This window comes from Nycticebus coucang, chromosome 20 (assembly GCF_027406575.1).
Source record: "Nycticebus coucang isolate mNycCou1 chromosome 20, mNycCou1.pri, whole genome shotgun sequence".
Taxonomy (NCBI): Eukaryota; Metazoa; Chordata; class Mammalia; order Primates; family Lorisidae; genus Nycticebus; species Nycticebus coucang.
In genome coordinates this window covers 14,077,677-14,149,765 of record NC_069799.1, presented here as the reverse complement: position 1 = coordinate 14,149,765, position 72,089 = coordinate 14,077,677, and the positions used below count along the sequence as shown (strand labels likewise).

The following is a 72,089-nucleotide window of genomic DNA, read 5'->3' as shown; positions in this document are numbered from 1 at the left end:
AAATTAGTCCATTGGCATGTGCCATTGTCAAGGCCCTTAATACAACTTCTCAAGCCAAAAACACTCTGAGCATTACATTAAAACAAGTATGAGAAGCTATACTAAAAAATCAAGCAGACATTATTGATTATTAAAACGGAATCATAGATGTAAAAACTTTAAAATCTATATATTGCTTCAATTTATCTAACAGTTCCCAACTCATTGAGAGCAAGTAAAGTTGTATAAAACACATAATCCAAATAAACAAAAAACAAGATTTTTCAGACTATCCAATACTTCCTATCTAAGGAATTGTCATAATTACCCAACATTACCTGTTTGTACCTTTATAGTTATTCTTATGTTATATATTATAAGAGTCTTAATATGTTACAAAATGCAATGTATACCATTCATATGTACCCACTGTTTCACAAATTTATTTCACAAATTTATTTTATTTTATTTTATTTTAGACAGAGTCTCATTTTGTCATCATCTGCAGAGTGCCTGGCATTACAGCTCACAGCAACTTCAAACTCTTGGGCTTATGAAATGCTCTTGCTTCGGACTCCCAAGTAGTTGGCACTTGAGGTTCTGGCTACAACACTGAACTTTTTTTTTTTTTCTTTAGAGATTAGGTGTCCCTCTAACTCAGGATGGGCTTAAACTCACGAGCTCAGGCAATCAGACTGCCTCAGCCTGCCAGAGTGCTAGCATTACAGGCCTGAGCCACCATGCTCAGCCATGTTTCAAAAATGTCAGAAACAAAATTAACCAGCACAGACCACATGTCAATTTAACTAACTTTAACTAATTTAAAATTATGTAAAATTATTTTCATTTTAAATCAATTTCATAGATGTGAAAATAAAATAAATAAAAGTAGAGAATGTGGTAGACAGAGACAACCCCACAGTCTTTCTTAGCTATTTCTGAAGTGAGAATTCACCTTAAAACATAGGAAGAGTAAGTCAGTCAAACAGGCCAAACTAGAAATAGAAAATAAAGATAATAATCTTGAAAAAAAAAAACAAACAAGAAAGTGCTTGCCAAATTATTCCCTATATAAATTATTAAAATTTGTTACACATAAAAAACAGTATTTAAAAAATTACTCTATCGGGCGAAGCCTCTGGGCCCATATACTGAGGGTAGCGGGTGCAAACCCGGCCTCATCCAAACAGCAACGCAAAAACAGGCGGGCGTTGTGGCGGGCGCCTGTAGTCCCAGCTACTTGGGAGGATGAGGCAGGAGAATCGCCTAAGCCCAGGAGTTGGAGGTTGCTGGGAGCTGTGTGACGCCAAGGCACTCTCTTGTGGGCGACAAAGTGAAACTCTCTCTACAAAAAAAAAAAAAAAAATTACTTTCTCAATGTTCTACAGAATTGCTGGCCTGTCTTATATTAAAGTCTTTTTGCGCATCAACTCCCTGTCCCAGTGTTTAACTACAAAGGCAACTGAGCCACTTCCGGTTCCGCAACAGAGTAAGCCACTGCGTGGGACTTAAGTTTGTTTAACAAAAGAATGGAGGGGTTGAGAGCCCCACAGTCTACAAACCCTCTCATGAATAAGCTCCACACACTCAGTTGGGATTCTCCCCTGAGGACCCTTCCATTGTCACCAGGAGGGAGGGATGCCGGGCACTGCAGGCACACAGCTGCGCAGAGAACTCTGAGCCCGTGGTGCAAGTAACAGGTTCAGAAACCCTTAGAGCAACTGGGTCCCAACTCTCTGCCCCACTCCACCTTTTGCCAAGTGGGTTACTTGGGCTAAAGGGTGCCGGTCAAAAACTTTAGTCTGAAGACTCTAAAACTGAAGGGAAATTGCCCGGTCCTGCCACAGCCACTTCCAGGTCCAACCACGCCCCATCCCCTCTCAGGACACCCAGTCTCCTATACTCACCATTTCCCAACTCCTGGGATGTCCCAATGTCCTCCCTACAGATCTCCAAGTACCTGCAAGTCACAGGGTGACAGAGGCTGCTGCAGAGACACTTGAAATGTCCAGGAGACGGAATAGCTGAAGAGGAGGCTCCAGCTCAAGAGACAAATGCTGCTCAGAATCCCGGGTGCTGCCTTCTTTCTGGCTGTGTATCTAATTGGACAGTTCATACTGGAGCATTCCTGATTGGATAGGGCATAAGAGCCCACTTCTCTTACTTTGAGTGAAGGGAATGCAATCCAACAAGAGGCTGGAAGAGGCCAGAATGCTAATAGTTTCATCCACACAGCACTTATTTCTTTTCTTACTTTCTTTCTTTCTTTTTTTTTTTTTTTTTTAATTTAAGGGCAGGGATCATGACTTTATCTCGATATCCCAGGGCCACCATGCTTGCCAGACACTAACTGTTGAACAAATTTCGACAAAAGGAATACACTCTGCTATGAAGGTGTTTTCAATATACATGATGATGTCTAGGTAAAAACATTCACATAAAGAACTCAGGAACCTGGTGGCGCCTGTGGCTCAATGGGTAGGGCACCAGCCCATATACTGAGGGTGAAAGTTCGAACCCGCCCGGCCTGGCCAAGTAAAACAGCAGTGACAACTACAACAAAAAATGGCCCATCTCACCTGTTCTGATGAGTGAGGCAAGAGAATCGCCTAAGCCCCAGACTTAGGAGGGTGCTGTGAGGTAGGACATGAGAGCACTCTGTGGAGGGGGACAAAGTGAGATTCTGTCTCAAAAAAAAAAAAGAAAGAAAGAAAGAAAGAAAGAAAGAAAGAAAGAAAGAAAGAAAGAAAGAAAGAAAGAAAGAAAGAAAGAAAGAAAGAAAGAAAGAAAGAAAGAAAAAACCTCAATAAACTTACAGACAGATGAACAGCCATTGGGAGTTAAAGCAAAGGCTGTCTATGCCAGTTGATAGAAGGGTGAAATTACCTGTCATCTCCAGGGCCTTGGCATTGCAGGAGGCTTCGTGCAGGAGGTGGTGTTTAAGCTCCCAACTAACAGCCACTACATAGGACAATGTGGTACAGTTCTTGGGGGGAAGGGCTGAGCTACAACGTGGACTTTTCCTAACAAACTCTGTAGCTCTTTTTACACAGGGCTTGGTGCCTTCCCGGGCATGCAGCTCTGCCTGAGGGATATTTGTATTTAGCGCTGAATAGAAATTATATCCTTTTTATTAATTTTAGTTATAGATGCATACTTATGTGTTTATATATAAACAGAAAATATATATATGTTTTCCACTCAGGGAAACAACAGGTTAACAATTTTATATATATATTATGGTGAAATGTTATGTAAAGGGTGAATATAAAGGTCCTGTGCAATTTACTAGTTTACTATTTAAACTTAAAATTTCAGGGTGGGATGGGCACCCATAGCTCAGTGGTTAGGGTGCCAGCCACATGCACTGGAGCTAGGGGTTCAAGCAGAACAGGGCCTACCAAACAAAACAAACAACTGAAAAAATAGCCCAGTGTTGTGGCCGGGGGCTGTAATCAGAGCGACTAGGTAGGCTGAGGCAAGAGAATCTCTTGAGCCCAGGAGATTGATGTTCCTGTGAGCTGTTGATACAGGATTCCACCACTCAGGGCTAGACAGGAAGCCCCCCATTCTCTAGGCCCAGGTGAGCTCAGAACTCAGACCCCCATTTCCAGGCACAAGCAGACTGCCTTTTTCGGGACACACCCTCTAGGCTCCGATAAGATAATTAACAAAGCAGCCTGTGATAGTTTTTTGGGTGGTTCCACCTTGGGTAAGAGCACACACCCTAATCCCTTCTAAGGAACAAAGACAGTAAAGGACCAACTGCCAGCCATGTGTAATCCTTTAGACTTAAGATTCCTAGATGAAAGAGCACACATGGAGACTCCCGAGAGAGTTTTTCAATTCTTTCCCCCTTCCAGAAGTTCTAGTGCTATTCTATATTCCTTTCCAACTTCTATTTTTTTTAATTTATTACTTTTTTACTGTTAAATCATAGCTGTGTACATTAGTGCAATCAAGGGGTACAATGTGCTGGTTTCATATACAATCTGAAATATTGTCATCAAACTGTTCAACGTAGCCTTCATGGCATTTTCTTAGTTATTGTATGTAGACATTTATATTCTGCCTTTAGTAAGTTTCACCTGTAACCATTCTAAGATGCAAAATAGGTGTGGCCGCACACATTATCCTTCCTCCACCCTAACCTCCTCCCTCTCTTCCCCTTCCTTGGCTCTTTCTCCATGGCCTTGTGCTACAGTTGGGTTATAGCCTTCATGTGAAAGCTATAATTTGGCTTTATAGTAGGACTGAGTACATTAGATACTTTTCCTTCCATTCCTGAGATACTTTGCTAAGAAGAATATGTTCCAGCTCTGTCCATGTAAACATGAAAAAGGTAAAGTCTCCATCTTTCTTTAAGGATGCATAATATTCCATGGTATACATGTACCACAATTAGCAAGTCCATTCCTGGGTCGATGGGCACTTGGGCTTCTTCCAAGACTTAGCAATTATTAATTGGGCTGCAATACACATTCTGGTACAGATGTTTTTGTTCTATTGTGATTTTTGGTCTTCTGGGTATAAACCTAGTAAAGGAATTATAGGATCAAATGGCAGGTCTATATTTAGGTCTCTAAGTATTCTCCAAACATCCTTCCAAAAGGAACATATTAGTGGGCATTCCCACCAGCAGTGCAGGAGTGTGCCCTTTCCTCCACATCCACGCCAACATCTCTGGTCTTGGGATTTTGTGATATGGGCTAATCTTACTGGGGTTAGGTGATATCTCAAAGTAGTTTTGATTTGCATTTCTCTGATTATTAAGGATGATGAGCTGTTTTTCATGTGTTTGTAGATTGTGCATATGTCTTCTTTAGAGAAGTTTCTCTTCAAGTCCCTTGCCCATCCTGAGATGGGATCATGTGTTCTTTTCTTGCTAATACATTTGAGTTGTCTGTGGATTCTGGTTATTAGGCCTTTATCGGAGGTATAACCTGCAAATATTTTCTCCCATTCTGAGGGCTGTCTGCTTGCTTTACTTACTATGTTCTTGGCTGTGCAGAAGCTTTTTAGTTTGATCAGGTCCCAGTAGTATATTTTTGATACTGCTTCAATTGCCCGGAGAGTCCTCCTTACAAAATATTCACCCAGGCCGATTCCTTCAAGAGTTTTCCCTGCATTTCTTCAAGTATTTCATAATTTCTTGTCTTAAGTTTAAATCTTTTATCTAGTGAGAGTCTATTTTAGTTAATGGTGAAAGGCGTGGGTCCAGTTTCAGTCTTCTACAGGTTGCCAGCCAGTTAACCCAGCACCATTTGTGAAATAGGGAATCTCCTCCCCACAGAATGTTTTTAATTGGCTTGTCAAAGTTGTTCCAGACATCTACTTCTCTGCTTTTGTGCAATACCATGCCGTTTTGATCACCATTAATTTATAGTACAGTCTCAGGTTTGGTAGCGTGATTCCTCCTGCTTTGTTTTTATTGCTGAGTAATGTTTTGGCTTTTTGAGGTTTTTTCTGATTCCATATAAAACAAACTATTATTTTTTTCAAGATCTTTAAAATATGACAATGGAGCTTTAATAGTAATTGCATTAAAATTATATATTGCTTTGGGAAGTATGGACATTTTAACAATGTTGATTCTTCCCAGACATGAGCATGGTATGTTTTTCCATGTGGTAACATCTTCGGCTATTTCTTTTCTTAGAGTTTCATAGTTCTCTTTGTAGAGATCTTTCACGTCCTTTGTTAGATAAACTCCCAAATATCTCATCTTCTTTGGCACTACTGTGAAAAAAATTGAGTCCCTGACTGTTTTTTCGGCTTGGTTATTGTTGGTATATATAAAGGCTACAGATTTATGGGTGTTGATTTTGTAGCCTGAGATATTGCTATATTTCTTGATCACTCTTAAAAGTTCTCTAGTAGAGGGCGGCACCTGTGGCTCAGTGAGTAGGGTGCCAGCCCCATATGCCGAGGGTGGCGGGTTCAAACCCAGCCCTGGCCAAACTGCAACAACAACAAAAAAATAGCCGGGTGCTATGGTGGGCACCTGTAGTCCCAGCTACTCGGGAGGCTGAGGCAAGAGAATCGCTTAAGCCCAGGAGCTGGAGGTTGTTGTGAGCTGTGTGATGCCACGGCACTCTACCAAGGGCCATAAAGTGAGACTCTGTCTCTAAAAAAAAAAAAAAAAAAAAAGTTCTCTAGTAGAATCCCTAGTGTTTTCCAGATATATGATCATATCATGTGAAGAGTGAAAGTTTGATCTCTTCTGACCCTATGTGGATACCCTTGATCGCCTTTTCTTCCCTCATTGCAATGGCTAAAACTTCCATTACAATGTTAAAGAGCAATGGAAACAATGGGCAACCTTGCATGGTTTCTGATCTAAGTGGAAATGATTTCAGTTTAACTTCATTCGATATGATTTTGGCTGTGGGTTTGCTATAGATGGCTTCTATTAATTTAAGAAATGTCCCTTCTATACCAATTTTCTTAAGTGTTCTGATCATGAAGGGATGCTGGATATTATCAAATCTTTTTCTGCATCAATTGAAAGAATCATACGGTCCTTATTTTTTAATTTGTTTATGTGCTAAATTGCATTTATAGATTTACGTATATTGAACCAGCCTTGAGACCCTGGGTAAATCCCACTTGGTCGTGGTGTGTAATTTTTTTGATGTGTTGTTGGATTCTGTTTATTAGGATCTTATTGAGTATTTTAGCATAAATATTCATTAGTATATTGGTCTATAATTTTTGTTTCTTTTTGGTTCTTTCCCTGGTTTGGGAATCAAGGTGATTTTGGCTTCGTAGAATGTGTTGGTTAATATTCCTTCTTTTTCTGTATTTTGGAAGAGGTTTAGTAATATAGGTAGTAGTTCCTCTTAAAAGATTTGGTAGAATTCTGACATAAAGCCATCTGGACCTGGGCTTTTCTTTTTAGGGAGATTTTGTATAGTCGATGCTGTTTCAGAACTTGATATAGGCCTGTTCAACATTTTCACTTCATTCTGGCTAAGTCTTGGTTGGTGGCGTACTTCCAGGTATTGGTCGATTTCTTTCAGATTTTCATATTTCTGAGAGTAGAGTTTCTTGTAGTATTCGTTAAGGATTTTTTGAATTTCTGAGGGGTCTGTTGTTATTTCATCTTTACCATTTGTGATTGACAAAATTAGAGATTTTACTCTTTTTTTTTTGTTAGGTTGGCCAAAGGTTTATCTATTTTATTGATCTTTTCAAAAAGCCAACTTTTGGATTTATGGATCTGTTGTATAATTCTTTTGTTTTCAATTTCATTTAATTCTGCGCTGATTTTGTTTTTTTCTTTTCTTCTGCTGTGTTTGGGGTTGGAGTGTTCTTCCTTCTCCAGTTGCTTGAGATGTCCCATTAAGTTATTAACTTCCTCTCTTTCCATTTTCTTGAAGAAGGCTTGCAGTGCTATAAATTTCCCTCTTGGCACTGCTTTTGCGTTATCCCAGAGCTTCTGGTAATTTGTGTCTTGATTGTTGTTTAGTTCCAAAAATTTTGTGATTTCCTACTTAATCACATCTATCCTTCTGCATAAGGTTGTTTAGCTTCCATGTTTTTGTAGGGTATGAAGGTTGCTATTGTTATTGAGTTCAACTTTTATTCCCTATGGTCTGAGAAGATGCAAGGAATAATTTCTATTTTTTTAAAATTTGCTTAGGTTAGATTTGTGGACTAGGATGCGGTTGATTTTAAAGTATATTCCATGGGCTGATGAGAAGAATGTGTATTCAGTTTTATTGGGATGAAACATTTTGCAGATATCTGTTAATTCCAGATGTTGAATGGTTAATTTTAAATCTAAAATTTCTTTATTAGCTTCTTTTTGGAGGATTTATCCAGCACTGCTAAAGGAGTGTTAAAATCTCCAACTACTATGGAACTGGAGGAAATCAAGTTGCTTATATCTGTTAGAGTTTCTCTTATAAATTGAAGTGTGTTCTCGTTGGGTGCATAAATATTAATAATAGAGATCTCATCATATTGAGTATTACTTTTAAAAAATATGAAGTGTCCATCCTTATCCTTCCTTATTTTGGTTGGTTTAAAGCCTATTGCATGTGCAAATAGGATTGCAACACCTGCTCTTTTCTGCTTTCCATTTGCCTGGTGTATAGATGACCATCAATTTCCTTGAGTCTATATCTGTCTTTTAATGTAAGATGAGATTCTTGTATGCAGCAGATATCTGGCTTGAGTTTTTGTATCCAGTCAGCCAAACTGTGACTCTCTAGAGGACAGTTTAAACCATTCACATTAATTGAGAATATTGATAATTCTTTCAAGATTCCGGTGGACATTTTTAATCCTTTTGCAACTGTGGAAGTTGGAAGTTGATCAAAATTTTCTGGGTGGGTATATTTTTGTGGTGGAGAATTATGCTGGTCTTTATGGATGATAGGTCTTAGAATATCCTGGAGAGCTTGTTTACGTATGGCAAATTTCTTTAACATGTGAATGTCATTGAAGTATTTAATTTCTCCATCACAAATGAAACTCTGTTTAGCTGGGTACAGGATCCTGGGTTGAAGGTTATTTTGTTTTAGAAGATTAAAAGTTGATGACCATCCTCTTCTAGCTTGAAAGGTTTCAACAGAGAGATCTGCAGTTATTCTAATATTCTTGCCCTTGTAGGTGATGGTTTTCTTTCATCTGGCTGCTTTCAGAATTTTCTCTTTCATATTAACTTTAGTGAAATTGATTATGATGTGTCTGGTGGATGTCTTATTCGGGTTGAGTTCTGAAACTGTCTGCTGTCTGAATTTCAGAATCTCCTGGCATGTCTGGAAAGTTCTCCTTCATAATCTCATGGAGAAGAGACTCTGTGTCTTGTTATGCCATTTTGTTGCTTTCAGGGATCAATATAAGACGATTATTGGTTTTCTTTGAATTATCCCAGAGCTCTCTGAGAGAGTGATCTGTTTTTGCCCTCCATTTCTCTTCATCTTTGAGAGTTTGGGAGCATTGAAAGCTTTGTCTTCAATGTCATAAATCCTTTCTTCAGCTTGCTCCATTCTGTTACTGAGGGATTCTACTGTGTTTCTCACATCTTTGAGAACTGCAACATCTTGTCTCAATGTGTCAAAATCTTTGGTCATTTGGTCTTTGAATTCATTGAATTCTTCAGATATCTTTTGGGTTACTGCTTGGAATTTTAATTTGATCTTATTTGCTATCCAGATTCTGAATTCGATTTCTGAAATCTCAGCTATTTGTTTGTGCATGAAATCTTGTGCTGTGTATGCCCCACTGATCCTTGGGGGAGTTTATTTACTCTGATTATTCATATTGCCAGGGTTTTTCTGTTGATTTCACCTCATGATTGTTTTTCACCATTGCTTCTGGCCATCCTCAGAGTTGGGAAGGTGTTTTGCCAAGTTTAGACCCCAGCAGGATCACTCTATTGTTGCTAGATCTTTGTAGGGAGTGACCCTGTGTAGTTCCTCTGGGGCTGCCCCAGCCAGGGAGTTCCGGTTGTGGAAGTAACTCCGGATTGTAACACACCCAGTTCCAGCAACAGGGCGGGGGGTGATGAGCACAGTACTTGGAGTGCCTGGTGCCCAGTGAGTTTGGCACAGAGAACCCAAGGCTCCAGCAGTCTCTGCCTAGGAGGAGGGCTTTGTGAAGAGGCAGGCAGGGCTCAAGAGGGCATGTGGCTACCAGAGTCCCTGGCCAGATGAGCAGGCCAGAGTGGAGGCAGGGAGGGTACAAGAGGGAGGATGCAGATTTCCACGGCTCCTGCAGTTCCTCGTCAGAATATGCGGAGCCACAGCTGGCACTGGTCACGGGTCCAGGGTCATGGCACAACACTTATGGAGGTCTGGGCAGTACCAAGCCCAGGAGTTTGAGGTTGCTATGAGCTGTGACGCCATGGCACTCTACCCAGCTTGAGGCACCAGTGTGAAAAAAAATGGGTCTCCCTCTGCCCCTGAAGGTGAAGTCTGTAAGGCAGTTCAGTCCCTGCCTTTGGGCAGCTCAGTCACTAGGTTACTAGCTCCTGCCTAGTCCTTGACTGTGACCCTGAGGGCAGAGTTTGCCAGGGCACTTCTCTTCGCAATGGCTTCCTGTGGCCCCCAGCCAAATACTGTTACCTTTGTCTGGCTCAACAGCTCAGTCTGGGGCCCTAGACAATGCCCAATGTTCTCTGCGCTCATTCTCAAGCTCTCCCCAAGGCAGTTCAACTGAGTGCCAAGTCCAAAAACACTGAAACAGTTCACAGGAAAGGCCTTTCCGGTTTGCAGTCTCACTGCTGCTTGTACTTACAGCTGCCAGTGGGATTAGGTCAATCAAGCACATGCAATCACTTGGCAGTTTTCCACTGTTTTTGTCCTCCTCTTGAGGTCTAGAAGTCCCTTGCTGACTCCCTGTATCCTCAAAAGGATGATTATAGGCAGATCCCACCATCCAGAGATGCCTAGAGTCTTATCTCCCCAGACTCATTGTTCCCAGTTGCAGGGAAGCTGTTTCTCAGCCACCATCTTGCTCCACCTCCCTTTCTAACTTCTAATAAAAGTCCTATCATATCACTGATATGTGGTCCATGGATTCATTCTTTGAATCCCCGAGACCACGGACCTTCTGAAGAGTGAAATTATGGTATCACTGTGACACCACAGCACTCTACTGAGTGTGACAAAGTGAGGCTCTGTCTTCAAAAAATAAATAAATAAACTTGAAACTTCACTATTTCAGTTTTAATTAAAATACTTTACTACTTCTATTGCACACATACTTTATATCCACGCTACATTTAGAATTAGCCAGCTGGACTTTGTATTTTAATTTGAGGGGGCAACCTGAGCTTTAAAACGGGAGGCAGTCCTCTGAGTCAGCTTGTCTAATAGAAATAAAATGAGAGCTACATGTGTCATTTCCACTTTTCTAGTGGCCATATCACAAAAAAGATAATGAAATATACAGCCATGCTGAATCCTCAAACATTAAAACATATACCCAGCCTGATGTTCATAAATCTTTCAATAATCAGCAACCACACCCAATCTCTCTGAGTAAATTTAAAAAAACAACCTGTGTTTTAAAATAAAATCTTACACTGAGGTTCTTTTTCTCTTACCTGAGAAGAAAAAAGTCCACTTGTTACATCCTACAGAGTAGCTAAAGAAAATAAAGATGAACCAAGTGGTAATCAGATAAGGCTCAAAAGTCAGAAGTTCAGTTTCTGTCTCAGAAAGCTGTGTATTCCAAGTATGCTTCAAAGTCTTTATTTGAAGAAGAGCTCCAAATGTGTAATGACAACTATGTAAAATCACCACTTCAGCCTCTCAATTTTGTTATGAAATTTACACCTTATACAAGACAAGTTCTAAGGTAGTTTAAAGCACATTATTTGTCGCTTCCTGGTCTGTAGTATCAGCACTCTTCCCAAGTTTGCAGGTCAGAATACAGAATTGGAAGTTATACCTCACTCTGCAGGTCCCTACGCCACTCCTACAATAAGAGGACAGGTAAACAGTGTTTTATTAAAGGGACAGTTCTCAATTTTTACTGTTCTACACACAGATTAGAAACAACAAAAATGAAAATGAAGATGCCTTCCTTATGTTCAGTTAATGTAAACAACCTATTGCAATATTATTTTAATTTCCTTTTCAAAATGAACTGGAGGGCATCTCCTGTGGCTCAGAGCAGTAGGGCGCCAGCCCCATAAGCCAGAGGTGGAGGGTTCAAACCCAGCCCTAGCAAAAAACTACAAAAAAAATTAAAAAATAAAATGAACTAGATTAATTATCTTCTCTGTGCCAGTACTTTCTATTTGGTTCTGGCAATGTCATTTCGACTTCTTTACATGCCACTCCCCTAATACTGATGCAACTCCCCCCTCAGATTCCTGCATAACCACCAAGAATTCTCTTTGTGTAGATGGAACAGCAGGAAACAGCAGGAAGAGCCAGATGTTCAGGTAAAGCAATTCCAACAAACACTGGACAAATTTTTCATCACTGAAAAGCTTAAGCTGGTAAGATCATGATTATTCCAAAATTCTTGCTGTTGAAAATATTTCTGACTTTAGTTTGATCAGAATAATTTCCTGGAGATGGTGCCTGTGACTCAGTGGGTAGGGCGCCGGTGCCATATACCCAGGGTGGCAGTGACAACTCCAACAAAATAGCCAGGCATTGTGGTAGGCGCCTGTAGTCTCAGCTACTAAGGAGACTGAGGCAAGAGAATCACCTAAACCCAAGAGTTGGAGCTTGCTGTGAGCTTTGATGTCAGGACACTATTGAGGGTGAAAAAGTGAGACTCTGTCTCAAAAAAAAAAAGAATAATTTCCTGGCAGGGACCTGAACTATAATAACACTACAGAGAGTCTCATCTACCAATTTCAATTTATTTCTCTGTAAAAAAGCTTTCTTTTAGGGCAGCGCCTATGGCTCAGTGAGTAGGGCACTGGTTCCATATACCAAGGTTGGCAGGTTCAAACCAGGCCCCGGCCAAACTGCAACAACAACAAAAGAGCTGGATGTTGTGGCAGGCACCTGTAATCCCAGCTACTTAGGAGTCTGAGGCAAGAAAATCGCCTAAGCCCAAAAAAGCTGGCAATTGCTGTGAGCTGTGACCCCACTGCACTCTACTGAGGGCAACAAAGTGAGACTCTACCAAACAAAAAAAAGAAAAAAGTTTTCTTTTAAACAAAGAATCAAAACTGGCCCTATTCTACCTATGTGTTCCATTTACATTAGTAAAATATGTAGACAGGTCAAATGCTCTTTGATGAACTATAAGAATCAATTCTTTGGGAAGGTTGCTAAAATCTAATAATTTTATTGAATGGCAGATGAGAGAAGAGAGTAACACTAGGTAATACCACCATTCATTCAATTGAAGAAAGCACACTGTGGGGGTAGCTCCCATTGTCTACAAACTGGTGCATTTAGCATATTATGGTAGTTTTCACTGACTGAAACATATAACTATCTACCATGGTGAACAAATAGCTATAAGAAAAATAAACATTAACTGTATCGTAATTAATATTTACTTTTTTTGCAAAATATAAAAATTCTTTTTTTTGTTTGTTATTTTTTTTTATTAAATCATAGCTGTGTACATTGATATGATCATGGGGCATCATTCACTAGCTTCACAGACCATTTACCAAGTTTCACATATACCCTCGTAAGATGCACCACTGGTGTGATCCCACCAATCTCCTTCCTTCTACCCACCTCCCCCCTCCCTCCCCTCCCTGTCCCCCTTCTCCCTATTCTTAGGTTGTAACTGGGTTATAGCTTTCATGTGAAAACCCTAAATTAGTTTCATAGTAGGGCTGAGTACATTGGATACTTTTTCTTCCATTCCTGAAATCTTTACTAAGAAGAATATGTTCCAGCTCCATCCGTGCAAACATGAAAGAGGTAAAGTCTCCATCTTTCTTTAAGGCTGCATGATATTCCATGGTGTACATAAACCACAATTTATTAATCCATTCGTGGATCGATGGGCACTTGGGCTTCTTCCATGACTTAGCAATTATGAATTGGGCTGCAATAAACATTCTGGTACAAATATCTTTGTTATGATGTGATTTTTGCTCTCCTGGGTATATGCCCAGTAGAGGGATTACAGGATTGAATGGCAGATCTATTTTTAGATCTCTAAGTGTTCTCCATATCTCTTTCCAAAAGGAATGTATTAATTTGCATTCCCACCAGCAGTGCAAAAGTGTTCCCTTTTCTCCACATCCGCACCAACATCTCTGGTCTTGGGATTTTGTGATATAGGCTAGTCTCACTGGAGTTAGATGGTATCTCAAAGTAGTTTTGATCTTCATTTCTCTGATGATTAAAGATGATGAGCATTTTTTCATATGTCTGAAGGCAGCACGCCTGTCTTCAGAGAAGTTTCTCTTCAAATCCCTTGCCCAGCCTGCTGTGGGATCCCTTGTTCTATTTTTGCTAATGTGTTTGAGTTCTCTGTGGATTCTGGTTATTAAACCTTTGTCAGAGACATAACCTGCAAATATCTTCTCCCAACCTGAGGGCTGTTTGCTTGCTTTACTTACTGTGTTCTTGGCTGTGCAGAAGCTTTTTAGTTTGATCAAGTCACAGTAGTGTATTTTTGAAGCTCCTTCAATTGCCCGGGGGTCCTCCTCATAAAATACTCGCCCAGACTGATTTCTTCAAGGGCTTTCCCTTCACTCTCCTCTAGTATCTTTATAGTTTCAAATGACTACTATTGTCATTTTGATCAGAGGTCAATTCAGTAGGCTTAAGGGGAAACAGAACTTAAACTGAAGCCCCAAGAAAGTCCTATATGCAAAGGGTAAGTAGATCAGTGGCTAGTAAAAAATATTGAGGGAAACACCAGAGACGTAGGAGGACAATCCAGAAAGAATGATGTCATGGAAGTCAAGGGAAGACACTGTTTGGGAATGCAGGAAAGGTACAAAGTGTCAAATGCTGCTAAAAAGTCAGGTAAGATGTGCAAGTGCTGAGCATACTCATGGCAAATGCACACACCTGAAGGGTGAAGCAGCCTGGGAGGCCAGTTCACCATGACTTGAGCATGCGTGTTGGAGGCAGGAGGCTGGCGGCAGGTTAAGAGGAAGCAGCCAGGTCCTGAAGAGCCTTGTGTGCTGTGCTAAAGGAATGTCAAAATATAAAAAGCCACACCCAGTGGCTTCACATCTAAAAATAAACAATTCACAATTGCGGTTTTAAAAGCTACTATTACGGGCGGTGCCTGTGGCTCAAGGAGTAGGGAACTGGTCCCATATGCCGGAGGTGGCGGGTTCAAACCCAGCCCTGGCCAAAAACCACACACACACACACAAAAAGCTACTATTAACTATCTGGAAACAATCTGAAGAACAGAGTAGGCTGTTTAAAGAGATAAATAGGAGACCATTTAAAGGTTCATGCTAGACATGAGGAAGGGCTCAGTGACCATGGTCCACAAAGAATTAAGAACGGAACGCTCCAAGTGTCTGGCTTAGGCGACTGGGTAGGAGATAGTGTGGTGCACTAACCAAGGTAAAATAAGCAGGGGAGTTCTGCTGATTAAAAAGGTCAAAAAGAAACAATGTAAAATTGTAAACACTGATGAGGTTTTACATAGCAAATGTGACTAAACTCGTCAGCAATTTCACATTTACTTCTTCCAAACAGGTCTGAATGTGGCATTCATTAGATAGCACTACACTACTACAAAACTTCTAGAATTCCAAGTAACTAAAAAAGGATTGATTTTTGGAGAGTGGCGTAAGGGAGAAAAAAGAGATTTGGTAAGGTAGAGCAGTCTCCAGGAGAAGGCTATACCCACAAACTGCACATACTCCCTCAGTTGGAAATACACTAATGTAGGGTGGGTAATATTCCTTTCTAGTGATGAGAAATGTTTGACTCCACTAACCAAAACACCTGAATACCAGTCAAGTAATCAGAAGGTTGCACGATAAGCATAAAATCACATGGTGAGATGTTTTACTTACCAGTCAGACTCCCCGTTTTTCTTTCTGTTGACTCTGGTTGAGCAGATGGTAAAATATATTTGTCCTTTTTGTTTTGGATCCCAGAAAACAAAGTCGTTTGAGCTTTTCCTCTAGTCATGTTTTATGTCTCTGAGCTTGACTTTGTGACTCAGAGGGAGTTCTCTCCTCAGGCTCCTCCATCCAGGATGTGTGTTTTGTCAGTAACACATCTGGGGAGGGTGATCTGGAAAGACTGGAGGTCCAGGACACACAAAATTCTAAGCATCATACTGTGTGTACCAAACATGTGAAGCTCTGAAGAGTTAAGTCTTTCCTAGTAGTCTATTCTGTCTGAAGTCTATTTCTGAAAGTCAATTTTTAGGAATCTTGGAAAAGGCCTTTTCTGTGAAAAGACATTGGGCCTTATAAAGAGGCATTACATTGAGTTGCTTTTGGAATAAACAGAACATTGGGACTAATGACCAAAAATGGATTTAAAAAAACATCTAGGTGGAGCCTGTGGCTCAAAGGAGTAGGGCACTGGCACCATATGCCGGAGGTGGTGGGTTGAAACACAGCCCTGGCCAAAAACTGCAAAAAAAAATCTAAATTTTGAGACTCTGTCAAAAAAAAATTATATTTATAACTTACAATGTTTATTAGTTCTTTTCCCTTCTATGTATAAGTTTGACTTTCCTATATTCTATATAGATATATGAGACTTTTAAATATTTATATATAAATGATTAATTGACAAGCTGAGAACCTAAAAAATATGACTGGTCAAAATTATAATTTACCTCTTATTCATGACTAGTAATGCCTTTCTTTGTAGATATATATATATAGATAGATAGATACATACAGAATCTTACTGTGTCACCCTCAGTAGACCGCTGTGGTGTCACAGCTCACAGCAACCTCAGACTCTTGGACTCAAGCAATACTGTTGTCTCAGTCTTCCAAGTAGCTGGGACTACTGGAGCCCAACACAATGCCTGGCCATTTTTGTTGCTGTTGTTGTCATTGTTGTTTAGTAGGCCCAGGCGGGGTTCAAACCCATCAGGCCCAGTGCATGTGGCGAGCTCTCTAACCACTGACCTACTGGTGCCAAGCCTCTTTTCTAGATGTTGTAAAAACTGTTCTCCATCTCTGAAAATACTTCTTACATCTTTAGTTATGTTGAGTTTAACTAACAAGATAAAAAATTCATCTGTTTTTCCACAGTGAAGTTTACTCTATTCATCTTTACTCCTTTCTACTCTTTCTTCTCTGTGGGTCATAGAATTTTTTCCAATCAAAAACAGCCTGCTGATTCAAACTGTATTGAAGTGAGACAAACACTGAGCTCTAGCCAATCCAACTGTTTTTATACTCCACTTTCTCTTTTCTGTCCATGAATCTTCTCAACATTAGAGTCTCTCCAAACCACTTCTAATTCAACTGACCAGTTTGTGAATTACTCTTTGCTGAATTAAGCTCTCTTTCATTTAATTTTTATCAAAAGTGGATTCTGAAATAGAACACCCAAAGACTCCCAGAAACAAACAGAGCACAAGCACCTATAGTCCAAGTCAGGTACCTGACAACCTGCCCACCGTCTCACTCCAGCTGAAGCTTTTTGGTTAAGTTCTGTCTCAGATTACAAGATACCTCATATTTATGTTTTTAACTCTTGAGGGTTTTTTTCAACATAAATTTTAATCCTGTCTTAAATAGTAACAGAAACTAAAATATGTCTAAAACAAAATTAAATTTGATAATTAAATGATCAAATTTAGTTAAAAGCCTCCAATGTCTACTTTAAGAAAAACCAAATAAATAGTGGTTAAATATACTTCATAAAATGTAAACTGCAACTTTTAGAAATTTGCAAAAAATTCTGTTCACTTGGGAGGCTGAGGCATGACCATCATTTGAGCCCAAGAATTTGAGGTTGCAGTGCGCTGTGATACCACCCCACTCTACTGAGGGTGACATAGTGAGATTCTGTCTCAAAAAAATAAAATAAAAGATAAACTCTGAATTTTTTTAAAATAATATTTAAAAGCCAATGAAGGCCAGGTGCAGTGGCTTACACCTGTAATCCTAGCCCTCTGGGAAGGCAAGGTGGCTGGATTTCTTGAAGTCATGAGTTAGCAACCAGGCCTGAGCAAGAGTAAGACCCATCTCTACTACAATTAGAAAAACTAAGGCAATATGATCCGTTGAGCCAAAGAGTTGGAGGTTGCTATAAGCTATAACACTACGGAACACTACCAGGGTGACAGCTGGAAATTCTGTCTCAAAGAAAAGTAATGAATAAAAATTCTTTATAAAAACGATTCAATCTATAATATGAGATGACTTGCATATTAAGCTATGCAGAATGTCTTGTCCCCTTTTCTTTTAACTTTTGCCTTGCACTTATCTTCCAACATACAGAAATACGTGCAAATGGGGCATGGTTAAGAAAAAGATATATATATAGAGAGAGAGAGAGTTAGTATTGTCCTGGGATCTAAAATACCTACAATGAAGTTATTTCTGAGTGCATTATTTGTACATCTCATCAAATCTCTGATGGAAATTGCCCCTCCAAAACTCAAACTATCTATTTTTGACACTACAACTTGATTTTACAGATTTAAAATTTTATAGATTTTACAGATTTTACCTCCAGATTTAATTTAATTTTTTTTTTTTTTTTGTAGAGACAGAGTCTCACTTTACCCCCATGACGTCACAGGACTCACAGTAACCTCCAGCTCTTGGGCTTCCACGACTCTCCTGCCTCAGCCTCCTGAGCAGCGGGGACTACAGGTGCCCTCCATAGCCCCCTGCTATTTTTTTGTTGCAGTTTGGCCGGGGCTGGGTTTGAACCCGCTACCCTCGGTATATGGGGCCGGCACCCTACTCACTGAGCCACAGGCGCCACCCTTAATTTTTTTTTTTTTTTTTTTTTTTTGAGACAGAGCCTCAAGCTGTCACCCTGGGTAGAGTACCTTTGCATCACAGCTCACAGCAACCTCCAATTCCTGGGCTTAAGCGATTCTCCTGCCCCACCTCCCAAGTACCTGGGACAACAGGAGTCTTCCACAACACCGAGCCATTTTTTTGTTTGGTTGTAGTTGTCATTGTTGTTTGGCGGGCCCGGCTGGATTTGAACCCACCAGCTCAGGTGCTATGTGGCTGGCATCTAAGCCGCTTGAGCCACAGGCAACGAGGTAGATTTTATCTTTTCTCACTCTTTTTTTTTTGTTGTTCTTGAGACAGAGTCTCACTTTATCACCCTCGGTAGAGTACCATGGGGGTACAGCTCACAGCAACCTTCAACTTCTGGGCTTAGGTCATTCTCTCGCCTCAGCCTCCAGGGTAGCTGGGACTACAGGCACCCGCCACAATGCCCAACGATTTTTTGTAGCAGTTTGGCCAGGGTTGGGTTTGAATCCGCCACCCTGAGTATATAGAGCCGGTCTTTACCCACAAGCCACAGGCACCTCACTTTTCCCACTTTTTATTGTTTAATGAATAGACTAAATGTTGTTTAACTAGATGCCCTGATACTACAAGAGTGGATAAAAATACTAGTAACTGAGATTATCTCATGTTTTAATATTCCTTTATGCATTGAATCAAATCAGGGGACTCATTTAAACCACTTGCTTACCATGACTCTAGGGTATTTATTTAAATTTTATACCCCATGTCATCTCCAATTCTCAGAACAAAGAAAATGTAAAAATCTAAAAATAAAAATGATTTTGAAAAAAATATGTCACAATACTGGATTTAAATAGACAGAAGCTTTACCTATGGCCCTTATGAAATCTGGAACACTCCAATTAAAAGACAGTTTAGGGGCCAGGCAGGGTGGCTCACCCCCATAATCTCAGCACTCAGTGAGGCCAAATCGTGTGGATTGCTGGAGCTCAGGAGTTTGAAACCAGCCTGAGCAAGAGCAGACCTCATCTCTACTAAAAATAGAAACAATTAGCCGGGCATCATGGTAGTCCCAGCTGCTTGGGAGGGTGAAGCTAGAGGATCGTTTGAACCCAAGACTCTGAGGTTGCTGTGAGCTATGACACCATGGCACTCTACTCAGGGTGGCAAAGTGAAGCTCTGTCACACACACACACACACACACACACACACACACACACACACACACACACACACACAAAGACATAGGTTAACCTCTTTATAAACAGTGTTCTGTCATCCCATGTCTACCTGGCACATATAAAGCTATTTTTGTATTGACTGAACACTATGGGGATTTATTTATTTATTTATTTATTTATTTATTTATTTATTTATTTTTGAGATGGAGTTTCACTATATCGCTCCTGGTAGCATGCTCTGGCATCACAGCTCACAGCAACCCCTTACTTGTAGGCTTAATGATTCTCTTGCCTCAGTCTCCCAAGTAGATGGGACTATAGGTGCCTGCCCCAACGCCTGGCTATTTTTTTTTTGTTTGTTTGTTTGTTTTAGTTGTTATTGTTTGGCAAGCCCAAGCTGGGTTCAAAAGCGTCAACTCTGATGTATGTGGATGGCCCCCTAGCATCTGAGCTATAGGTTCTGAGCCCACCATGGGGATTTATTTATTTATTTATTTATTGAGACAGAGCCTCAAGCTGTCACCCTGGGTAGTGTGCCATGGCATCACAGCTCACAGCAACCTCCAACTCCTGGGCTTAAGCGATTCTCTTTCCTTGGCCTCCCAAGTAGCTAAGACTACAGGCGCCCACCATGCCTGGCTATTTTTTGCTTGTAGTTGTCATTGTTGTTTGGAAGGCCTGGACTGGATTGCAACACACCAGCTCTGATGTGTGTGGCTGGCACCTTAGCCGCTTGAGCTACAGGTGCCAAGCCACACAATAAGGATTTAAATGAACTGTTCTGTATGGTGACTAGCTACAAAGAAATACTAATATGCTTAAAGTATATTATCACCAGGTGACTAGAACATGGCCTCCACCAATAGACAGGTTTTGTCAGCCTGTTTGATCAAGAGATCACATGGACATCAACAATCTTAGAAGACACATGCTATAATGTCATTTAAGATGCCTTTATAAAATACTCTTAACCAATCGCCTATACTGTCATGAAAATGAAAAAGAAATCCTGGATTCCTGTCAGCCATGGCAAACTGGAGTTCTCATAGCAGTGACAATTAAAGAATTACCCCTACAGGAGGTGAACTGAAAATAAAGACCCCAGGCCCCTTAAATAGCCAACTTCATGAAGTAGACAGCTTTTGCAAGATCAGAGATCAAGAAACCTAATTTATGGCTTGGTGCCTATAAGTCAGTGGTTAGGGCACCATCCACATACACCATGGCAGTTGGCTTTGAACCTGGCCAGAGCCTGCCAAACAACAATGACAACTGCAACAACAACAACAAAATACCCAGGCTTTGTGACTGCTGCCTGTAGTACCAGCTACTTGGGAGACTGAGGCAGGAGAATTGCTTAAGCCCAAGAGTTCAAGTTTGCTGTGAGCTATGATGCCACAGCACTCTACCACGGGCGACAAAGTAAGACTCTGTCTCAAAAGAAAAGAAAAGAAAATAACCTCGTTTATATCTATATATCTTACCTTTTAAAAACTGCATGGGCTGCGCCTGTGGCTCAGTTGGGCGGCGCCTGTGGCTCAGTCGGTAGGGCGCCGGCCCCATATACCGAGGGTGGCGGGTTCAAACCCAGCCCCGGCCAAACTGCAATCAAAAAATAGCCGGGCGTTGTGGCGGGCGCCTGTGGTCCCAGCTACTCGGGAGGCTGAGGCAAGAGAATCGCTTAAGCCCAGGAGTTGGAGGTTGCTGTGAGCTGTGTGAGGCCACGGCACTCTACCGAGGGCCATAAAGTGAGACTCTGTCTCTACAAAAAAAAAAAAACAAAACTGCAAAAGTCATGTTTACTGACTCCATCTAATCACACCTCACTTTTAGATATAAAACACATTAGATGCTGAGTGATTTTCACTCAATTTTTGCCTCAATCTACCCCCATTCCCCCTTTTTCTTCCACTATACCTCTTCTTTCAAATGATACCTTACTCTTACTACCCCTTACTATTTTTCCAACAGTTCATTCAAAGACCCAGCACCCCTTCTTTTTTTATTTTTAGTTTTTAGAGACAGAATCTCAATTTGTCACTCTTGGTAGTGTGCTGTAGCATCACAGTTCAAAGCAACCTGCAGCACTTGGGTTTAGGCGATTCTCCTGCCTCGGGCTCTGAGTAGCTGGGATTACAGGCACATGCCACAACTCTTAGCTATTTTTTTGTTGCAGTTTTCCCAGGACCAGGTTTGAACTCACCACCCTCGGTATATGGGGCCAGTGCCCTATTCACTGAGCCACAGGTGCGGCCAGACCTTTACACCAGTTTTTCAAACTCCAGTCACAGTAACTACTCAGTGTGATTGCTGATTATTCCAACATCTAGATCATATAAAGGAACTCAAATTTATTTTTGTTTCTGCTAATATGAGTGCCTGGTGAAACCAATCTGGAAAATAGAAGTGTCATGCAGTATCCACAGCCAAAGAAGAAAAAACATACTGCTTCACCAGATGAAAAGACAAATGAACATAGAAAAACTTCTGTCAAAAGTCAAGAGCTATCTTTGCTCAGAGACACATGACAACCAAATATGTGAAAGTACCAGTGAAGAGGAGAAGATAGCAAACTCCAGGCTGGAAGGTCACAAGTTTTAACCTGACTCTGTCTATAACTCTGCTCTTTTTTATCATGTGAGGTAATAAAGTACACAAATGGTTCCCACCCCAATGGTCAAGATGCTATGGACTTGATTGTCTGACACCCTCTGTTACCAAGTACTCCACTTTAAATGCCAGTCAAATTACAAACTTGGGCTATTTTTGTTCATAAGGTAGTTCCTTATAAACATACAAAACGCACCATTATAAGAAATCCCCTTCTATATAATAGTTCAAAGTTCTTTTGAATAATCAAAATCCTTTTCCCAACATTTGGAACTTACAAAAGTGAAAGAGCAGTCATGAATCTCTCCATAGTAATAGAACAAGAGCTCAACATCAACATTCAAGCATTGGGAACACTTCAACCAGAGCTTAATAGCCTGGCACCTATTGTTATTCAAAAACCAACCCATCCTAGGGCAGGGCCTGTAGCTCAAAGGAGTAGAGCACTGGCCCCATATGCCAGAGGTGGCAGGTTCAGACCCAGCCCTGGCCAAAAACTTAAAACAAACAAACAAAAAAACAAAAAAACCCCCACATGCTACATGCTTTGATTACTCAACATGGAAGAGCTTATACTGTTATTGGAGAAAAATGTTGTGTGTTTACATAAATCAGTCAGGGCAAATAAAGATTCTTCTACCTCTCTTAAAGGACAAGATAAATACTCTTCACCAAATTAATGAAACCATTCCATTGCACTGACATATTCCCAGGAATGAAAGACTGGTTTAATGGGCAGTGGGGAAATGTTCTCAGATCTGTTCTTTTCTGCTTATTCTCATCCTAATTTATGTTCTTGTCTCTCTTTTCAAACATCTTATGACTATATTACTAACCCACTCTCTCTCTCCCCAGGTGCCAACTCAGCTCTTAATGTGTGAAATTTCTAGGGAAATTCCAGTTGAGGGAAATGAAGGAGCTAAGGAAATTTCACCCCACAATATGACTCCCTGTGCTGTGCCCAGGAGTTCCACAAAGACCACACTGCCAAACAAGTTGCACTCATACCAGAGTCCCTTTATTGAAAGCCACTTTGCCACTGCCTCAATGTCCCAAAGTGGTGCTTGTGAAAGCAGCCCTGAGTGTTTAAGGGATTGGATTTGTAAGTCTTGGTCTGCCTCCTGTTTGACACGCAGTCTGTCCAGGTGCATCCGGGTAGGATAGCAAGCAAGCATTGTACAGAAGCAGAATTTGGGGGTTAGTTAGTTATATTGAAAGAACCAGACCAGCACCATCTTAGGAGTTAAGTTTTGCTCCCCCCCGCCATTTCACTCAGTAAGTTTCACTTTCCAGACAAACCCAGGCAAGCCCAAGCAATTCCCCGAAATCATGAGTCAACTGCCCACCAATCAGGGACCCCCCCCACCTAACCAATCCAGAAGCGCCCTCTTTGTTTCAAGCTGTGTATGTCCACCCGCTGCACCAGACCATAAGAACCCCCTGTTTCAGAGCTCGGCACTCCTGGCTTGGATCCGTTGCAGTGGCGTCCCTGGAGCCCAAGTTTGAACTTGCAATAAAAGGCCCTTTTGTTTTTGCATAGGACTCGGCTCCTTGGTGGTGTTTGTGGGGGATTTTGAGTTCTGGGCACAACATTTGGTGTGTTGGCCATGAAGTCCCCCAAGACCCCTTGAGGATCCCGACCCAAAGGGTCGCTACGTGGTAAGTGTCTGTCTGTCTTGTCAGCCGTGGTTGTTTTTGAAAATCAGGAATCTGTAAAGGTGGTCAGCATAAAGTCAAAGCCAACGCACTGGAGGCTGCTGGCCAGGGGTGCCAAGGAGACATCCTGGCCCCTTCTGGAAGGGACCTTGCCCACTCCCGACTGAGATGTGGAACACTGAGGGTGTGGTATAAATGCGGTCTCTCTTGTAGTTTTTCTGGGTGGACAAAGCGGGTTGTGCCCGCAGCATGGTCAGAGACCGTCGTCCTCTTGTTTCTGTGGACTGTTGTGTGTCTTATGTTGGAATCTTAGTGTGGCTGAACTCAGAACTCAAAATTTGGGACTTGTGGTGGAAAAAAATAGCTAAACTGATTACTTTTTGCAGGACCGAGTGGCCAACCTTCAATGTTGGCTGGCCTCCAGAGGGAACTTTTCATCTCCCCCTCCCTGGCTGAAAGCACTTCCTGAGCAGTTCAGTTCTCGCAGTGTGTGAGAATCTCCTAACTCCCCTAACCCCACAAACCTTCTGTGCCGTTTTACTCCGTTTTGCAGGATAGTGCAGACCAAGATCTACTTTGCCTTCTTCCTATCACCCCTCGCTGACCCCCCACCACAGGGGTTGTGCCAGTGCTCTCCCAGGGGGGGCTGGAAGCCCCTCGCCTGGCACGACTTCTTCCCCACCCTCTTTGCCTTAACCTTCTGTCCCAGTGATGATGGGGCAGGGATGCAGTGAGGGTGGGGGCGGGGGTGGGTCGTGCCTTTGGGCCTGGAGGATTTTTTTTTCTCTCCAGGGGCCACACAAGAAAAAAGCCAAGTGAGTGCACAAGGTCGGTGGGGATGTCGACTACCCACCCGACCCTTCTTGAAACACGGAACAAGAAGTATAATACATGCGCAAGTCAGGTACTCACATGAAAGCCATGGCGGGGGACCACACCCCCGCCGGCCACCACCGGCCACCACCGGGCACATTTCTACCTGCTCTAGGATGGCTGAGAAAGCCCAGTGAAGAAAGTAGCTTGGGGGCCCCCACCCTTTGCAGGGTGAGCCCACCTCCTGAGTGTTACAGCTCTGCTGCTGGAATCTCGATGACTGGGTAAAGCTCAATAATAAAGGGCCTTATTATTGGCCCTTTGCCATTAGTAATTTATATAAATAGAAAAATATTTTTGAAAACTGAATCTTTGTCAAAGGATAAGATTCTTGCCTTTTAAACCTTTTAATTATCAGTTTGGCTGAGTGAATGGGTGACTTCATGGTAAACTGGGATCCTGTTTTGTAGAAAGAGAGTTTTTGAAAGTAAGAGATATTAGACAGAAAGGAGAATGGCATTGTGTAAAGAAAGAATCTTATGTGATAAATTTTGTCCTGAAACAGAATGGTTGTGTAAGAAAGTGAAAGGCGGGCGGCGCCTGTGGCTCAGTCGGTAAGGCGCTGGCCCCATATACTGAGGGTGGCGGATTCAGACCTGGCCTCGGCCAAACTACAACGAAAAAAATAGCCGGCGTTGTGGCGGGCGCCTGTAGTCCCAGCTACTCGGGAGGCTGAGGCAAGAGAATCGCTTAAACCCAGGAGTTGGAGGTTGCTCTGAGCTGTGTGAGGGCACGGCACTCTACCAAGGGCCATAAAGTGAGGCTCTGTCTCTACAAAAAAAAAAAAAAAAGAAAAGAAAGAAAGTGAAAGGCAGGGCAAAAATTAACAAAAGTTTAGAATGTTTATAGATGGTCTGTGTAGGTTAAATAAAGCTCATAATAGAGAATTTGTGAAAGAACTTACATGTAATCCAGTTAAATATATATTTCCTTAAAAATCTTTTGGCTTGTAATTTTCTTTAAACAAATGTTTTAGGCCTTTGATATTTAACAAACCTTCCAAAATGAAAACTCTAAATATGGGGCCTGGTGCCAGTAGGGCAGTAGTTGCAATGCTGTCCACATGCACTGATACTGGCAAATTCAAACTTAGCCCAGGCCAACAACAACAACAACAAAAACAAAAACACAATTTCAAATTTGGTCTTCTTAAATTATTAAGACCACTGAAAGTCATGAGAAAACAAATTAAACTTGTTTAATTTGTTAAAAATATATAAGAAACATTGTCAAATATGAAATGGTGATTAATTTTGTGTGGATTATAGTTATATATGGTCCAATATTATAAAGCATTGGTCTGTCCTAACATATAAGACGTTAATCTGTCCTAATATATATTGTCAGTAATAATTTTAATTCATCTAAAAAAGTATTTTTTTAATGTAACTGGCTGAGTCCAAAGTTTATCCTAAAAAGAAATATTAAGAGAGGCTGATGAATTCTCTCAAATTCAAATTACTGATGTCTTTAAAAATTGAATACCTTCAGACTAAAAGTAGATTTTTAGAACTTTCATTAGAAAGATAACATGTCTATAAGTATTGCTAACTTAACTTCATAAAGAACAGAAATCAGTTAAGTGGAACTTGGCTAGTTTGTAATGGATTTTTGTTCAAAATATTGTTGATTCTTTCTGTGTTCTGTTTTCCAGAAGTAAAGAAAATAATTTTCTGTCTTTTGAGCTATTTGTAGCTTTTCAAGCAATGTATGTACTTATGAGCAGAGTTTGAAACATGTATTTTTCTCTCTCCTTGATTTCTCCAGAATTTGAAAGCCATTTGTAAGTATTGTTAATTAATGACAATATAGTTATTTGCATAAGTTTAATAAGCATCTTTTGTTTTATAGGATATGATAATGGCACTGGTCATTTTAACAAGGCTTTGGCTGGAATAACATTTCCAGAGGTGTCCAGACTACATTAAAGAATTAAGGTTGACTTTATAAGGCCAATAAAAAAAGCCCTTTGGAAAACTGTCCTGATACCCATCAGTAACATTTCCTGATCTATAGTAAGTAACAAAGGTCGCTTGCTGATGGGTCTGGGAATCAAAATGTGCTTGGGAACCTCAAGAGAAGAGAAATTTACCCAATGCATACAGGTATCTAACAGCACAGATGAAACCTGGGCTCTGAAAGTCTTTCAAAAAGTCCAGCCTGAGATTCCTAATAAAAGGTTCCAGCAAAGCCAATTTTAAAGGAAAAAAGAGTCTAAATGGCTAATAATTAATTATTCTTCCTGCACTTTATACAAATAATCAGACCCTGTATATTAAAGGTACAGTTGATTTTAGCAAGTAAGTAGGTTCTACTATAATTTGCCTTTAGTAAAGAGAGAAATAGGAGAGAGAAAAATAGTTTAAAAGGAGGAAAAAGAGGCTGTGGCCTACCTGTATTAAATCCCAGCCTTGTCTGTACTGTCAACTCATGAAATGAGAGGTAGCTGTTTTACTAAATTGATCTATTAAATAGGACTAAGAGACTGGCCAAAGAATATAGAATTATATATAATAATTATATTTACTCTGAAACCTTAAGACTCAACAAAAGTCACCTGTTGGCTACACTGAAAAACTTGTGCAGTATTAAATGTTATCTAAAATTTCCCAGTAAATGATATAAACATTGCATTCTACTCTGCTGAATCTGCTGTCAGTAGAAGCCAAGTGTCCCACTTGTCTGAACTTAAAATATGCCTTTTTCAGTATAAGGCTGGCTCTGGAAAGCCAGAAGCTGTTTGCTTTCTAGTGAGAGAAACCAGACATGGAAACAGTACACATGGACCAGGTTGCCACAGGGATTCAAAACACCCACGATTTTTAAAGAAGCACTGGCTCATGACCTCCCATTGTAAGGCTGGGCATTGTGGCGGGCACCTGTAGTCCCAGCTGCTTGGGAGGCTGAGGCAAGAGAATCACTTAAGCCCAGGAGTTGGAGGTTGCTGTGAGCTGTGCGAGTGTCACTTTATGGCACTCTACCAAGGGCCATAAAGTGACACTCTGGCTCTACAAAAAAAAAAAAAAAGAGAGAGGAGGAAGAGCCCTTGGAGTGGGAAGGAAAACAGGAACATGCCTTCTCCCAGCTAAAGATGAGGCTGATGGCTGCACCTGCATTGGGACTGCCAAACTTGACCAAGCCCTTTACTCTGTACGTCTCAGAGAAGAATAAAATGGCTGTGGGTGTGTTAACCCACCTGATTAGGTCCTGGCCAAGGCCTGTAGCCTACCTCTCTAAGCAGTTAGATAGACTGGCAAAAGGATGGCCACCCTGTTTACGGGCTCTAGCTGCTACTTTTCTCCTTGTGCAAGAAGGTAATAAGCTGACTCTGGACAGGATCTCAGAGTGAAAGTACTGCACTCTGTAGTCAATTTAATGGACACTAAGAGAAATTTTGGCTCTCTAATACAACACTCTGAACCAAGCCATGCACCTTCCAGTCAGTGGAAGAGAAACTAAGCATGACTGTACAGAAGTTATAGATAATGTGTACTCTAACAGTTCTGACTTGTGTGACCAGCCCTGGACAGATGCAGACTAGAACTTGTATGTAGATGGAAGCAGGTACATGACAGCACAAGGTGAGTGGTGGGCTGAGTATGCAGTGGTCACCTTAACAGAGACTATGGAGGCTAAGCCCCTCCCTCAAGGGACATTGACTCAGAAGCCTGAGTTAATTGCCTTGACTGGAACTTTAGAACTAAGTCAAGGGAAAAATTTAAATGCTTTTCTTACTCCCCAGGTACACAGGACATTGTACAAGGAGAAGAGACTATTAAATTCTGGAAGAAAAAAAAGACATTAAGTATCAGCAAGAGATAACTTCAGTTGTTAGAGGCAGTATAGAAACCCCAGATAGTGGCAGTTATGCACTGTTGTGAACATCAAAGAAATGCTTCCACCATCGCTAAAGAGAACACTAGGGTTAGTACTGAGGCAAAAAAGGCTGCATCCCAGCCTTACCAGGTGTCATGAGTGGCTCCCCTCATCCCATGGATTATGGAGCTCACCCCTATCTACTCCTGGGAGGAAAAGAAATAGTTGGCAGCGGAGAGGAGCCAGGAGACAGAGGGAGGATAAATAAAGATGCCAGACAGACGAGTAACAGTCCCCCAGATTCTAGGAGCCACCATGGCGACAGGAGTATTTGATGAAGTTAGTGGGCCAGTACTTCTACATCTCCCACCTGGCAGCCCTGGTCAAAACTGTCAGTCTACAAAGAGTACAGAAATAAAAGAATATTTATAAAAACAAACAAACAAACAAAAAACTGTCAGTCTACAGTTTGTTACCAGCGGCCAGTTCAACGCGTGCCAAGGACCAGTGGTACCCCTAGGAATCCAGTCATATAGAGCAACACCCTTTGAGGACTTCCAGTCTTTTGTGTCTGTATATCTTGTCTCTCTGGAAGATCAAGAGGACCAAGTCTAAGTCTAGAATCAGAACCTGGTCTCCCTGAAACTAAGGTAGAAAAACTTTACACCATCACCCTGACATCCAACATGCCCTGCTCCAGCCACATACTGGGAGCTGGCTTATCAACACATGGCTGAAGCCTGAGGAAACTCCTCGAGAAACTTGCCTTAATTAAACTTTGGACTTTAGAAAAAAAAAGAGGGCTGTGTGCTGCTCTAAGTGATAAATGCTGTTTTTACAGTGATCACTCGGGAATAATGAAAAAAATCAATGACTCTTGTGCAGGAGAGCTTGCACAAGCGTAAATTAGAAAGAGAAAATAATCAGAACTGGTATAAGTCTCTCTTGGCTAACAACTCTGATATCAGCCCTGGCTGGTCCCCTAGTATTATTACTCCTACTCCTGACTGTGGGACCTTGCATTATCAACAGGCTCATGACTTTTGTACAGGACCGTGTAAAAGCCATACAACTGCTGATCTTAAAAGGCCAATATCAGCTCCTTTCTGACAGAAAGCTAGAGATGACACACACGGTACAAGACCCATGATTGGGTCCTTGAATTTACAAGTCGAGGTGGGAATGAAAGACCAGCGCCATTTTAGGAGTTAAGTTTTGCTCCCCCCACCCCGCCATTTCACTCAGTAAGTTTCACTTTCCAGACAAACCCAGGCAAGCCCAAGCAATTCCCCGAAATCATGAGACAACCGCCCACCAATCAGGGACACCTCACCTAACCAATCCAGAAGTGCCCCCTTTGTTTCAAGTTGTGCATGCCCATCCACTGTGCAGGACCATAAAACCCCCTGCTCCAGAGCTCGGGGCTCCTGGCTTGGATCTGTTGCAGCAGAGTCTCCAGGAGCCCAAGTTCAAACTTGCAATAAAAGGCCCTTTTGTTGCAGTTTGGCTGGGGCTGAGGTTTGAACCTGCCACCCTCGGTATATGGGGCCGGCGCCCTACTCCCTGAGCCACAGCCAAACTGCAACAAAAAAATGGCCTGGTGTTGTGGCAGGCGCCTGTGGTCCCAGCTGCTTGGGAGGCTGAGGCAGGAGAATCGCATTAAGCTCAAGAGTTAGAGGTTGCTGTGAGCCATGTTACGTCATGGCACTCTACCCAAGGGTGGTACAGTGAGACTCTATCTCTACCAAAAAAAAAAAAAAAAAAAGGCCCTTTTGCTTTTGCATTAGACTCGGCTCCTTGGTGGTCTTTGTGGGGGATTTCGAGATCTGGGCACAACAATATGTCATACGCCGGTAGACATATTAGTTTCATACAATTTTGTCTCAGTATTTTCTCCACCTGGTATTGTTTAAAGGTTGTTCTGAGGACAGTTGGTTTGTTTCCCAGGGAGTGAAAAGCAAAAAACTGGGAGTGAACTATAAGTAAGAAAACAATTAGTACTTTCTCATTTATCTTCGGGGTGAACTGGACTTATTTCTTTTCTTTTCTGAATACTTGCAGTCTGGAAATTTGCCAGGAGTTAACTGGTATTTTTCCATTATAGCCTAGGCCTGTCACTTATCTTCTTTAGCCTAGGCCCACTTAGGCCTAACTCTTGGTATAAAGAATATTTTCAATTAAAGACCAGACAAGGGGCAGTGCCTGTGTCTCAGTGGGTAAGGTGCTGGCCCCATATAGCGAGGGTGGTGTGATCAAACTCAGCCTCAGCAAAATTGCAACAAAAAAATAACCAGGCGTTATGACTGGTTCCTGTAGTCCCAGCTCCTCGAGAAGCTGAGGCAAGAGAATCACTGAGCCCCAAGAGTTGGAGGTTGCTGTGAGCTGTGATGCCCCTGCAGTCTACCAAGGGCAATAAAGTGAGACTCTGTTTCTAAAAACAAACAAACAACAACAACAAAAAAAAAAAAACAATAAAGCAGTCATGATCACAAAGCATTGGAAGAGGCCTTTTAAATATCTGCATAAAACCTGAGTAACCTGACTGGGAATCAAAAGGGGATGCTGACTTCCTTATTAAATGCTAATAGATCTGGCCCCAAGGTCATTTGAAGGAGAATACCTGTCTCTGAGGTTAATCTACAGATAAATCTGTTTCCACACATCTACGGATTCTCCACTAGCAACCACTTGTTGCACCTACTATTTCCACATTCTCCCCCTTCCCTTCCAAAAGGAATCTATAAAAGTCTCTGATCATTACTGAATATATGGGTAATCATTCATGTGCTTCCACCCATACACATGGTATTTAGAATGAATCCTTTTTCTTATTTATTTTAATTTTTTTTAAGACAGAGTCTCAAGCTGTCTTCCTGGGTAGAGTGCATCGCAACACAGCTCACAGTCACCTCCAACCCTTGCGCTCAAGCCATTCTCTTCCTTAGCTGCCCAAGTAGCAGGGAGTACAGGTACCTCCTATAATGTCCAGCTATTTTTTCTTTTTTTTTTTTTTTGCCATTATTGTTTTAGCTGGCCAGGGCTGGGTTAGAACCAGCCAGCCTCAGTGTATGTGGCTGGTTCCCCAGCTACTGAACTACGGGCTCCACCCCACCTTTCTCTTATTAATCTACCAAAATTACAAAAACACACACAAAAAAAAATTTAAAGGATCGGCGCCTGTGGTTCAAGCGGCTAAGGCACCAGCCACATATACCTGAGCTGGCGGGTTAGAATCCAGCCCGGGCCTGCCAAACAACAATGACGCCTGCAACCAAAAAATGCCTGGGCATTGTGGTGGACACCTGTAGTCCCAGCTACTTGTGATGTGGAGGGAGGAGAATCGCTGGAGCCCAGGAGTTGGAGGTTGCTGTGAGCTATGATGCCACAGCACTCTACCAAGTGCAACTCTGAGGCTCTGTCTCAAAAAAAAAAAACTACCACAATTGTGAGTTAATCTTCTAATGAAGCAACCAAAGGTAAAAGGTGGTATTTTTTTTTTTTTTAACATTTACAAGGGGATTCCTTTTTCTTTTCTTTTTTTTTTTTTTTTTTGACCTGGGCTGGGTTTGAACCTGCCACCTCCGCCATATGGGGCCAGAGCCACAGGCACCGCCGGGTATTTCTTATAATGTCACATTTTGTATGTTTATGACATACCACCTTATGAACAAAAGAGGCCAAGTTTGTAATTCGACTGGCATTTACAGTGGAGTACTTGGTAACAGGGTGTCAGATAACTAAGTCTATAACGTCCTAAACATTCAGGTGGAAACCATTTGTATGTTATGGCTATGGAAGACGAAAAACACCACTGGTATTTATAGACAGAGTGAAGTTAAAACCTGTGACTTTCCATCGTGGAATTTGCTGTCTTCTCCTTGTCACTGGCACTTTCACATATCCAGTTGTCACGTGCCCTTGAGAAATTTTTCTTTTTTATGAGACAGTCTCACCTTGTCACCCTTAGTAGAGTGCTGTGGCATCATAGCTTGCAGCAACCTCAAATTCCTAGGCTTAACCAATTTTCTTGCATCAGGCTCCTGAGTAGTTGGGACTGCAGGCACCCACCACAATGCCCAGCTATTTTTTGTTGCGGTTGTCACTGCTATTTTAGCTGGCCAGGGCTGGGTTCAAACCTGCCACCCTCGGTATTTGGGTCCAGCACCCTACCCACTGAGACACAGGCGCCACACTTCAGGTTTTTCCATGAAAAGAATAGGGATGTTCATGTGGTGTAGTGGCTCACTCCTGTCATCCCAGCACTTGGGAGGCCGAGATGGATAATTGTCTGAGCTCACGGGTTCAAGATCAGCCTAAACCAGAGCTAGACCTCATCTTTAAAAATAGTCAGGCATGTGGCTGGCACCGATAGTCTCAGCTACTTGGGAGGCTGAGGTAAGAAAATTGATTGAGCCCAGTAATTTGATGTTGATGTAAGCTGTGATGCCACGGCACTCTACTGAGGGTTACCAAGTGAGACTGTCTCTCCGCCCAAAAGAAAATTAAAAAATAGGGGCTTTATATAAAGATTCACAGAGCCTTATAGGTCCACATCTCATTAAGTTGTCAATCAAAGGGGCTATGTCTGTTATTGCTTCATGCTTCAAAAAGTATGGACTTTTTTGTGGTGGTTGGGCCTCTGATTTTAAGTGGGCCTCAACTGGGGTGATCCTGAGGGCTTTCCTAAGGGTATTCTCTTCCCAGTCATTGTATTTTACCTGGATGTTGATTTCTTCTGACCATTTGTCCTCAGCCTCCAGATGCTGGAGTAGCTCCTACCAGAAATGTTCCTGCTGTACCTTCATTGGAAGGCTATTGTTTTCTAGACAGAAGGTAATCTGAGTACATAATTAAGACAAGACTCTTCCCAGCAAGACAAAGAAATTAAGCATCTGAAGTAACCAGTGAAGCATCTCTTTTTCTCCAATCCAGCATGTAAGAGGGTTAGGAGAGAATTTGTGTTCCCATTGTCCTGTTTCTCCTGCTATAGAGCTAGGTTGTTTAGTCATAGGAGAGAGTGCAGTATGAAGCACTAAACATGCAGCCCTAGCATTTGTTAGAAAGTCTTGACCCACAGCTTACCACAAGTAGAGAAGAGATGGTAGACTACCCATTAGACAAGGCCTCCCTACAGACATTGAGGCAAATTGTTGCTGTCCAGAAAGGCATCATTGTCATGGATGAAGTAATACCATTGGACAATGCTGTGCCCATCTGTGGCCAGAGTTCTCCAGGCCCTGCATTTTCCCACCCGGAATCACGTCACATTGCAGGTGCAGGAGGCATCTGTTACCAAGTATCTAACCACTTTTTACCCCCAATACCTGAGTTTAATATCAACCTATGGTTGGGCACCTCTGTTTAGCCTTTGCCTCACTCAGTCCTCTTGCTCAGATGATGCCCCTATCTGCTCGATTCTTACCAGTGACCACAGTGAAAGGGCTGCCCATTGATTCAACCTGAGAGGAGTCTGGAGTGTCTTCCTGGATCTTTCTCAGGGAGTCTGCGAAGAGGTTTATCACAGACCATTTGCTTCCAGTTGAGGGGTGGCTAACGAAAAGTTTTATAAAGCCAAGAGAAGAGCAAGGCTGTAGGTTTATAAAAGATCACAGTAGTGCAGTACGTAAAAAATCTAGTCCAAACACCTTATTTAATTGAGAATGTCACAACTCAAAAAGTGCAGAAATAAGGGCATGGAGTTCTCAGTTTGTCCCACAAACAGAAAGGGTACAGTGTTGCCAGAGTACACATTCATGAAAGAAAGAAATATGTTGTTCAAGTGTGGCAGAAGTTACATGTACATGTTCTGTCATCTGAGCTTAGCAACAAAAATCCAAGCAGTGTGATGAGTGAATTAAAGACACAGAGGAAGGAGTGAAAATGTCAGGCAGTTGAGAAAGAGTGGGATTTTAAAGGATAAAGGTTGGCTCCTCTTTTTTGTTTTGTTCAGTTTAAAAGGAGTAACCGATGATCTTGAGTGGTGATAACAGTTTAATAATCCTGATCTCAACACCCATAACTAATCAAATACAGCTGCAGGCAGGCGCAGAACACACAGTGAGAAAGATTTATTTTCACTCCATAGTGGCAGAATGATGGTGAATAATTGATGGAATTTATTTGCAAGTTTCAATATATACACAGCCATAGAGGTATTTTTATTTTTTTCTGAGACTCTCAGTTTATGGCCCTCAGTAGAGTGCCGTAGCGTCACAGCTCACAGCAACCTCCAAATACTGGGTTTAAGTGAATCTCTTCCCTAAGCTTCCCGAGCAGCTAGAACTACAGGGGCCCGCAACAACACCTGGCTATTTTTTGTTGCAGTTTGGCTGGAGCCGGGTTCGAACCAGCCACCCTCAGTATATGGGGCCAGGATCTTCCAATTGAGCCACAGGTGCCGCCCTTTATTTTTTTGAGACAGTCTTACATTGTTGCCCTCGGTAGGGTGCCTTGGTGTTACAGCTCACAGCAACCTGAAACTCTTGAGTTTAAGTGATTCTCTTGCCTCAGTTTCCCAAGTAGCTGAGACTTACAGGGGCCTGCCAGAACACCTGCCTATTTTTTGTTGCAGTTGTCACTGTTCAGCAGGCCTCAGCTGGGTTCAAACCCACAAGCCTTCGTGAAGGTGGCTGCTGCCATAATCACTGTGCTAGGGAAAGAACACTTTGTTGTGTCATACTATTTTTATTTCATTCTTTTTTTTTTTTTTTTTGAGACAGAATCTTAGTATGTTGCCCTGGGTAGAGTGCTGTAGTGTCATAGCTTACAACAACCTCAGACTCTTGGGCTCAAGAGATTCTCTTGCCTAAGCCTCCCAAGTAGCTGGAACCACAGATGCCCCACACCAATGCCTGGCTATTTGTTCATTGGAGTCATCATTGTCAGCCCAGGCTGGATTGAAACTGGCCAGCTCCAGTGTATGTGGCTGGAGCCCTAGCCACTGAGAAACAGGTGCTAAGCTTTCTTTATTTTTTAGAGATAGAGTCTAAAACTGTCATCCTGGGCAGGGTGCCAAAGCATCATAGCTCAAAGCACCTCCAAATCTTGGACTCAAGAGATCCTCTTGCCTCAGGTTATTTATTTTTGTTAGAGATGGGGTCGCATTTGTGCTCACGCTGGTCAAGAACTCATTAACTCAGGGCGGCACCTGTGGCTCAAGGAGTAGGGTGCCAGTCCCATATGCGGGAGGTGGCGGGTTCAAACCCAGCCCCGGCCAAAAACCACAAAAAAAGAAAAAAAAAAAAAGAACTCATTAACTCAAGCAATCCAGCCAAATTTGCCTCCCAGTGGTAGAATTACAGGCCTGAGCCACTGCCCCCAGCCCACTTTGTTGATTTAATTAGAGATTCCCTTTAGGCCAACTTGGTGAAATATAAAATGTTGATAAATCCACCTTTCCAAATATCATGCCTTTCATAGACTATTTTAGACATGCCTAAGCCCCATGTTTAGTTCAAAATTTTCCTATTAAACCATGACTTATTTTAAGACAAACACTGCCATATTAGTTTTTGTCCTAGAAAAAAATTTTCCCTTTCCCTTTAAGGCTCTTTATGACCCATCGATTTTTGTATTCACTTTCCTTACATTTCTCTTCTACATATTGGAACTTTCTTGCCTTTTTTTTTTTTTCCTATTTTGAAAGAAAATTGCATCCTAGTAAATTCTTTACTTTATAAACACCTGAGAAAGGAGGCCCATGGATTTAGGTCTCTAACCTAAAGTTGACAGTTCATCCCAACATAAGGTGGGGCAGTTGTAAAGCACTAAAAAGGGATAAACAGAAACATCAGTGAGAAGAGGGACTTTAGAAAACACAGGAGTTTGTATTTTACCTTCCATTTCTAAAAGGGATATAGGAGAGGGAAAAAGAGGCCCCGAATGTCCAGGGAGAGCAGAGGAGTGGGCTCTGTTAGGAACATCAGTTTCTTTACTGTGACAGAGAGAGACAGCTTCCCAACAATCAGCCTTCCGAGCTGAACTTGCTCTGAAGCTGCAGTTTGTACATCAAACTGAAGAGTTCCAGAGGATCAGTGCTGGTTCAGGGATTTCACAGGGGCTATAAGGCGAATATGATCCTCTAACTCCAGGAGAGGGCAATGTCACTTCCGGTGCATCTCTCTAGTAGTGAGGGCATAGTCCCAGCACAGGCCCCTTCCTGAGCCATTTCTTATTTCAGGAACCCACAGTCATATTAGGAAAGGGCTCAGGCTGGGTGACTTTTTGCCTGAGCCTCTAGGGGAACGCAGTGCCTGGCAACATTTTTCCATAGTGGTAGAAACCATTTCAAAAACTTCCTTCTGCTCTTTGACCTGCTTATGGCCTGGCTTTCCTTATGGTCCACTCATCCCCATTCTCCTTACCTGGACCTTAAAAATCTGGTTTACATTCTGCTTGTGGAACCTGGCCCCCTTTAAGCTTCTGAATATCAGCACTAACTGGGACATGAAGTGCATTGTCAAGGTGAAGAAGAAAAAAGCAGATGAATTAGGGGCAGGTAAGGAACTACATTACCCGGAAGTGAAGACAGCAAGAGAGATGTAGGAGTAACAAGTAATATCCAGCAGGCAGAGTGAATTCAGAATGTCTATTGTTCCATTAGCTTATCTTGCTGAAGATGTATATTTTCCTCCCAGATAGTAACACCTAAATGTCAGATATCAGGGGAGCAGAGGTGAGGTATGTGTTCCCTTTTTTTGTTCCAGGTGCTAAACCATGGTTATTACAACCAAGACAGGGAAACGAATAAGCAGAACAAGCAGATACAAGTGTGCAAAAGGACAAAGTTTATAAAGAACTGTACACTTCACAAAAGGAACACAGATCTCAGTTTCAAGTGGAGAAGATCCTGGGATTAGTAAGATGTTTCCCCTGACACAGATTTTCCAATACTAGGTTAAGTGGTATGGGGGTAAAATATTCGTGATTTTTTTTGGAAATGGAAAAACCTTCCAGAATGGAGAGTCCTCCCATTTCTATCCTCATAATCAATGCACACTATTTGTCATTGAAATTGTAGAGCATGATAGAACTGGTGTAATTTGTACTATGTTAATGAGAATAGGTCACTTGAGCCTATTGTCATCTAACTGGCATGCCCAATCCAAAGACCCCTTTTTTGTGACCTTGGCCATATCTCCACATTGTGGCCTCTCTACATTATGAGACTCAACTTTGTAGAACAAATATCAGTCAGCTTTTGTTTTATGGAAACACCCTCTGCGCAATTTCTCCTTTTTAGTAAGGACAAAGGATCTCCTAGTATCATCTGCCCCTGCCCTCCTTAGCCCTACCTAACAGGATAAGCACAACTTTAAGGCTGTGAGACATGACTGACATTTGTAGAGTATTTCTTCTATTTGAATTATGATTAGTAAAGCGTGAGACACATTTAAAGATATTGTCGGGGGCCACTTATGGCTCAACGGAGTAAGGCACAGGACCTATATGCTGCAGGTGGCGGGTTCAAACCCAGCCCTGGCCAGAAACTGCAAAAAAAAAAAAGATATTGTCACACCCTTCACATATGTAGAATTTCTCTATGAATTCTGTTATGTACTAAAATGAGTACTGCTCATGGGATATGATGCTTTCCTCTCATTTGTTGGTCATTTCTACATTATAAATTTTTCATTCATACAATGGTTTAAGCATTAAAACATTGTAGTCAATCAGTTGAACTATACAGTAACTACTACTATAGTTAAACAGTAGTCAATCTCTTGACATTTGTAGGGTTTTAGTTAAATATGAATTCTAAGGTGTACAGAAAACAGTGCCTACTGGCATGAGGCTTTGCAACATCTTCATATTGTTACCATTTTTCTCTGCTATGATTTTTCTTATGTTTGCTAACACTGAGGACCACTGAAAACCTTGGCCACATTTTTCAGATTTGTAAGATTTCTCTACAATATGAATGTTCTTATGTGTAGTAAGGTTTGAGCTGTGGTTAAAGTCATTGCCACACTTTCCACATTTATAGGATTTCTTTCCAATTTGAATTCTTTTATGCTTAGCATGCTATGAACACCAGGTAAAGGCACTGCCACAGTCTCCATATGGAGTTTCTCTCCTCAGGGATTTTTTTCTATGTACAGTGAGGATAGTCCTCATTTATAATGTTTCTCTCCAGAATAAATTCTTAAATGTCTGAAAGGTTCACATACTAATGAAAGGCTTTATCATATTTTTGACCTTTGCAGAGTTTCTCTCAAAAATGAATTCTTTGATGTCCAGAAAGGGTGGAATAAAGTGTAAATGCCTTGCCACATTCTTCAAAGTTTTAGAGTTTCTTTCCACAAGAAATTCTTTGATGTTTACTGCGAGTTGTACTGCGTTGAAAGGCTTTACCACATTCTTTAAATTTGGAAGGCTTGTGTCCAGAGTGAATTCTTTGATGTTCAGAAAGGTTTGAGTGCTGGTTAAAGGCTTTTCCACATTCTTGACATTTGTAGGGTTTCTCTCCAGAGTGAATTCTTTGATATACAGAGTGGCTTAAGGAATTGTTAAAGGCTTTGCCACATTCTTGACATTTACAGGGTTTCTCTCCAGAGTGAATTTTTTGATGTGCAGAAAGGTATGAGTGCCTGGTAAAGGCTTTGCCACATTCTTGACATTTGTAGGGTTTCTCTCCAGAGTGAATTCTTTTATGTGCAGAAAGGTGTGAGTGGCGGTTAAAGGCTTTTCCACATTCTTGGCATTTGTACGGTTTCTCTCCAGAGTGAATTCTTTGATGTGCAGAAAGGTGTGACTGGCGATTAAAGGCTTTTCCACATTCTTGACATTTGCAGGTTTTGTCTCCAGAGTGAATTCTTTGATGTACAGAGAGGCTTGAGGAATTGTTAAAGGCTTTGCCACATTCTTTACATTTGTAGGGTTTCTCTCCAGAGTGAATTCTTTGATGTGTAGAAAGATGTGAATGGCGGTTAAAGGCTTTTCCACATTCTTGACATTTGTAGGGTTTCTCTCCAGTGTGAATTCTTTGATGTACAGAGAAGCTTGAGGAATTGTTAAAGGCTTTGCCACATTCTTTACATTTGTAGGGTTTCTCTCCAGAGTGAATTCTTTGATGTGCAGAAAGGTGTGACTGGCGATTAAAGGCTTTGCCACATTCTTTACATTTGTAGGGTTTCTCTCCAGAGTGAATTCTTTGATGTGCAGAAAGGTGTGACTGGCGATTAAAGGCTTTTCCACATTCCTGACATTTGTAGGGTTTCTCTCCAGAGTGAATTCTTTGGTGTACAGAGAGGTTTGAGTAATAGTTAAAGGCTTTTCCACATTCTTGACATTTGTAGGGTTTGTCTCCAGAGTGAATTCTTTGATGTACAGAGAGGCTTGAGGAATTGTTAAAGGCTTTGCCACATTCTTTACATTTGTAGGGTTTCTCTCCAGAGTGAATTCTTTGATGTGTAGAAAGATGTGAATGGCGGTTAAAGGCTTTTCCACATTCTTGACATTTGTAGGGTTTCTCTCCAGTGTGAATTCTTTGATGTACAGAGAAGCTTGAGGAATTGTTAAAGGCTTTGCCACACTCTTGACATTTGTAGGGTTTCTCTCCAGAGTGAATTCTTTGATGTGCAGAAAGGTGTGACTGGCGATTAAAGGCTTTGCCACAGTCTTTACATTTGTAGGGTTTCTCACCAGAGTGAATTCTTTGATGTACAGAGAAGTTTGAGAAATAGTTAAAGTCTTTGCCACATTCTTGACATTTGTAGGGTTTCTCTCCAGAGTGAGTTCTTTGATGTTCAGAAAGGTTTGAATAATGGTTAAAGGCTTTGCCACATTCTTTACATTTGTAGGGTTTCTCTCCAGAGTGAATTCTTTGATGTGCAGAAAGGTGTGACTGGCGATTAAAGGCTTTGCCACATTCTTTACATTTGTAGGGTTTCTCTCCAGAGTGAATTCTTTGATGTGCAGAAAGGTGTGACTGGTGATTAAAGGCTTTTCCACATTCCTGACATTTGTAGGGTTTCTCTCCAGAGTGAATTCTTTGGTGTACAGAGAGGTTTGAGTAATAGTTAAAGGCTTTTCCACATTCTTGACATTTGTAGGGTTTGTCTCCAGAGTGAATTCTTTGATGTACAGAGAGGCTTGAGGAATTGTTAAAGGCTTTGCCACATTCTTTACATTTGTAGGGTTTCTCTCCAGAGTGAATTCTTTGATGTGTAGAAAGATGTGAATGGCGGTTAAAGGCTTTTCCACATTCTTGACATTTGTAGGGTTTCTCTCCAGTGTGAATTCTTTGATGTACAGAGAAGCTTGAGGAATTGTTAAAGGCTTTGCCACACTCTTGACATTTGTAGGGTTTCTCTCCAGAGTGAATTCTTTGATGTGCAGAAAGGTGTGACTGGCGATTAAAGGCTTTGCCACAGTCTTTACATTTGTAGGGTTTCTCACCAGAGTGAATTCTTTGATGTACAGAGAAGTTTGAGAAATAGTTAAAGTCTTTGCCACATTCTTGACATTTGTAGGGTTTCTCTCCAGAGTGAGTTCTTTGATGTTCAGAAAGGTTTGAATAATGGTTAAAGGCTTTGCCACATTCTTTACATTTGTAGGGTTTCTCTCCAGAGTGAATTTTTTGATGTGCAGAAAGGTGTGACTGGCGGTTAAATGCTTTGCCACATTCTTGACATTTGTAGGGTTTCTCTCCAGAGTGAGTTCTTTGATGTACAGAAAGGCATGAGTGCCGGTTAAAGGCTTTTCCACATTCTTGACATTTGTATGGTTTCTCTCCAGAGTGAGTTCTTTGATGTCCAGTAAGGTTTGAATAATGGTTAAAGGCTTTGCCACATTCTTGACATTTGTAAGGTTTGTCTCCAGAGTGAGCTCTTTGATGTACAGAAAGGTTTGAGTGCCAGGTAAAGGCTTTGCCACATTCTTGACATTTGTAGGGTTTCTCTCCAGAGTGAAGTCTTTGATGTACAGAAAGGTTTGAATAATAGTTAAAGGCTTTTCCGCATTCTTGACATTTGTAGGGTTTCTCTCCAGAGTGAGTTCTTTGATGTTCTGAAAGGTTTGAGTAATGGTTAAAGGCTTTGCCACATTCTTCACATTTGTAGGGTTTCTCTCCAGAGTGAATTCTTTGATGTACAGAAAGGTATAAGTGCCGGTTAAAGGCTCTGCCACATTCTTGACATTTGTAGGGTTTTCCCCCAGAATAAATTCTTTGATGTCCTGAAATGCTTGAGTACTGTTTAAGGGCTTTGCAACAGTCTTGACTTTTGTACGGTTTCTCTCCAGAATAAATTATTTTATGGCCAAAAATATGTGAGTGCTGCTTAGTAATTTTATCACATTTGTTATAGTTGCAGGGTGTTTCTCCAGTCTCAAATATCTTATGGTTATGATACTTTGTACTGTGTCTATGGAATTTGTCATCATTTTTACACTTGTTGAGATTCTCTCCATTATGGAGTCTTGAGCAAGATTGGAAGACTTGGCTACCTTCTTTGCATTTGTACTGTTTTTCTCCAATATGAATTATCTTATGAGCTGTAAAGGTGAGCAGAGGTTAGAGGTGTTCCCATAACTTTTACATTTAAAAGTTTGCTCTAAGGTATATATCCTTGTATATCTATTTAGATTTGACAATTTTCTGGAGACATTCAAATTACTCAACCTGAAATCAATCAATCTATAAACAAATACATAAATATGGGTGTGCATATATACATACATATAAAATAAAAGGAAAAATCATCAATAATAATACAAATGAAAGAGCCACATAGAACAAAAACAAAAGTTTGCCATATTTATCCTCACCATAGAATTTATGCCACCTTAATACAGAATGGGAAAAATGGAAGTAAACTTCCAAATCCCAGCTTTGTCCTGAAAAAGAAAATAGTGACACCTTTGTAAATCCTTCTTTCTTTTTGAGGGTGTTTCCAAAGAAAGGTTGCTGATACCCATCAGTGAGAGTGCTGAAAGGAATGGTGTTTAGTATATAAGACAGACTAGGGATGCTGAATTCCAAGGTAAAATATTATAGCAGCAGAGAGACTCAAGTCTAGCAAGTGATAAAAAAATCATTTTTTCTTTTTTAGGTGGCCAAGGCAGGATCAAAACCGTTACCCTCGTTGTATGTGGTCTGCACTCTACCCACTGAGATATGGGTGCCACCAATTATAAGACACTCTTAAGAGGATAATGGAAAAATGCTTCCACTAGAAAGTAACCACACATTTCCACAGGCAAAACAATTTCCGACTGTACAGTTCTCTCTTTTTTAGTACAATGTGTGTCAGAGTCTTGCAGAATGCAGCCACAGTTTGTGAAAGATGACTTTTCTAATCCTCAAAAATCAATGAAAGCTTATAACATATAAAATGTTAGGGGGCAGCGCCTGTGGCTCAGTGAGTAAGGCGCCGGCCCCATATGCCGAGGGTGGCAGGTTCAAACCGAGCCCCGGCCAAACTGCAACAACAAAATAAATAAATAAAATAAAAAATAAAAAATAAAATGTTAGGGGGACATAATCCAAAGAATCAAAAAAAAAATTCTGGAATTAACCATAAAAAATAGAGATGTCTAAATTACCTTAAAACTTTATCTGAATAATGCTAAATGCACCAAATAGGAATGATACAGACAACTAAGTAAAAGCAGAAAAATGAAGGTACCAAACACAATGAAAATGACTGAGCAGTCTCAAATGTAAGAAAAGAGGTATAAAGAGCTAGGAGAAACAAAGAGTCCCATAAAAAGACACATGAAGATCAAGGATTTGAAAGTCAAGCACAAGGGCGGCGCCTGTGGCTCAGTGGTTAGGGCTCCGGTGCCATATATTGAGGGTGGAGGGTCGAACCGAGCCCAAGCCAAACTGCAAAGAAAAATAGCCAGGGATTGTGGTGGGTGCCTGTAGTCCCAGCTACTCGAGAGGCTGAGGCAGGAGAATGGCCTAAGCCCAAGAGCAGGAGGTTACTATGAGCTGTGATGCAACAGCACTCTACTGAGGGCAACAAAGAGAAACTCTGTCTCACAAAAGAAAAAGAAAAGAAAAGAAAGAAAGAAAGAGGGCGACATCTGTGGCTCAAAGGGTAAGGTACTGCCCCATATGCCAGTGGTGGTGGGTTCAAACCCAGCCCCAGCCATAAAACTGCAAAAAATAAAAGATAAATAAAAAAATAAAAATTATTGTTTTTTCGGGTTTTTTTGGTGGGGGTTGGTCGGGGCAGGGTTTGAACCTGCCACCTCTGGCATATGGGGCTGGCACCCTACTCCTTTGAGACACAGGTGCCGCCAAAAAAATAAAAATTATTAATAAAAAAAAAAGAAATGAAAAGAGAAGTTGGCACTAAACCTGTGGTAATGGGTCTACACGTACAATATAACAGGATGTAATTGTTGACATCAATAACAAAATCCAGTACAAATGTAAAAAGAATTGTCAACAGTAAGTTCTTCTCTTTCAAAAGTTATCGAAATAATTGAAAGTAATTTCTTTTTCAAAATTTATGTACACAAGGCCAGGTGGGGGTGGCTCATGGGTAGATTGCTTTAGCCCCTGACTTCCAAATCAGCCTGAGCAAAAGAGAGACCCTGACTCTACTAAGAGTTGAAGGCAGTGCCTGTGGCTCAAAGAAGTAGGGTGCCAGTCCCATATGCCAGAGGTGGCGGGTTCAAACCCAGCCCTAGCCAAAAACTGCAAAAAAAAAAAAAGGAAAGAAAAGAAAAGAAACTAAGAGTTGAAGGTTGCCTTGAGGTATGATGATACCATGGCACTCTACTAAGGGTGACAGCTTGAGACTCAGTCTCAAAAAAAAAAAAAAAAATTACATTTATGGATTAAACTTCACAATGAAATGACAGACATTAAATAAAGATAGGGAGGCCAGGCACGGTGTTTCATGCCTTCAATACCAGGACTCTTGGAGTCCTAGGTGGGTGGATTGCTTGAGCTTTCAGGTTCAAGACCAGGCTGAGCCAGAGACCCTGTCTATAAAAAAAAAGCTGGGTGTTGTAACAAGCACCTGTAATGTGAGCAATTCCAGAGGCTGAGACAAGAGGATCATTGCAGTCCAGGACATTGAAGTTGCTTTGAGCTATGATGCCATGGCAGTGAACTGGGGGGAACAAAGTGAGATGCTGCCTCAAAAAAAAGTAATAATATATAATAAAATAAAATAAAATGAGTAAAGATAGGGATTTAAAAAATTTAAAAAATTAAAATCCAACTCTATACTATTAAGTGATACTTATCTTACATGTAATGACAAACATGGAATAAAAAATGGCAAGACAGAAAGATATTTGGCCAGGTACAGTGGTTCATGGCTGAAATCCCAGCACTCTGGGAGGCCAAGCAGGTGCATAGCTTGATGTCATTGGTTCGAGACCACCTTGAGCAAAAAGCGAGACCCCTTTTCTAATAAGAATAGAAAAACTGAGGCATATAATCCCTTGAGGCCAAAAGTTGGAAGTTGCTGTGAGGTATGACGCCACAGCACTCTACCCAGAGGAACATCTTCAGACTCTTATCTCAAAAAAAAAGAACAAGAAAGATATTTAATTCCAATATTTATCAAATGAGAGCAAGGGATATTATCATAAAGGAGATATGTATATGTATATAAATATGTGTGTGTGTGTCTAGATACAAACACGTGTTAAAACAGAGCCTCACCCTATGGCCCACACTAGAGTGCTATAGGATCAGCCTAGCTCATAGCAACTGAAACTCCTAGATTCAAGCAATCCTCCTCAATCAGCCTTCTGACTAGCTGGCATTCTAAACGTGCCTGCAATGATATTCAGGTAATTTTATCTTCCATTTCTAGGAGACATGGGGTGTTGCTCTTGTTCCAGCTGGTCTCCAACTCCTGAGTTTAAGACATCCTCTCATCTCAGCCTACGAGATTGCTAGCATTATAGATATATGCTCCTGAACCCAGCCACAGCACAATATATTTTGAGGCAAAACACATCTTATTTTGTAAAATATACTTTAAGTGAAAATGGCCACAAAAGATAAAAAATATGAAATAATAATATAAGGGCTTATTTGTTAGAAACCTGTAACTCATTGTTGTTATTTTGAATATATATAAAAGATATAATGAAAAAAATGTAGGACAGATAAACAACCCTCATGTACATGGTCCAATAAACAGCTATATGCACACAAATTTATTGCAGCATTATTCACATAATCCATTTGTGAAAGAAATCTACACCTCGCTCAAGAAAACAAATAGTGAAATACAATTTAGGATAGAAAAATGACATAAAAATGACAGAGTATTACTCAGCTTCTAAAATCAGGAAATCTTCTAACATCTCTAATAAAGATTAATGTTAACTTTATGGTAAATGAAATGGCCTTTCAAAAATTATCTTCAAATACACAAATAGGGCGGTACCTGTGGCTGAATGGGCAGGGCACAGGCCCTATATGTCTTGGGTGGCAGGTTTGAACCCGGCCCCGGCAATGACAAATGCAAAAAAAAAAAGCCAGGTGTTGTGGCCAAGAGAAAGAAACCTAAGCTTCTTAGAAATCATTTCCAACAAAGCTGAGCTTCCCTAATCACACTGTATTGTGCGGTTTTTGCCCAGAAATTGAACCTCTGACCAGTGTTACCTGCTCCACTCACTCCAACCTACCTGGGTGCTTGAGTAGTGTCTGCTGTGTCTTCACCTTCCAGGGTTCTTTGCTTTGCTCCAGACAAGTGATGAGGTCTGGCTTAGAGACAGCAAGACCTGTTTTATTAGAAAAAGAATTGGGATTCTTCAATTGGCAATCTAATGCCTTGGTGAAGTAGAGAAAAGGACATTTTAGAAGATCCTGAAATAATAATCCCAAACAGATTTCCTTACAGAAACTTCAGAATCTGCCCCATGATCATATCAATGTATACAGTTATGATTTAATAAAAAAAAAAAACAACTTCAGGGCGGCACCTGTGGCTCAAGGAGTAGGGCGCTGGTCCCATATGCCGGAGGTGGCGGGTTCAAACCCAGCCCCGGCCAAAAACCACAAAAAAAAAAAAAAAAAAAAAAAAACAACTTCAGAATCGTTAAAAAGTATTTAAAGTTAGAACATTCCTAACTCCTCCACTACCAAAAGTACTGAAATCCCATTTGGTGCTAGAAATCAGACTCAAAGGTATGAGTAACTATCTAGGCCATGAAATCTCTGAAATTTCCATTTATCTAGTGAAGGATATAAATCAGCTCAAAAAAGGTAAGATTAATGCCAAAATAAAACAACTACAATTTTTCTTTTCTATACCAAGATATCCTAAAGTTTTCCATAGAAACAAGAACCTGATACTCAGTCAATGAATAAACTCAATAAAAACCTTCTACAAGGAGAGAATATGAATTGTTTAGTGTAGAACTAAAACTGTGTTTATAAGTTGTCCTCACCCAGGAAGACCAGGTTTCTGTAGGTCTCCAACATGACTTCCTGATACAAATGCTGCTGAGCAGGGTCCAGGCAGGCCCACTCATCCATAGAGAATTCAATAGACACGTCCTTGAATGTCAACACTCCCTGAAAAACAAACATATTTACCAAGAAAACACGGGCATGTAGAATTTCACTTTTTTTTTTTTTTTTTTTGAGACAGAGTCTCAAGCTGTGACCCTGGGTAAGGCACTGTGGTGTCACAGCTCACAGTAACCTTAAACTCTTGGGCTTAAGTGATTTTCTTGCCTCAGTCTCCTAGTTGGGTCTACAGGTGCCCTCTACAATGCCCAGCTATTTTGTTTTTTTTTTTTGCCATTGTCACTGTTGTTTAGCTGGCCCAGGCTGGGTTCAAACCCAGCAGCCTGGGTGTATGTGGCCAGTGCCTTAACCACTGTGCTACAGGCACCCAGCCATGAATTTCACTTTTAGTTTAGTGAATGAAGAGAACAGTTGCCAACTAACAAGAGTAAATGCAATTACCTAATAAGTATAGAAGGGATATATTTCCTCATGTGTTGTCTAACACTGAAGAAAAGGGATGGACTGGCATCCACGTAACCGGTGCACACATCAGACATTTTTGGTTGATACAGTAGAAATAAAAGACCACCGATACAGGCATGTAGAATTTTATGCCTTATTTACATCATACATTATAATCTGTGTATGTTTTTTATATGATAATGTCATGGTGAGATAAATGGTAACTCTAAAGTTTTAATGTGTACAAGAAAGAACTGGAGATCTTGAAAAAATGTAGACAGTTATTCAGATGATATAGGGTGAACATTACATTTCTAAATTTCCCACAACCTCAATAGGAATGACAATGCTTCATTCCCATAATGATATTATATCAAACATGCAGTGAACTGCAGATACTGGATTTAACCAAGTGATTCCTGAACCAGTAAGCAAAGATGAAAACCTTTACTTTCCAAAGAAAGGTATATGAAAGAGAATCTAAGAAGAATGGTGTGCTTCCTAAATAAATGTTTTGATTTGTTCACAGTAGTTGATAATCTCCCCAAGTTCTTTTTTTTTGGCCAGTGCTGGGTTTGAACCCGCCACCCCCGGCATATGGAGCCAGCGCCCCACTTCTTTGAGCCACAGGCACCACCCTCCCCAAGTTCTTATTAACAATACAGAAGATATACTGAACCTTACAATAGAATATGTGTCAATGAACACTGTAACTGGCTTGGTGCCTATAGCACAGTGGCTAGGGTGCCAGTCACATACACTGGAGCTGGCAAGTTCGAATCCCACCGGGGCCTATCAAAGAATAATGATAACTACAAACAAAAAACAGCTGGGTGTTGTGGTGGACACCTGTAGTCCCAGCTACTTTGGAGGCTGAAGCAAGAGAATCACTTGAGCCCGGGAGTTTGAGGTTGCCATGAGCTGTGATGCCATGATACTCTACCCAGGACGACAGCCTGGGACTCTGCCTAGAAACAAAACAAAACAAACAAACAAACAAAAAAAAACAAGAACACACACACACAAAACCAGAACACCCTGAGTGTATAAAATTAATATCAACTGTAACAGGATAAATTAGTATCAGGTGTTGATTCACAAGTACAAACCAAACATCTGTACTGTGATAGTACTGGCCAAAAAAAGTAACTTATAATCTGATAAAAACTAGTTGAGAAAAACCCAGTTTGGGCAAAGTTCCAGTTATAGAAATCTGGCATGTCTTCTAATCTCTAATTGTATTTTTTTTTTTTTTTTTTTTGTAGAGACAGAGTCTCACTGTACCTACCTCGGGTAGAGTGCCATGGCGTCACACGGCTCACAGCAACCTCTAACTCTTGGGCTTACGCGATTCTCTTGCCTCAGCCTCCCGAGCAGCTGGGACTACAGGCGCCTGCCACAACGCCCGGCTATTTTTTTTTTGTTGTTGTTGTTGCAGTTTGGCAGGGGCTGGTTTTGAACCCGCCACCCTCAGCATATGGGGCCGGCGCCCTACTGACTGAGCCACAGGCGTCGCCCTCTAATTGTATCTTTAAATAGCCTTCTTTACCTTCCCACAAAGTAACTCTGTTCTAATTATTCTGTTTTTGAGAACTTTGAAACTCTTATCCTGATTTCTGAAAAGTGGATTTTTGAGATTGAGAGGAATTAGACCAGTGGTTCTCAACCTTCCTAATGCCCCAACCCTTTAATACAGTTCCTGTGGGTCGCAACCCACAGACTGAGAGCCGCTGCATTAGACAAAAAGGGAAATGGTGGGTGGCACCTTTGGCTCAGTGAGTAGGGTGCCAGCCCCATATGCAGAGGGTGGCAGGTTCAAACCCAGCCCTGGCCAAACTGCAACAAAAAAGTAACTGGGCATTGTGGCAAGCACCTGTAGTCCCAGCTGCTCAGGAGGCTGAGGCAAGAGAATCATGTAAGCCCAAGAGTTAGAGGTTGCTGTGAGCTGTGTGAGGTCATGGCACTCTACCCGAGGGCGGTACAGTGAGACTCTGTCTCTACCAAAAAAAAAAAAAAAAAAAATAGGAAAATGGCATTGTGTAAGGAAGGGATCTGGGGGGCCAGAGGGTTGGGGGGGTTAATTTTCTCCCTGAAACAGAATGGTTATTTAAGAAAGTGATAGGCAGGGCAACCCAGGAAATTTATAATATTTGTAGATTGTGCAGGTTAAATGAACCCCATAAAAGGAAATTTGTGAAGGAATTTACATGTGATCCAGTTCACTATGTATTTCCTTTATAATCTTTTGGCTTGTAATCTTGCTTGAACAAATGTTTTAAGCCTTTGACAAACCTTCCAGGATCAAAACTCTAAATTTGGTCTTTTTGATATATCAAGACCACTGAAAATCTGAGAAAGACAGTAGGCTTCATTGGTTTGTTAAAAATGTATAGGAAACATTGTCAAATATGAAATGGTGGTTAATTTTGTGTGGCTTACATTTATATGTCTTTTTCAATATTATAAAATATTGGTCTGACTTAGGGCATATTGTCAATAATCATTTTAATTCAACTCAGAAAGTATTTTTTATAAATGCCTGAGTCCAAACTTTGTACTTCAAAAGAAATATTAGGAGAGGCTGATGAATTATCTCAAATTCAAGTTTCTGATGTCTTTGGAAATTAAATAGCCCTGGGCTAAAAGCAAACTAACTACTACAACTTTAATTAGAATGCTAACATGTCCATGAGTATGGCTAACCTAACTTTAAACAGGACAGAAATCAGTCACATAGAATGGGGCTGATTTGTTAAGGCTTTTTGTTTGAAATATTGCTAATCCTGTCTGTATTCTGTTTTCCAGAAGTCACAAAAGCCACTTTCTGTTTCTTCAGCTATTTGTAGCTTTCAACAATGTATGTATTTATAGCCAGAATTTGAAACATTTTTCTCTCTCCTTGATTTCTCCGGAATTTGAAAGCCATTTGTAAGTATTCTTAATTTCTGACAATACAGTTATTTGCATAAGTTCAATAAGCGATTCTTGGGCAAAGAGTATAGAATTATATATAGTAGTTATATTTCTCTGAAACTTTAAGGCTCAACAAAGGTCACCTGGTGGCTACACTGAAAAATTTTGTGCAGTATTAAACGTTATCTGCTGTATCTGTACAGGTACCTCAGGAAAATTAGAACCTGAATGAGAATTTCCCAGTATATTGTATGAGTGTAAAACAACCTGATAAGTGTCCTCACACCCAAATGATGTTCAGAAACATTCACTCAAAGTTTCCCGAACTTTGGATCAGTTCTGTATAGACTCTTAAAATTAGGTATTATCTTAAGAACTGTGCTAAGTCTGTAAGTAGGAATACTAATGTGTAAACCTTAGCCTCGAAATCCAGAACTTGTACATGTTTGTAGGTAAGTGCTAAGTGGTTTCATTCTCTTACACTTAACCAAATCTTGACTTCATCCCTGTCAGTGAGTGTAAGGGAGCCAGAAGGCCACAAATGTATGCAAGGTGGCTGAGGTGATGCAGAAGCCAGATGAAAGCCCTGAGAATTTCTGTGAAAGACTGTGTGAAACATACAGACTGCCAAACCATTGTATGTAGTTACTAAGGGGGAAGACAGAAGCCCTAGGAAGAGTAACAAGAAAGATCTCCACTTGGGTATTAACCATGTTTTGCTTAGTCTTTTGTGTCGGTACATCCTTTCTCTCTGGGGCATTAAAGGGATCAAGTCTAAGTCAAAGATCAGAACCTGGTCCCTCTCAAAGCAATGTAGAAGTGACTTTACACCATCATCATGACCACATGCATGGCAGCAAAAGTGGAAGGAATCCTTGCCTGGATTCACTGTCCCGTGGGAAGCAAAGGTAACTTTTAAGATGGTCAAGATGCCCTGGTCCAGCCACATACTGAGAGCTGGCTAGTTGACACAAAGATGAAGCCTGAGGAAACTCCTCACAGAACTTGTCTTAATTGGACTTTGGGAAAAGAGGAGGAGGAATGTAATCTGTGTATCCTCACCACTGACACAGGATAAAGGGTGACTGGGACTAATCTTCAGACACTAGTACCTTGTGAGCTAGCTTTCTTGCAGTAAGAGAAGGGCAAACAGAGAAAATGATAAGAACATTTTACACTGTGTTAGAAAACACTGTGTTGGAGAAAGTAGCACAGGGCAAGGGAGATTGGGATTCATTGAAGGGAAGCATTTCTAGGTAGAGTGGTTGCAGTCAGCCTCAGTGAAAAGGTCACACTTGAGCACCAATGAGTAGAAAGTAAGGAAGTGAGTCTTTAGGGAGGGGCCAGGCATGGTGGCTCATACCTGTAATGCTAGCACTCTGGGGGGCTGAGGTATGAGGATTGCTTGAGCTCATGAGTTTGAGACCAGCCCCAGCAAGAGCAAGACCCTGTCTCTACTAAAAATAGAAAAACTAGCCAGGTGTTGTGGCAGGCACCTATAGTCCCAAGCTACTTGGGAGGTTGAGGCAGGAGGATCTCTCAAACCCAAGAGTTTTAGGTTGCTATGAGCTATGATGCCAGGATATTCTACCAAAGGCAACAGAGTAAGACTCTGTCTCAAAGGGAAAAAAAGAATATATAAAGGGAGAGGATTCCAGACTGAAGGGATTGTCAGTGAAAATTATTACATGTTCTTCAGGTGGGAACGTGTCTGGATCACTGGATGTTAGAGAGGCCAGTGTGGTGGGAGTGGTGTGATCAGGAAGGCAAGAGGGGAATAGAAGGACCAAGAGGTCATAGTGCACTACACCATACAAGGCTCTGAAGGCCATTGAGGATGTTATTTTGAGTGGAACAGGAATCTATGGAGGGTTTTGAGGGGTGGGAGCAGTTCAGTTCTGGATTTCTAAAGGCAGTGAATATACATCAGAAGTTGGAGATAGAAAGTCTGGATTTGGCTCAGCGCCTGTGGCTCAAGCAGCTAAGGCGCCAGCCACATATACCGGAGCCGGCGGGTTCAAATCCAGCCTGGGCCTGCCAAACAACAATGATAGCTGCAACCAAAAAATAGCCAGGTGTTGCGACGGGCGGCTGTAGTCCCAGCTACTTGGGAGGCGGTGGCAGGAGAATCGCTTGAGCCCAGGAGTTGGAGGTTGCTGTGAGCTGTGATGCCACAGCACTCCCTCTCATAAAAAAAAAAAGAAAAAAGTCTGGGTTCATGAGATACGTTTGGGAGTAGTTGGCATAGATATCCGAAACCAGAGAATTGGTAGCAATCACTGAGAATAAAGCAGCATAGATAGAAAAATGAAAATGTCCAAGAACTGTCCTAAAACTTTCTGACATTGTTTTTTCATCTACCAACTGCCAGCCACATTTAAATCTCAAGACTTAAGACCCCTAGATAAAGAGCCCACGTAGAGACTCCAGTTAGTTCAGTTCTTTCCCCTTCCAGAAGTTCTGGTGCATTTTACTTCTTCTGTATTCCTTTCTAACTCCTTTTTTTTTTTTTTTTTTTTTTTTTGGCCGGGGCTGGGTTTGAACCCGCCACCTCCGGCATAAGGGACCAGCGCCCTACTCCTTGAGCCACAGGCGCCGCCCTCCTTTCTAACTTCTAATAAAAATTCTATCTTACCACTGATCTGTGGTCCGTGGATTCATTCTTTGAATCCCTGAGACTAAGGACCTACTGAATAGTGAAATTCCGGTATCAGAATGGTTGAACTTTAGAGTGAATCATACAAAAACTAGAGGGGAGGTGGGAAGGAGATTGGTGTGCTCTCACCTAAGAGGCACAATGTAAAAGTATATGACACACCTCTCAACATGGACTTGAACACACAAATACAAACTATGTAACTTAAACATTTCTACCCTCATATTAATCTGAAATTTACAAAGAAAGAGGAGATGCAAAAACAGAACAACAGATAAGTATTTTCATTGTTTAAATATCTATTTTGGAGTCAGTGTCTCACTCTATAGCCCTAGACTAGATTGAGGAATGTCATAATTCACAGCAACGTCCAACTCCTGGGCTCAACCAATACTCACGGTTCAGCCTCCCAAGTAACTGTGACTACAGCACCCCCTAGCCCCCAAAAACACTGGATAATTTTTGTATTCTTAATAGAGACAGGGTCTTGCTCTTGCTCAGGCTGATCAACAACTCCTGAGCTAAAACAATCCACTCACCTCATCCTGTCAGCGAGACAGAATGGTAGACATTAGCCTTGGCACTTGGCCTCTTTGAATATATGAAAACATTTTCATTTCTCAAGAAGTATATATACATATCTGTATACAGATGTATCCTAATCTTGACCTAAAGAAAGCCTTCTGTCACCCTGTGTGCAGGACCCACTGAGCAACTGAGCTTTTCCACACCTCTTGAAAGCACATGTAGTGAGAAGATTGAATCAGCCACGCTAAAGCCTAGAAAACACAGCTGGTCTGGAGGTTTTTGTCCCATATGACCTACCCACCTGTCTCTCATACTTATGGTTTTATAAATTTAGCTCCCATCCTAAAGATGACCATATCGAATAGTTGAGGATCTTAACTTTTGAATTGCAAATGTCATAAACGGTCACCACATTGTGACATAATATTCAAAATAAGGTGCCACCGTGTTCAGCTCCCAGAAGCCAAAGGGAAGCACCGCCAAAGCCCCAGACCCACACCACGACTGTGGCAAGCGGTGCCTTCTCAGGCAGCTCGGAGAGGGCCGAGGGCCGTTCATAGTACCCTCTGCAGTCGCATTCCTGGGCCAAAATAACTGCCCAGGATGGCGCCTATGGATCAATGGGTAGCGCGCCAGCCCTTTATTTTTTATTTATTTATTTTTGAGATAAAGCCTCAAGCTGTTGCCCTGGGTAGAGTTCTGTGGCATCACAGCTAATGGCAACCTGCAACTCCTGGGCTTAAATGATTCTCTTGCCTCAGCCTCCCAAGTAGCTGGGAGAAACCTGCCACAACGGCCGGCCATTTTTTGGTTGCAGTTGTCATATTGTTTGGCAGGCCTGGGCTGGATTTTAACCCGCCAGCTCTGGTGTATGTAGCTGACATCCCAGCCACTTGAGATACAGGCTCTGAGCCAGGCAGATTCATTGTCAACATGTACTTTATCTCAGTCTGCACCCAACATCCAGAAAAAAACTCCAAAAATCTCCCCAAGGTCACCAAACCCCTCAATAAGACCTTATTAACCTGGCTTTTAAAGTTTTAAATAATTGTGAGGAGGCTTTTAGAAGACAGCAGCTCTCAAGATTCCAGTTATTGGCTTCTGCCATTAGGCAAAACCCAGCAGTTTCTCAAAATTCCTCAGGGTACTCTAAAAAATGAGATTTCCCCTGGGACTGTGTTTTAAAGGCAGCAGGCCAGGTCACTAGGCAAAACTATGCCCAAAACAAAACCCTGCCCTCAAACTGTGTCCAATCTGCAAAAGATCTCAGTGGAAGTTTAAAAAACCAAGTCGCTCTGAGAATTTGGTTCACAGACATTCCCAGAATAAGGCAAAATTCTGCCCAAGTTCTCCTGGGGACCTGGTTGGTGGATGCACCCAAAACATGCCTCAAATTCCTGACCTTCTGGGCTAGCTGTTAAAGATTCACAGTTCACAGAGCATCATAGTGTCCCCTGGATAATTACAAAGTCTAAACTCTGGAGGAAATTGCCAGTGAAAGATAAGCCAATTTCTTTTTTAATAGACATGGGAGCAACTTCTCTTTTTTTATTTTTTATTTTTGTAGAGACAGAGTCTCACTGTACCGCCCTTGGTAGAGTGCCGTGGCGTCACACGGCTCACAGCAACCTCTAAGTCTTGGGCTTACGCGATTCTCTTGCCTCAGCTTCCCGAGCAGCTGGGACTACAGGCGCCCACCACAACGCCCGGCTATTTTTTTTTTTTTTGGTTGCAGTTTGGCCGGGGCTGGGTTTGAACCCGCCACCCTCGGTATATGGGGCCGGCGCCCTACTCACTGAGCCACAGGCGCCGCCCAGAGCAACTTCTTCCATGCTGCCATCTAATAAAGGTCTTTTAGAACAGAGATGTCGATGATGAGTATTGATGGTAATGTAATCTATCCCATGTTACTCCAACTTTATGGTGCACACTTTCTGGACACATTTTTGCATTGATTCCTTATAATTCCCTCGTGTAAAGTTCCCCTCTAGGTAGAGATACTCTCTCATAATTGCAAGCAACTTTGATGAATCCTTCTGGTTCCCACCTCTAACTACCCATCCTGCTCCTCTCCAACCTCTCCCCAACAACCCCTCTGTTCTCTCCATCTGACCTCCCTGTAGATGCTATTGTAACACTACAGCACCCTTTCCAAATATTTCTCTTTTTCCCTTGCCTAATCCTGAAGATACCTGGTTTATCGATGGCAGTTCTTTTAAGCCCACTGCTCACTCCATTGCCAAGACAGGTTTTGCTATTATGTCTTTTTCCCACATTACCACCTCTGTAACTCTGCCTTCGGGCATTTCCTCACAACAAGCAGAATTCTTAGCCCTCAGTAAAACCTTACAATTCCACCATGCAGCCATAAGGCAAGAAAGGGGATTTATGACCACCCAAGGCTCCTCCATCATCAATGCCACACTCCTTAAAGACCTCCTAAATGGAACCACGCTTCCAAAGGAAATTGCCATTATTCACTGTAAAGGACACCACATTATTCCTAGATTCCATCCCCTCACCTCTATTCAGAGCAACAAAGACCCAGCTATCATTAGCCACATCTCCTCCCAAATTGCACAAGCCCTAGGAATTCAGTGGCATCTACATGTGCCTTACAGACCCCAATCATGAGGAAAAGTAGAACAAACGAATAGCATCCTTATACAACAGCTCACAAAATCAGTGCCCTGCAAGCCTTTATCTTCTTCTTGGACAGGCCCTCACATGATTCTTTACAGCAACCTCATGGCTGTTCACCTTGAGGAACCCCACTTAGGATTCACAGATCCTAAAGAAAATGGTGCTATACAGGAATACCTCCAACACTGAGGAACTATCACTGGATATCGCAAGTGTCCCCTGCCACCTCAAACTCACCAGGATCCCTGAAGAATTTACTTCTTAACAAATGTATAACATTCTTCCCCAATTTTTTCCTTTTCTCTATAACTTTTCTCAGGATGCCTGGCTACTCTCACATGTTCAAGTTGGGTCGACCTCCTTGGAGCCTCTAAAAATCTGTGACTACAGGGCACCTTCCAAGACTTTCTCCATCAAGAAACACAATTTCCTTATTCTTTTTTTTTTCTCTTTCTGGCTACCCTTCCTACGGATTCTGACTTTTCTCCCCACCCATCAATCTCAACTAATGATTAAATCACTAATCATAATCCTTCTTTTTCTCAGTTACAGATCAGCAATTCCTTGCTTCATCTCTAGATTTATTGAACAATCACCTGAGAACTGTCATATCATAACCCTACTAAACACCAACCTCCTCATACTGAAGAAAAACCAAAAAAAATCCTGTAAACACAAGTCCTCTACCCTCCAATTCTTTTTTACAGGCAGCCAACACAGCCCTTTCCCCCAGCAAGGAGCCATCAAAAAGAATCCACCAACATCACCCTACCTCCTTATAATAAACTAAAGAGGCTGGTCTGATAGATCAACTGTCCAAATAAATTTGCCTGGCCCAGACAGGCTCAGGTTCAGGGTCCACCCAGAGAAGGTCAAACTCAGGTCCCTCTCAGGAAATAGGAATGCCAACAATCTTGACTGCCCAAACCCTTTAATTCCTGGTCTGCCATAGCGCACGTGTGGATTTCTCCCCAGTCAGGAATATCAGCCCACCTGTACTCGGGGTGGAATGAAGACCACGTTAACTGCAAAAATTGGATCTATCTTTTCCTTTCGCCTCTCATCTCAGAATGATTTTATCCTTGGGTCTGGAACCTTTCATTAAATACACCACTGTAGCCATTTTTGTCATACCAACAGTACAATCTGAAAATTAGTCCATTGGCATGTGCCATCGTCAAGGCCCTTAATACAACTTCTCAAGCCAAAAACACTCAGAGCATTAAATTAAAACAAGTATGAGAAGCTATACTAAAAAATCAAGTATCCATTATTGATTATTAAAACACAATCATAGGCTCATGCTGGAATACTATGACTGTTACCATCCATGGTGAGGATGTCAAGAAACCACACAGAAAGGTTGTGTGTAGGTGTTTGGGCCCCAGCTGACAGCTAGCATCAAGGAGTGCAAGTTACTGCGGGTTGAGAACCACTGCTATAAGAGAAGAAGATGCAGAGAGTAGGAGGTCCCATGAAGATAGAAGCAGAGACTGGAGTTACGTAGTCACGAGCCTGGGGCCACCAGAAGCTGGGACAGTGACTACCTCAAGCCACCACTGCATCACTCTACAATGTATATAATGAAAAAGAACTATGAACTAGAAAAATACCTTCTCTAAACTGTACTTAAATGTGGAACACTGGAGACTCCATGGGTTAGCAAGAAGAGCACTGGCTTTGGAGTTCGGGAACACAGATTTGAGCCTTTCTCTAAGGAGCTGTGGAATCTGGAATGTTTCCTCTGTGGTAGGTATGGAAACCTCAGCTGGTGCTCTATGTAGGACAAGAAAAGAATTTCTCTAGGCCAAGATTAGGATATAAAAGTATACACTTTTTTTTTGTTTTGGACAGATGAGACATTCATTTTGTTTTAGACAGGGAAGGAGAGAGATGGGAAAGAGAAAACAGAGAGCAGGGAGTTGGCATGGCAAAAGACAGAAAAGAAAAGAAAATAGAAAAGTCTGTGCCCAGATCCAGTGGGCAGCTGAATTTAAGGGGGACAAAAATGTAAGTGTAGTGGAATTCACAAGGTATTATGAATGTGAAATGTTGTGTCTTTTTTTTCTCCCGCAAGTTTGAAGACAGACATTTTTCCCAGTGTAACCAATCCTGAGCCCTGATTGTTCATATTCCATTATTTATTAGGGACACTCAGGAATCACTGGAGACTTAAAGGAACAAATTCTAAGAGACAAATAAGTGGTGGAATGTAAACAGAAAGAATTTTTATTTCCTTTTGGTCTGTTGGGTTCTTCAATGGTTTGTAAAAACAGGTGGGAGGAGGGGATGCTGGCAAGAACAAGAAAGCCACTGAGATAATTTTAGTCTTTATTGGAAACCCAAGAATTAATCATTTTTCTATTTCACTATAACCATGACTATCCTTACATTCTGCCCAATGGATTTAATAGTACTGTTGGGTTTCAGGGAATCTGCCTGTCTCCTAAAATGTCAGGGTTTCAGGCAGCTGCCTGGGATACACATCCGGAATTTCAGGTCCTTAATCTTGAGGTTTGAAGAATGAAAACCATGGACCACCACACAAACAAAGCAAAAGGGCAGAGTTTATTGAAAGATAAAAAGATAGATAAGTGGAAGAGGGGTAACAGAACCTTCAGTACCAGAAGGGGGCCCAAATGAGCAGCCCATATAGGCCTTTTGTCTGGTGGGGTTATATAACACACCTCCCTTTCCTGTGGGCAAGGGGGTTTGGGGAATATGTCCCAAACATGTCACAATTGGCCAGGAGCCTCCAGGTGGAAAATAATCCTAAAATGAGCAATGAAATACACTCCTTGCAGTCTTTGCCCTGAGCAAGGTGTGTGATCCCTGCTCCAGGAGGCACTGCTGGATGAGATACTGAGATTCGATCAGGCTGCCTTTTCTCCTCTTCTCTAGAGGAAGAGAAAGGTAGGTTTACAGAGTATGAGCAAGAGCAAGATACAGGCTTACAGAGCTAGACGTGTTCACCACAGACAATAAACAGGCCTCCATTGCCAGGGCAAGTAGGCAAAGAGGTGAGGGTATGGCTGGCCATTCTCTTTTATACCTCCTGGGTCAGGCCTACTTGTGGTTCAGAGGTCACTTTGGGACCAGAGTCTTACAGGTGGACCTCCCATGAGCCTCTCTGAGAACCCATGGGGGGTGAACTACATGATAATTACTCTTCAGGCTGTTCTAGGCCATCTTCAAGACAATGTTGTACTTATTGTTAGACTAGAGGGCCTTGTGCATCCTTTTGCATTTGGAATGCTGAGTTCTGCTTGGTAGATTGGTAGGATGACGCCCCTCCTCCCCAGTGCGAGCAATTGTTTGGGACAGACTCAAGGTGGGCAGCCCCAAGAAGGAGCCCTGCCCCCACCTCTTGCCTTCATTCCCAGGAGAGCTTTTCCCAACTACCTACCTAACAATACCACTCCCACTATCTCTTTGGTTACTGTGAGAATGAAATAATCTAGATGCTCAATAAATGTTTACTGAATGTTGTTGGATAAATGATGGTGAGAGTACTTTAAAAACTGTATTTTAATAGTCTACCCAAAATGCATACTTATAGGGTGTTGTAAATGTAATATAATAAATATATATTTGTTTTATCCCTGGTTCCTGGGGGGGAAAAAAAAAAACAATCATAGATGTAAAAACTTTAAAATTATATACTGCTTCAATTTATCTAACAGTCCCCAACTCATTAAAAGCAAGTAAAGTTGTGGGCGGCGCCTGTGGCTCAGTCGGTAGGGCGCCAGCCCCATATACCGAGGTTGGCGGGTTCAAACCCGGCCCCGGCCAAACTGCAACCAAAAAATAGCCGGGCGTTGTGGCGGGCGCCTGTGGTCCCAGCTACTCGGGAGGCTGAGGCAAGAGAATCACTTGAGCCCAGGAGTTGGAGGTTGCTGTGAGCTGTGTGAGGCCACGGCACTCTACCAAGGGCCATAAAGTGAGACTCTGTCTCTACAAAAAAAAAAAAAAAAAAAAGCAAGTAAAGTTGTATAAAACACATAATCCAAATAAACAAAAAACAAGATTTTTCAGAATAGCCAATACTTCCTATCTAAACAATTGTCATAATTACCCAACATTACCTAAGTCTGTATATGTTTTATATTAAAAGCGTCTCAATATGTTACAAAATGCAATGTATACCATTCATATGTACCCGCTGTTTCACAAATTTTTCTTTATTTTACTTTATTTTATTCTAGACAGAGTCTCACTTTGTCATCATCTAGTAGAGTGCCTGGCGTCACAGCTCATACCAACCTCAAACTATTGGGCTTATGGGATTCTCATGCTTTGGGCTCCCAAGTAGTTGGTACTACAGGTGGCAGCTACAACGCTGGGCTTTTTTTTTTTTTTTTTTTTTTAAAGATTAGGTGTCCCTGTGGCTCAGGATGATCTTAAACTCATGAACTCAGGCAATCTAACTGCCTAGGCCTGCCAGAGTGCTAGTATTACAGGCCTGAGCGATGCTCAGCCATGTTTCACAAATGTCAGAAACAAAATTAACCAGCACAGCCCACATATCAATTTAACTAAGCATAACTAGCTTAAAAATATGTAAAATTATTTTCATTTTAAATCAATTTCATAGATGTGAAAATAAAATAGAGAATGTGGTAGACAGAGACAACCCCACAGCCTTTCTTGCTATTTATGAAGTGAGAATTCACCTTAAAACATAGGAAGAGTAAGTCAGTCAAACAGGCCAAACCAGAAATAGGAAATAAAGATAAAAAAGAAAAAAAACAAAAAACAAAGAAAGTGCTTGCCAAATTATTACCTATACAAATTATTAAAATTTGTTACACAGAAAAAACAGCATTTAAAAAATTACTCTCTCGGGCGGCGCCTGTGGCTCAGTGAGTAGGGTGCCGGCCCCATATGCCGAGGGTGGCGGGTTCAAACCCAGCCCCGGCCAAACTGCAACAAAAAATAGCCGGGCGTTATGGCGGGCGCCTGTAGTCCCAGCTTGGGAGGCTGAGGCAAGAGAATCGCGTAAGCCCAAGAGTTAGAGGTTGCTGTGAGCCGTCTGACACCACGGCACTCTACCCGAGGGCGGTACAGTGAGACTCTGTCTCTACAAAAAAAAAAAAAAAAAAAAAATTACTCTCTCAGGCGGCACCTGTGGCTCTGTGGGCAGGACACCTGCCCCATATACCGAGGATGGTGGGTTCAAACCCGGCGCAAGCCAAACTGCAACAAAAAACAGCCAGGCGTTGTGGCGGGCGCCTGTAGTCCCAGCTACTCCGGATGCTGAGGCAAGGGAATCGCCTAAGCCCAGGAGCTGGAGGTTGCTGTGAGCTGTATGATGCCACGGCACTGTACTGTGAGCGATAAAGTGAAACTCTGTCTCTAAAAAAGGAAAAAAAAAATTACTCTCTCATTGTTCTGCAGAATTGCTAGCTTGTCTTATAATAAAGTCTTTTTGCGCATCCACGCCCTGTCCCGGTGTTTACAACAGACAACTGAGCCACTTCCGGTTCCACAACAAAGTGAGCTACCAAGTGCAGACTTCAGTTTTTTTTAACAAAAGAATGGAGGGGTTGAGGGCCCCACAGACCACAGCCCCTCTCAGTAACAAGCCCCACACACTCAGTTGGGATTCTTCCCTGAGGACCTTTCTAACGTCACCACAAGGGATGTCGGGCGCTGCAGGCACACAGCTGCTCCCTGCTCCACTACACCTTCTGAAAAGTGGGGTCCGTGGGCCAAAGGGTCCCAGTGGTAAACTTTGTTCTGAAGACTAAAACTGAAGGGAAATTGCTGGTCCCGCCACAGCCACTTAGGGCTCCAACCACGCCCCTCCCCCTCTCAGGACACCCAGTCTCTATACTCACCATTTCCCAGCTCCCGGGATGTCCTGATATCCTCCCTACAGATCTCCCAGTACATGCAGGTCACAGGGTGACAGAGGCTGCTGCAGACACGTGAGATCTCCAGGAACGAAATCGGTGAAGAGGATTGCCCAGCTCCAGAGACAAACTCTGCTCTGAATCCTCAGTGCCTCCTTCTTCTTTCTGGCTGTGCATCAGATTGGACAGTTCATATTGGAGCATCCCTGATTGGATAGGTCCTAAGAACCCACCTCTCTGACTTTGAGTAACAGGAATGCAATCCAACAAGAGGCTGGAAGAGGCCAGAATGCTAATAGTTTCTTCCCCACAACACTTTTTTCTTATTATTTTTTTTTAATTTAAGGGCAGGGATCATGATTTTATCTCGATATTCCAGGGCCACTGTGCTTGCCAGACAGTAACTGTTTAACAAATTTTGACAAAAGGAATGAAACTATTTACTGAGTGTTTAGTATGTGTGAGGCTTGGGCACCTATTATTTAAATAGGAGTTACACTCTTCTGTGAAGGTGTTTTAAATTTACATGGTGATGTCTAGGTAAAAACATTCACATAAAGCACTCAGGAACTGGGCGGCCCCTGTGGCTTGGTGGGTTGGGTACCGTGTGATGGTTCCATCCCACCTGGAAAGGCCAGCCAAAACAGCAGTGACAACTGCAACAAAAAATGGCCTGCCTCACCCTATCTGGTGGGTGAGGCAAGAGAATCGCCTAAGCCCCAGACTTAGGAGGGTGCTGTGAGCTGGGACGTCATGACACTCTATGGAGAGGGACAAAGTGAGATTCTGTCTCAAAAAAAAAAAAAAAAACTCAGTAAACTTACAGACAAATGAACGCTATTGGGAGTTAAAGCAAAGGCTGTCAATGCCAGTTCAGAGAAGGGTGAAATTACCTGTCATCTCCAGGGCCTTGGCATTGCAGGAAGCTTCATGCAGGAGGTGGTGTTTAAACTCCCAACTAACAGCCACTACATAGGACTATGTGGTACAACTCCTGGGGGGAAGGGCTGAGCTACAACGTGGACTTTTCCTAACAAACTCGGTAGCTCTTTTTACACAGGGCTTTGTTCCTGCCCTGACATGCAGCTCTGCCTGAGGGATATTTGTATTTAGCGCTGAATAGAAATTATATCCTTTTATTAATTTCAGTTATAGATGCATACATATGTGTTTATATATCAACAGAAAGTAAATACATGTTTTCCACTCAAAGAAACAAGTTAACAATCTTGCATGTATTATGGTGAAAAGTTATATAAAAGGTGGATATAAAGCTCATGTGCAATTTACAATAGTTTACTATTTAAACTTAAAATTTCAGGGTGGGCTGGGCACCCATAGCTCAGTGGTTAGGGTGCCGGCCACATGCACTGAGGCTGGTGAGTCACAGCCACAACAGGGCCTGCTAAAAAAAAACAAACAAAAAATAGCCCAGTGTTGGGGGGTGGTGGTAGCCCCAGCTACTAGGTAGGCTGAGGCAAGAGAATCTCTTGAGCCCAGGAGATTGATGTTCCTGTGAGCTGTTGATACAGGATTCCACCACTCAGGGCTAGACAGGGAGCCCCCCATTCCCTAGGCCCAGGTGAGCTCAGAAGTCAGACCCCCATTTCCAGGCACAAGCAGACTGCATTTTTCTGGACACACCCTCTGGGCTATGATAAGGTCATGAACAAAGCAGTCAGTGATGGTTTTTGGGTGGTTCCACCTTGGGTAAGAGCTCACACCCTAATCCCATCAAAGGGACAAAGAAAGTAAAGGACCAACTGCCAGCCATGTGTAATCCTCTAGACTTAAGACTCCTAGATTAGGGTGGCACCTGTGGCTCAGTGAGTAGTGCGCCAGCCCCATATACGGAGAGTGGCAGGTTCAAACCCGGCCCCAGCCAAACTGCAACAACAACAACAACAAAATAGCCAGGTGTTGAGGCGGGCACCTGTAATCCCAGCTACTCAGGAGGTTGAGGCAAGAGAATCACCTAAATCACCTAAGCCCAAGAGCTGGAGGTTGCTGTGAGCTGTGATGCCACAGCACTCTACTGAGGGCAAAAAAGTGAGACTCTGTCTCAAAAAAAAAAAAAAAGACTCCTAGATTAAAGACCCCATGTGGAGACTTCAGAGAGAGTTCTTCAGTTCTTTCCCCCTTCCAGAAGCTCTGGTGCTTTTCTGTATTCCTTTCTAACTTCTAATAAAAGTCCTATCTTACCACTGATATGTGGTCTGTGGGTTCATTCTTCGAATCCCGGAGACCATGGACCAACTGAAGAGGGAAATTCCGGTAACACTGTGACACTATAGCACAGTACTAAGTGCGACAAAGTGAGGCTCTGTCTCCAAGAAATAAATATTTACTACTTCTATTGCACACATACTTTATATCCATGCTGCATTTAGAATTAGACAACTGGACTTTGCATTTTTATTTGAAGGGGCAACCTGAGCTTTAAAATGGGGTGGGACACAGTCCTCTGAGTCAGCTTGTCCAATAGAAATACAATGGGAGCTATATGTATCACTTCTACCTTTCTAGTGGCCACGTCACAAAAAAAGGATACTGAAATATACAGGCATGCTGAATATTCAAACATTAAAACACATGCCCAGCATGATGTACATAATTCTTTCAATAATCAGCACCACAACCAATCTGTCTGAGTAAATTTATAAAACGGCCTATTTTTTAAAACAATATCTGACACCTACCTGAGAAGAAAAAAGTCTCCCTGTTTCAGCCTACAGAGTAGTTTAACAAAATAAAGATGAACCGAGTGGTAATCAGATAAGGCTCAAAAGTCAGATCAGTTTCTGTCCCAGAAAGCTTTGTATGCCAAGTATGTTTCAAAGTCTTTATTTGAAGCAGAGCTCCAAAAGTGTAAAGGCCACTATATAAAATCACTGCTTGAGGGCAGGGCCTGTGGCTAAAAAGGGTAGGGCACCAGCCCCACAAGCCTCAGATCACAAGTTCAAACCCAGCCCTGGGCAAAAAATGCAAAAAAAAAAAAATCACTCCTTCAGTCTCTCAATTTTGTTATAAGAAATTTGCGCCTTTTGGGCGGCGCCTGTGGCTCAGTGAGTAGGGCGCCGGCCCCATATGCCAAGGGTGGCGGGTTCAAACCCAGCCCCAGCCAAACTGCAACAAAAAAAAAAAAAAAAAAAGAAATTTGCGCCTTTTAAAAGACAAGTTCTAGGGTAGTTTAAAGCATATTACTTGTCACTTCCTGGTCTGTAGTATCAGCACTCTTCCCAAGGTTGCAGGTCAGAATGCAGAACTGGAAGTTATACCTCACTCTACAGGTTCCTAAGCCACTCATCCAAGAGGAGGACAGGTAAACAGTGTTTTATTAAAGGGACAGTTCTCAATTTTTACTGTTCTACACACAGATTAGAAACAACAAAATGAAAACGAAGATGACTTACTTATGCTCAGTTAATGTGAAACACCTATTGCAATATTTTTTAATCTCCTTATCAAATGAACTAGATTAAGGGTTAAATTATCTTCTCGTAGAAAGTGCCAGTACTTTCTATTCGGTTCTGGCAAGGTCATTTCGAATTCTTTACATGCCACTTCCTTAATACGGATGCAGCACCCCCCTCAGACTCCTGCAATGACCACAAAGATTCTCTTTGTAGATGGAACAGCAGGAAACAGCAGGAAGAGCCAGATGTTCAGGTAAAGCAATTCCAACAAACACTGGGCAGATCTTTCAACACTGAAAAGCTTAAGCTGGTAACATCATGGTTACCTCAAAATTGTTGCTTTTGAAAATATTTCTGACTTCAGATTGATTGGAATAATTTCCGGGAGCCCGCGCCTGTGGCTCGGTGGGTAGGGCGCCGGCCCCACACACGGAGGGTGGTGGGTTCAAACCCGCCCCGGCCAAACTGCAACAAAAACACTGCCTGGCGTTGTGTCGGGCCCCTGTAGTCCCAGCTACTCCGGAGGCTGGGGCAAGGGAATCGCCTAAGCCCAGGAAGTGGAGGTTGCTGTGAGCTGTGTGACGCCGCAACACTCTACTGTGGGTGATAATGTGAAACTCTGTCTCAAAAAAACAAAAAAAAAAAAAGTTACTCTCTCGATGTTCTCCAGAATTGCTAGCCAGTCTTATAATAAAGTCTTTTTGCGCATCAACTCCCTGTTCCCGTGTTTAACTGCAACAGGCTACTGAGCCACTTCCGGTTCAGCAACCGAGTGAGCTACTACGTCGAGACTTCAGTTTTTTTAACAAAAAAATGGATGGGTTGAGGGCCCCACAGACCACAGCCCATCTTAGTAATAAGCCCCATACACTCAGTTGGGATTCTTCCCTGAAGACCCTTCTAACCTCACCACCAGGGAGGGATGCCGGCGCTGCAGGCACACAGCTGCTCAGAGAACTCTGGGTTGTGGTTCAAGTAACATCTTCAGAAACACTTAGAGCAACTGGGTCCCAACTCCCTGCCCCACTCCACCTTTTGCCAAGTGGGGTCCGTGGGCCAAAGGGTGCCAGTGCAAACTTTAGTCTGAAGACTCTAAAACTGAAGGGAAATTGCCTGTCCCGCCACAGCCACTTCTGGCTCCAACGACGCCCTCCCCCTCTCAGGACACCCGGTTTCTATACTCACCATTTCCCAGGTCCGGGGATGTGCCGGTGTCCTCCCTACAGAACTCCCAGTACCTGCAGGTCACAGGGTGACAGAAGCTGCTACACAGACACTTGGAATGTCCAGGAGATGGAAAAGGTGAACAGGAGGCCGCAGCTCAGAGCCCAGCTCAATTGACAAACGCTGCTCAGAATCCGGGTGCCGCCTTCTTCTTTCTGGCTGTGCATATGATTGGACAGTTCATATTGGAGCATCCCTGATTGGATAGGCTTAAAAGCCCACCTCTCTGACTTTGAGTGGAATTGCAATGCAACAAGAGGCTGTGAGAGGGCGGAATGCTAATAGTTTCATCCCCACAGCGCTTCTTTCTTTCTTTCTTTCTTTCTTCTTTCTTTCTTTCTTTCTTTCTTTCTTTCTTTCTTTCTTTCTTTCTTTCTTTCTTTCTTTCTTTCTTTCTTTCTTTCTTTCTTTCTTTCTTTCTTTCTTTCTTTCTTTCTTTCTTTCTTTCTTTCTTTCTTTCTTTCTTTCTTTCTTCTTCTTTCTTTCTTTCTTTCTTTCTTTTCTTTCTTTCTTTCTTTCTTTCTTTCTTTCTTTCTTTCTTTCTTTCTTTCTTTTTCTTTCTTTCTTTCTTTCTTTCCTTTCTTTCTTTCTTTCTTTCTTTCCTTTCTTTCCTTTCTTTCCTTTCTTTCTTTCTTTCTTTCTTCCCTCCCCTCCCCTCCCCTCCCCTCCCCTCCCCTCCCCTTTCCTTCCCTTCCCTTCCCTCCCTTCCTTTCTTTCTTTCTATTTAAGGGCAGGGATCATGACTTTATCTGGATATTCCATGGGCAGCGTGCTTGCCAGACAGTAACTATTTAAGGAATTTCCACAAAAGGAATGAAACTAATAGGTGTTAGACTTTGCTGTGAAGGTGTTTTCAATTTACATGGTGATGTCTAAGTAGAAACAAGCAAGTAAGGAACTCAGGAACCGGCGGGCCTGTGACTCAGTGAGTAGGGCACCGGCCCCATATAAGGAGGGTGATGGGTTCCAACTCGCCCCGCCAGCTAAAACAGCAGTGCCACCGGCAACAAAAAATGGTCCAGCGTTCTGGAGGGTGAGGGAAAGAGAAGCGCCTAAGCCCCAGAATTGGAGGGTTACTGTGAGTGGGATGTTATGGCACTCTATGGAGGGGGACAAAGTGAGATTCTGTCTCAAAAAAATAAATAAATAACTCAGTAACCTTACAGACAGATGAACGCCATTGGGAGTTAAAGCAAAGACTGTCTGCCAGTTCAGAGAAGGGTGAAATTACCTGTGTTCTCCAGGGCGCTGGCATTGCAGGAGGCTTCATGCAGGAGGTGGTGTTTAAGCTCCCAACTAACAGCCACTACATAGGACTATGTGGTACAACTCTTGGGGGGAAGGGCTGAGCTACAATTTGGACTTTTCCTAACAAACTCGGTAGCTCTTTTTACACAGGGCTTTGTTCCTGCCCTGACATGCAGCTCTGCCTTAGGAATATTTGTATTTAGCGCTGAATAGAAATTATATCCTTTTATTAATTTCAGTTATAGATGCATACATATGTGTTTATATATCAACAGAAAGTAAATACATGTTTTCCACAACAAGTTAACAATTATATATATATATATAATGGTGAAAAGTTATATAAAAGGTGGACACAAAACTTGTGTGCAATTTACTATAGTTTACTATTTAAACTTAAAATTTCAGGGTGGGCTGGGCACGCATAGCTCAGTGGTTAGGGTGCTGGCCACATGCAGTGAGGCTGGTGGGTTCCAACTGGAAAAGGGCCTGCTAAACAAAACAAACAAATGAAAAAATAGTCCAGTGTTGGGGGTGGGGGAGGGCTGTAGTCCCAGCTACTAGGTAGGTTGATGCAAGAGAATCTTTTGAGCCCAGGAGGTTAATGTTCCTGTGAGCTGTTGATACAGGATTCCACCATTCAGGGCTAGACAGGGAGCCCCCATTCTCTAGGCTCAAGTGAGCTCAGAAATCAGACCCCCATCTCTAGGCACAAGCAGACTGCCTTTTTCCGGACACACCCTCTGGGCTCTGATAAGGTCATGGGCAAAGCAGTCTGTGATGGTTCTTTGGGCGATTCCACCTTGGGTAAGAGCACACACCCTAATCCCTTCAAAGGGACAAATACAGTAAAGGACCAAGTGCCAGCCATGTGTAATCCTCAGACTTAAGACTCCTAGATAAAAGAGCCCACATGGAGCCTCCTGAGAGAGTTCTTCAGTTCTTTCCCCCTTCCAGAAGCTCTGGTGCTTTTCTGCATTCCTTTCTAACTTCTAATAAAAGTCCTATCTTACCACTGATCCGTGGTCTGTGGGTTCATTCTTCCAATCCCCAAGACCAAGGACCTACTGAAGAAGCAAATTCTGGTATCACTGTGACACCACAGCACAGTACTGAGTGTGACAAAGTGAGGCTCTGTCTCCAAAAAATAAATGAATAAATAAACTTGAAACTTCACTATTTCAATTTTAATTAAAATACTTTACTACTTCTATTGCACACATACTTTATATCTACACGACATTTACAATTAGCCACCTGGACTTTACATTTTATTTGAGGGGCAACCTGAGCTTTAAAACTGGAAGCAGTCCTCTGAGTCAGCTTGTTCAATAGAAATAAAATGAAAGCTATATGTATCACTTCCACTTTTCTAGGGGTCACATCACAAGAAAAGATAATGAAATATACAGCCACGCATAATATTGAAACATTAAAACATATGCCCAAAAGGAACATTCCTTTTGGAAGGACGTTAGGAGAATACTTAGAGATCTAAAAATAGACCTGCCATTCGATCCTATAATTCCTTTACTAGGTTTATACCCAGAAGACCAAAAATCACAATATAACAAAGACTTCTGTACCAGAATGTTTATTGCAGCCCAATTCATAATTGCTAAGTCATGGAAGAAGCTCAAGTGCCCATCGACCCACGAATGGACTAGCAAATTATGATACAAGTATACCGTGGAATATTATGCAGCCTTAAAGACAGATGGAGACTTTACCTCTTTCATGCTTACATGGATGGAACTGGAACTTATTCTTCTTAGAAAAGTATCTAAAGAATGGAAGAAAAAGTATCAAGTTTACTCAGCCCTACTATGAAGCTAATTTATAGCTTTCATATGAAGGCTATAACCAACTATAGCACAAGAATATGGAGAAAGGGCCAAAGGAGAGGAAAAGAGGGGGGAAGTCAGAGTGGAGAGAGGGTAATGGGTGGGGCCACACCTACGGTTCATCTTAGAATGGGTACAGGTGAAACCTATTAATTGCAGAATACAAATGTCTACATACGATAACTAAGAAAATGCCACGAAGGCTATGTTGAACAGTTTGATGAGAATATTTCAGGTTGTATATGAAACCAGCACATTGTACCCCTTGATTGCACAAATGTACACAGCTATGATTTAATAAAAAAATTAATTAATTAATTAAAATAAATAAATAAAAACATATGCCCAGCCTGATGTTCATAATTCTTTCAATAATCAGCACCACAACCAATCTGTCTGCGTAAATTTCAAAAACGAACTAATTTTTTTTTTTTTGTAGAGACAGAATCTCACTGTACCGCCCTCGGGTAGAGTGCCGTGGCGTCACAGGGCTCACAGCAACCTCTAATTATTGGGCTTACGCAATTCTCTTGCCTCAGCCTCCTGAGCAGCCGGGACTACAGGCGCCTGCCACAACGCCCGGCTATTTTTTTTGTTGTTGTTGTTGTTGTTGTTGCAGTTTGGCAGGGGCTGGGTTTGAACCCGCCACTCTCGTCATATGGGGCCGGCGCCCTACTCATTGAGAAACAGGCGCGCCCTACTTTATGTATTTTTTTATTGTTGTTGCAGTTTGGCCGGGGACAGGGCCTGAATCTGCCACTCTCAGCATTCGGGGCGCTCTACTCCCTGAGCCACAGGCGTCGCCCAAACAACCTATTTTTTAAAACGAAAACTGACACCTATCTGAGAAGAAAAAAGTCTCTCTGTTTCAACCTACAGAGTAGTTTAACAAAATAAAGATAAACCAAGTGGTAATCAGACAAGGCTCCAACGTCGGAAGATCAGTTTCAAACCCAGAAAGCTTTGTATTCCAAGTATGCTTCAAAGTCTTTATTTGAAGCAGAGCTCCAGATGTGTAATGACAACTATATAAAATCACTGCTTCAGGCTCTCAAGTTTGTTATGAAAAATTTGCGCCTTGGGCGGCGCCTGTGGCTCCTCAGTAAGGCGCCGGCCCCATATACCGAGGGTGGTGGGTTCAAACCCGGCCCCGGCTGAAATGCAAACCAAAAAATAGCTGGGCGTTGTGGCGGGCGCCTGTAGTCCCAGCTACTCGGGAGGCTGAGGCAAGAGAATGGCTTCAGCCCGGCAGTTGGAGGTTGCTGTGAGCTGTGTGATGCCATGGCACTCTACCGAAGGCGATAAAGTGAGACTCTGTCTCTACAAAAAAAAAAAAAAAAAAAAAAGAAAGGGCGGCGCCTGTGGCTCGGTGGGCAGGGCGCCGGCCCCATATACCGAGGGTGGCGGGTTCAAACCCAGCCCCGGCCAAACTGCAACAAAAAAATAGCCGGGCGTTGTGGCGGGCGCCTGTAGTCCCAGCTGCTCGGGAGGCTGAGGCAGGAGAATTGCCTAAGCCCAGGAGTTGGAGGTTGCTGTGAGCTGTGTGACGCCACGGCACTCTACCGAGGGCCATAGAGTGAGACTCTGTCTCTACAAAAAAAAAAAAAAAAAAAGAAAAAGAAAAATTTGTGCCTTATAAAAGACAAGCTCTAAGGTAGTTTAAAGCACATTATTTGTCACTTCCTGGTCTGTAGTATCAGCACTCTTCCCAAGGTTGCAGGTCAGAATGCAGAATTGGAAGTTATACCTCACTCTACAGGTTTCTAAACCACTCCTACAAGAGGAGGACAGGTAAACAGTGTTTTATTAAAGGGACAGTTCTCAATTTTTACTGTTCTACACAGATTAGAAACAACAAAATGAAAATGAAGATGCCTTACTTATGCTCAGTTAATGTAAAACACCTATTGCAATATTATTTTAATCTCCTTTTTCAAATGAACTGGATTAAGGGTTAAATTATCTTCTCTGTGCCAGTACTTTGTATTCGGTTCTGGCAAAATCATTTCAACTTCTTTACATGCCACTTTCCTAATACTGATGCAGAACCCCCCATTTTGTAGATGGAACAGCAGGAAACAGCAGGAAGAGCCAGGTGTTCAGGTAAAGCAAACACCAACAAACACCAGGCAACTCTTTCATCACTGAAAAGCTTAAGCTAGTAGCATCATGGTTACCTCACAATTCTTGCTTTTGAAAATATTTCTGGGGCGGCGCCTGTGGCTCAGTGAGTGGGGCGCCGGCCCCATATACCGAGGGTGGCGGGTTCAAACCCAGCCCCGGCCAAACTGCAACCAAAAAATAGCCGGGCGTTGTGGCGGGCGCCTGTAGTCCCAGCTGCTCGGGAAGCTGAGGCAAGAAATCGCGTGAGCCCAAGAGTTAGAGGTTCCTGTGAGCCGTGTGACGCCACGG

General features: G+C 42.0%; 1 protein-coding gene across 1 annotated transcript; it reads right to left on the bottom strand.

The window, feature by feature from the left end:
* Nucleotides 1-36,083: 36,083 nt before the first annotated feature.
* Nucleotides 36,084-61,956, bottom strand: LOC128572920 (zinc finger protein 91-like). The gene is made up of 4 exons (XM_053573077.1): nt 61,931-61,956; nt 46,825-46,951; nt 46,060-46,155; nt 36,084-41,946 (listed from the first exon to the last, which is right to left on the bottom strand). Exons 1-4 carry the CDS (start codon nt 61,931-61,933, stop codon nt 38,738-38,740), a joined length of 3,435 nt encoding a protein of 1,144 aa, XP_053429052.1. The 5' UTR covers nt 61,934-61,956; the 3' UTR covers nt 36,084-38,737.
* Between the last annotated feature and the right edge of the window lie 10,133 nt (nt 61,957-72,089).

Bases quoted from the DNA above. Each gene is read 5' to 3' on its own strand.
- LOC128572920 (XM_053573077.1), bottom strand. The intron at 46,156-46,824 runs GTGAGGACAACT...CTAATAAAACAG, and splicing joins CAGAAACCTGGTCTTCCTGG to GTCTTGCTGTCTCTAAGCCA. The intron at 41,947-46,059 runs GTAGGTTGGAGT...TCACCTTTACAG, and splicing joins GACACTACTCAAGCACCCAG to CTCATAAGATAATTCATATT.